Source organism: Girardinichthys multiradiatus, chromosome 7 (assembly GCF_021462225.1).
Source record: "Girardinichthys multiradiatus isolate DD_20200921_A chromosome 7, DD_fGirMul_XY1, whole genome shotgun sequence".
In the NCBI taxonomy this organism is placed as follows: domain Eukaryota; kingdom Metazoa; phylum Chordata; class Actinopteri; order Cyprinodontiformes; family Goodeidae; genus Girardinichthys; species Girardinichthys multiradiatus.
This window is the reverse complement of record NC_061800.1, coordinates 35,500,397-35,572,485: the sequence shown is the minus strand read 5'-3', so window position 1 is coordinate 35,572,485 and position 72,089 is coordinate 35,500,397. Positions and strand designations below refer to the sequence as shown.

General features: G+C 40.5%; 2 protein-coding genes across 6 annotated transcripts in view; one reads left to right on the top strand and one right to left on the bottom strand.

The window, feature by feature from the left end:
• LOC124871605 (frizzled-7-A-like) overlaps positions 1–2,379 on the bottom strand; it is a 4,379-nt gene extending 2,000 nt beyond the window's left edge. Inside the window, exon 1 of the mRNA XM_047371047.1 lies at positions 1–2,379. This exon is cut by the window's left edge and continues 2,000 nt beyond it. Coding sequence (XP_047227003.1) covers positions 202–1,914 — 1,713 coding nt within the window. The 5' untranslated portion in view covers positions 1,915–2,379 and the 3' untranslated portion in view covers positions 1–201.
• A 28,090-nt stretch (positions 2,380–30,469) lies between these two features.
• On the top strand, positions 30,470–66,431 carry LOC124871216 (alsin-like). Of its 5 annotated transcripts, none has more exons than XM_047370339.1 (41): positions 30,470–30,699; positions 32,032–32,229; positions 33,052–33,212; positions 33,630–33,854; positions 34,575–34,765; positions 34,842–34,874; positions 34,962–35,162; positions 36,555–36,679; positions 36,793–37,031; positions 37,127–37,214; positions 37,455–37,624; positions 39,249–39,417; positions 39,538–39,634; positions 39,875–39,952; positions 40,903–41,127; positions 41,637–41,808; positions 41,899–42,094; positions 43,295–43,360; positions 43,590–43,749; positions 43,875–44,006; positions 45,474–45,602; positions 45,858–45,881; positions 47,716–47,786; positions 50,242–50,308; positions 50,435–50,616; positions 52,978–53,043; positions 53,204–53,302; positions 53,516–53,680; positions 54,524–54,635; positions 54,872–54,949; positions 55,133–55,269; positions 55,475–55,627; positions 57,481–57,595; positions 57,708–57,865; positions 59,169–59,270; positions 59,381–59,560; positions 59,674–59,719; positions 62,221–62,282; positions 62,568–62,717; positions 62,881–62,977; positions 64,121–66,431. In XM_047370339.1, the coding sequence occupies exons 2-41, from the start codon at positions 32,210–32,212 to the stop codon at positions 64,157–64,159; spliced, it is 4,980 nt and encodes a 1,659-aa protein (XP_047226295.1). In that variant the 5' UTR covers positions 30,470–30,699; positions 32,032–32,209; the 3' UTR covers positions 64,160–66,431. The 5 variants fall into 5 exon arrangements, with proteins under 5 accessions (XP_047226295.1, XP_047226294.1, XP_047226293.1 ...); XM_047370338.1 differs by having other exon boundaries at positions 30,471–30,699; positions 32,035–32,229; positions 36,790–37,031; XM_047370337.1 differs by having other exon boundaries at positions 30,471–30,699; positions 36,790–37,031.
• The last annotated feature ends 5,658 nt before the right edge of the window (positions 66,432–72,089 follow it).

Here is a 72,089-nt window from a genome sequence, read left to right as displayed (position 1 = left end):
AAAGCCATGGCTTCAGTTTTCTTTGATGACAAAAGAGGGAAAAAAATGAATATATTGGAAGTTCCTCCAACTTCCTTAAGTGTTGTGTTGCTGCCACAAGAGTGAAACACTAGCATTCAGTTTTTAAAAATTCCAACTAGGATTAATGAAATGAAAGCTTTTTGACCTCATTTTCACGGATGCATCCAAACCCTCCAATCTTCACACCGTCGTCTCTCCGTGGTTCCCATTGCTGAGACGCTCGTAGAACCTCCGCCAGGACTGGAGGGTCTTCCCGGACCACACCCAGAAACCAGAGGTAATACCAACGATCATGGTCATCAGATATTTGATCATGAACACGGTAAAGTCCGGGGTCATGGGGGCGAAGTTGTGGATTGGGCAGGGAACAGCGAAGCGCTTGCAGGTCTGCATGTGCCAGGTGCGCTCCCACTGCTCCCTGAAGGCCTGCTCGTAGAAGTAACAGGCGATCACTATAGTGGCCGGGACTGTGTAGAGCACGCTGAACACCCCAATGCGAACCATCAGCTTCTCTAACTTCTCCGTCTTGGTGCCGTCATGTTTCATAATAGTGCGGATCCGGAAAAGAGACACAAAGCCAGCCAGCAGGAAGGACGTGCCGATGAACAGGTAGACGAATAGCGGGGCTAACACAAAGCCACGCAGGGCATCCACATTGAAGATCCCCACGAAGCACACCCCGGTCAGGACGTCTCCATCCACCTGGCCCATAGCGAGGATCGTGATGGTCTTGATGGCCGGGACGGCCCACGCTGCCAAGTGGAAGTACTGGGAATTGGCCTCTATTGCCTCATGACCCCACTTCATCCCAGCGGAGAGGAACCAAGTAAGGGACAGGATAACCCACCAGATGGAGCTGGCCATGCCGAAGAAGTACAGCACCATGAAGAGGATGGTGCAGCCCTCCTTCTTGGTCCCCTGAGCCACCGTCCTGTAGCCGTCCACCTTGAATTTGTCCACGCAGACCACCTTGTCCTCCAGGAAGAAACCAGCAGCGTAGGCCACTGCCACCATGAAGTAACAGCCTGACAGGAAGATGATGGGCCGTTCAGGGTACCTGAACCTCCTCATGTCCACTAAATAAGTGAGCACTGTGAACAGGGTACTCACGCAGCACAGTATGGACCAGATCCCAACCCAAAGCCTGCCGAATTTCACCTCATCCTCTCGAAAATACATTATTCCGCTGGGTTTGGTGGGCTCACAGGGGGCACCGCAGTCTCTGACCCCCATGAATTTATAGCCCAGGTAGGGAGGCACCTCCAGCTGTAGCGGGCAGGAGAACTGATTGTACGAATTGGGTTGTGGCGGACGATGAGGGTTCGGTCCACCACCTATAGGTGGAGGGGTCACGATCTCGGGTGCGTTGGGAGATGAAGAGGAAGCTGGGCTGCCGGGCTCCGACGTGTTCTGGCCCACGCAGATCTCCCCGGCTCCGTGGATGGGGAATGCCTCGCAGCGGAGGCGCTCCGGCCACTGGAAGCCAAATTTATTCATCAGGGCTTCACATCCCTGCCGTGCCCGCTCACACAGCGACCGACACGGGGGAATGGCCTGCTCCAGCACGGTGCAAACCGGGGCGTACATGGAGCACAGGAAGAACTTTAAATCTGCGGAGCACTGGACCTTCACCAGCGGGTAGAACTGGTGCACCTCCAGCCCGGCGTCCTCCTGGTTGGTGTGGCCCAGGAGGTTCGGCATGATGGTCTGGTTGTAGGCGATGTCGGTGCAGAGCGGTATGGAGATGGGCTGGCAGAAACCGTGCTCCGGGACGGATATTCCACTTTCACTGTTGTAATGCTGAGCAGATGAAGTGGGTGAGAGAGAAATCCCGCACAACAGCCACATGATCCGCAGCAGCGCAGAGCCAGCGGTGAACCTGGCCGCCGCCATAGCTGAAGAGGAGGAGGGGGAGGGAGAGAAAAACTTTGATCCAAGTAGGGAGACTTAAAAAGGTCCAAAAACGGCAAGAACCCACAATATTCGTCCAAACACCTAACTTTCGGCCCACTTAGTTTGAGTTGAAGCGGCTTCTGTAGACTTTTCCCTCGTAGTTTATGAAGATAAATCCAAGTAAAACGTTCGTCATGTCATGACTTCTTAATGTTCTTTGTAAGTGACTCCAAGCAGTCCACTCTTCCCTCACACTCGGTGGAAAACAGCACTTCAACTCACGTCTACTTAAAAATCAAAATCAAACAACCCAGCACCTTTAGTTATTACTTAGTCCAAAACCCAGACTCCGAAACGGGCAGAATTTCCAGGGCTTTTCGGCTAAACTTCACGCCGAGCGTCGGCTCACATGCTGGGCGGTTGGAAGTCCAGAGGCTCGCTACCCTCTCCGCGAGGATTCCGCCTGTTTCCAGGCGCCCATTCCATTCACCAGACACCCCCTCTCCTCTCGCACCAAGAGCGGGCCGCCTTGAAACCAACTCTTTCTTTCGGCCAATCAGAACGTTTGTTGTCCTATAGGAGTCGACGTTGATTGGTCTCCATTTCTCCACCGTAGGGCAATATGTTACTGTAATTACATTACACCAGAGAACTTTTTACCTAAACCATTGAGTTTTCTAGTGGGATCTTCGGTCGTTTTAATGAAGTCTTGACGCATCGTCGTCCTACGTCTAATTCACGAAGTGTGTTACTCTTTTGGTGCCATTAAAAAAAAGATAACAATTACCGATGAAGAGTTACATCTTTTGGTAATTAACTATCTGTTCGAAAATCAGTTATGAAAAACAAAAAATATGTTTTTTAATAAAAAAATAAATGGAAAAATCGCCGTTTTCCATTTCGGTGGTCAATAACGGATGAGGAGTTTGATTTTCATTTTCATGTGAAATATAAACTTATTAGCTAATCGACAAAGAATAACGGAAAGGACCGTTTTCTAAAATATTTCTAACTCTGAAACTATCTTACCCTGTGAGTACAGGAGTGCTTTTTTTTTCACTTCCCTCCCCTCCCCAAACCCCATCCCCGCTGCTAAGAAGTGTTGCCCAACATATATATTCACTACAAAACAAATAAAGAAAAACAACATATAAACCTTTTTAAAAACGTATTTAAAAGTAATTTGTTGTATTGTTTTTATTGATTGTGAGCCTGATGTGGAAAATGCTCACCCCTAACATCTATGAGCAAAGAAATAAAGTAAATTCCGATTTCTGATCATCCATTTTTTGAAACAGCTTGAACTGGAATTTCATATTTTGTTTTATAAAATGAAAATCCAATAACCGCTTGTTTGTGTTACATTACTGGTTTCTGCTGAAAACATCCACTTACCAAAAACATGCAATGAGCCAGACTTAAATTACATTAAAGTTCAGCCTCAGCCAACATTTCTACAGACCTCCAAAAGTAAATCTTGTAATGCCTATACTTTGTTTTTGTGTTATTTTGTTCCTTTGTTTGATTATTTTACTGACATTACTATTTGTACTTCATCTTGTATTTTGCAGAATCAGTGTTTGACTTGTTGAATTGTGAATGTTTAAAGCTTTAAAGGCACATCTTAACAACCATTGTTGTGTCTTCACATCATTTCAACTTTGTCAAAGATTTATAGCATTCTGCTGCAAATGTTTCCAGTCCAATCTGAGGCAGATAATGACCTTTCAAACATTCAGACAGAGATGGTGAGGTTTTAGTTGTCCATTTTGTGGTCCTCCACTGGTTGTCCAGATGTATTTGAAGACACACTTAATACCATGCCTAGATAATCCAAGCTTTCAGCAAAAAACTCTTCAGGATTTTTTTTGTTGCTGCACGAGTATTATCTTAAGTAGGTGAAACTGTTAATTTGGCATTTCTCACTGATGCAGCTGAAAAAATGGGTAAAAAAAAATTATTGAATTAGGTTAGGGACTTTTTAAATTTATTGTTCATTCAACTGCATGTCTGTCTGATATAATTAAATATTTTATATGTTTTTGTTGTTTTTTCTGTTCTGTTTTTCTTTTGAAAAGACCAAAACTAGTGAAGCTCTTGAATTAGTTGGGATTTTGCTGTTGTTTGAATGATTCATGTGTTTGATGTAGCAAAAATGTCTAAAGAAAAAGTTGAACGATTTTCTGAAAGCCCAATGATCTATTCCTCAAAATAAATTTTGAATTCAAATGAAGATCTGACTCTTGGGAAGCAAATGTTTTTGTGTTATTTTTTTTATTTGATGTACCCAAAACTTTAACTTCCACGTGTCCACCTTAAAGACACTTTGGATTATTTGAGTTTGCTGCTGCAAAGCTGATCTCTCTTCATGTCCACAGCCAGTGCACAGAGCCTCTCACTGTGTCTAGGACATGTAAACACTGCTACACGGTGAGTAAACCAAAGGGGAAAAAAAAGAAACCAAAACATATTCCAGCATCTTATCCTGCAAATATGAACAGGTACCTCATGAGGTCGAGTGGTTAAGTGTTTCATTGCAAACAATCAAGCACAGCTCCCTAACCGTTTCATCATTATGGGAATTGAGAGCAACAACAGCCAAAAGCAGCTGTAATTTACTGTGGCAGAGTGATCAATCAGACCAAAGGATGACCCAGTGTGGGGAGGGGAGGCTGCATGGTGGCCCCGGCTGCATTTGGTGCATTTCTGCTCTGCCCGAGTGGGATAAAAGGAGGTTGGGGAATGGGCTGCAGTGGGGGGAAGGGACAGGAAGAAGAGAAAGGTCAAAGAGAGCAGGGGGAGAAGGAAAAGGAGTAGCAGGAAAGGTTTAGCCAAAAGGAGAAGTCAGGAGAGTTTTCCGCCCGGAATTTGGCCTAAAAAAAGAGGACAGATATAAAAGTTATACAGATATTTATCTGTGAAAACAAAGAAGTTGATTTAAATAGTAGTGATTTTCTGGAAAGGGCTGTTTTTTTCCTTTTAAAAAAAGTTACTTTGTAACCAATCAGAGCTTAGGTGTGGTACACAGTTGTAACCTTCCTACAGCAAAAGAGCTGAGAGCATTCAGAGCCCCATTGTTATTGTTTCAACATACTGTCCTCATGTTTCGTCAGCATGAATTTATCATTTCACTGAGCTTTGTAAACATACATCTTCTCCAGTCATTTGGATTTTGTATCCAATCTCAGTGCTGTGTTGTGTAAGAACTAAGCTTCTAATCTTATCACACCCAGCAGTGCGTCTTAATTTCCTGCTCAGTGCTCCTGTTTGCAGAGCTGATCACAGCCGTATAACAATTAAGCACTTGAAGTTAGTGAAGATATTGATCTGAAGTGTCACTGGTCCACAGGGATTTCTCAGGAGAGGATTTCTCAAATATCATCTGATGTGTCATGCTTTGCCTACCAATCAATTCCTGCCACCTTTCCTGTCCCTGATCAAAAAAGCATCCCCACATCATGATGCTGCCACCTCTTTTTTCTAACTGTGAGGATGTTTACAGAGTGATGTGCAGTGTTGGTTTTTGTATTTTTCATATTTAGTTTTGTTTAGTGTTCCATATTCTTCCAGTTATTCCATGTTTCTGGGACAATTATTCATTAGTCTAATATCCTCGGTTCTTTAGCCTTGCTCCCACTCAGCTGGCTTTCATTCTGATGATTGTACTCGCTAGTTGCCATTTCACAATCAAATCTCCACAGTATTTAAACTTCTTGGTATCTTTCCCTCACTGCTGGATTCTACTGTTGCTCTCGCCCTTGTTCATGTGTGTTTCTCTTGTTCTGTAAGTTTATCAGTTCTCTTATTGAATTCTGTCTCCATCACGTGTCTCTATGCTGTTGCCATTTAAGTCCTCAATAATAAATTACATACATGACATAGTCGGCATTTTTAAGGAGGTTAAACCCCAGACAGTAAGCCTGGTGAGCCCCTGACTGTCGAAGTGTTAATTTAACAATTAAAGGTGAAGATGTTGTAATTTATTCCTCACAAGAAACTGAAGTTTTTTAAATTACATTTTAAGCAACATTTTAAAACTTATTTTCTTCCTTCTTTTAAAGTTTAGGTTGCATTACTTGAATGATACAACCATGCAGGGAAAATGGAGGTCCCAAATCTCCAGCAGGAAAGTCTGGGAACCCTTAGCATAAACTAAGCTGCAGCTGCAGCTTGGACATCATCCAACTTGAAATGCATCAATTTCCTGGATATTATAAACAGTCGCTTTAAGCTGTGTTATTTATTAAGAGCATACAATGTAAACCTATGTCAAACCAAAATCATGTTCCCAATCATCTTAACCATTAAAGCTTTTCTGTGATAAATTGTGTTTATTCAGACGACAAATGTTTTGCTTCAGAAATCAGCTGAAAGATCACTGCTGACTTTTAGAGCGATTGATTAAAATTTAAGTCTGTAATGTGATGATTTGTTTGAGCTTGATGAAAAATTATGACAAATCAGCCCAATGTAGCTGTTATGAGTACCATTTTACATATAGATACATAAGCTATGTCTAAATACAGACTTCTGGCCTCCATGTGAGCAGTCGCAGTATATAATATTGTTGAGCTTCTGTTCCTGCATCTTCCTCACTTTCTGTGTTGTAAAACCCAGCAGTTAGTAACCACACCGGGTCAAATGGGACGCACTCCATTACATCTAACTATAGCTGTTTGTTTGTGTGCACGCATATGTTTGTGGATAGTGTCTGCAGCGGTCAAGCAGCTGTGGCCAGTTCCAGCGGGTCTCCAGACAGTCAGTCACTGTTTGGTCTTAAGTCTGCAGAACCAGACAGAGAGAGAGAAAAGGAAAAACGAAATGGCTTAGGCCAACAAGTAAGTTTAAAGCAGAGCACAACGAGATGCACGCAGCCAAAAAGGATTTTGATGGCTTGGACGGTGCTTTTGCTGTACTGGAGTGTGACCACCATGTGAAGTATTTGAGCTGCCATGTGAAACCCAACACTGAACAACTATTTAAATGTTGAGCTGAGGTGGAAAAACAGTTTAGTTTGGTTGGGGAGATTTTCAGCTTACAGGACATGTTGGCTCACCAAGTTGGTCTAACCAGAATCTTAAGTGTTTCTGACAAACACTCACTGTCAATGATTCATAAGTAAAATGTTTAATTATGATTGCAAAAGAACAGCTAAAGTTTCATATCCTAATGCTTTGCATAGCTGCAGTTACACTTATTATAGTGTAAAGGCACTCTCAATAAGCTTGAAAGTAACCGTAAGGTGGGTGTTCAAGGGGATTATTACTGTAAACACGAAATCACACAGTGCATATTTATCTGCAAAGCGGGTGGGTGTAGCACAAACATATACATTTTGGAGGTTTTTATACATTTTTGGCACCATAAAACCTCTAGCCCCTCCTGGTTTTTATCAGATCTAAGACTTTGCTCTGTCAATGTTAATGCACATTTTGGCACTTACGTCTGGCAACTGTTCAACTGAATCTGAATGTTCTTACGAATCATGCGCTATGGTGGCTTGCAAAAGTATTTACACTCCATTACCATTTTATTCTCACATTACAATCACAAAGCATTTTGTGAAGATTTTATGTCATAGACAAAAACAAAGTAGCCCAAAATTGTAAAGTGGAAGAGAAAACCTCACCCTGACACATGGTTTTAAATTTCTTCAGAAAGAAAATCTGTGCAATAACTGTGGTGTGCATTTTTGTTCAGTCCTTTTTATTCTGATACGCCTAAAAAAAAAGTTCCAAGCACCTTTCTTCATAAATCACCTAATTAGTAAATTTCCCGAGTTTACAAGTAAATGTGTATCTCATTTACTTCCGATATGAATGCATCTGTTTGTGAATGCCTCAGAAAACTTTAATGAACAAACATCATGATGAAGAACAAGGAACACAGCAGGCAGGTCACGAATAAGGTCACTGAGATGTTTAAAGCAGGCTTAGGCAATGAAATCAGCTTTGAACAACTCATGAAGCACTGTTCAACCAAGTAAAAGAAAATGGAAAGAGTATGGCACAACTGCAAACCTACCAAGACATGAATGTTATCTTAAACTGGCCAGGCAGGGAGAGTATTAATCAAAGAAGAGGCAAAGAGGCCCATGGTGACTCTGGAGGAGCTGCAGGGATCCACAGCTCAGATGGGAGAAACTGTCAACATGATTATTATTAAACAGGCATTCCACAAATTAGAAATTTTTGAATGAAAGTTATAGGTGACAAAAAGCCATAAGAATTCCCATTTAAAGTTTGCCTCAAGCCAAGTAGTAGACATATCAAACAGGAGGTGCTCTGGTTGGACGAGACCAAAACTATACTGCACATTACCCTGAATGCACAATCCCAAAGGTTACGCAGGGTTATGGTAGCATAATGCAGTAGGGATGCTAGTCAGAGGTGATAGGAAGGTGTGTGGAGCTAAATAGAGGGCAATTGTGCAAGAAAACCTGTTAGAGGCTGCAGAACACTTGCAATTAAAGCAGAAGCTCACCTTCCAGCAGGTAAATGACCTGCAGGTAAAAATGCAGCCGGTCAGATACAGCACATGAAATGTAGAGTGCAGCTGGGTGTTTCCAGCTGCCCAAATGCCCAAATGAATAAGCTATGATTCATATATTGTACAGAGTGTCAGATCACATTTAAAGTAGCAGCACCGATCGAGTTGACTGCCTGAACTAGCTCGCAGGCATTGCCTGAAGTCCAGGCCTAAATCTAATTAAGAATCTGTGGCAAACCTTAAAAATTGTTCACAGATGCTCTCAATACACTGGACAAATATTTCAGCGTCTAGATATGCAAAGCTGGACAAGACATCTCACAAACGTATTGACCCAGGGGGACTGAATACAAAGGTAGACCAAAACTATTTAGTAATATTTGACTTTTGAAGGAAATTGGTTGCACTGTATTTTTTAGGTATATTGTAGAGGATGGCTAAATACAAATGCATGTTGTCTACTTGTGTTGATCTATGACAAAGAAATACATTGAAGTTAGTGGCTGTGACGTAAATGTAAAAAAGTTCACAGGGCATGAATACTTTTGCAAGGCACTGTAATTTGGCATTAAGATTTGTGATATCAGAATCTATTATTTAACACCTGACTTTCAGCACAGCTGCAGAAAGGAATCCAACTCCATATGTACAGTAGGTGAAAATGTTATAGAGCGACTTTTTAATGTATAACTAAATTAAAAGCTTTAGCTGTTTCTGAAACACTCAAAAAGGATAAAAACATATGTTCCAGTAAGATCTCCAGGCTAAAAACTCTTGCTATAAAGATTAACCACACCGAAGCAGCAGCCATGGTAACTATATGGTGCAAAACATAAATAGATCACACAGCTGAAGGAGTTGTTCTGTGCTATAACATGGTGGAAACAGACTTAGTTGCACGTGATGTTTTAAAGCCAGGTCCAGAAGGTGTAACTTGCAAAACTTTGATCTGTTCTACAAGGTTTGATTCTATAGATTAAGTTGTTTCTCACCTACTTTCCTTGTGTGACTGTGAATGTGTTACGGGTAGGTGTGTGTACATATAGCAAGCCAGAGGTATGTGTGGGACATGCTGTTGAGCAGCGGGGGGAGGGGAGATCCCTGTAAGAAGTCAGCAGACACAGAGAGAGAGAGAGAGGAATGTGGGCAGCTGGTTTGTGTCTGTCATTGCAACACAGAGAGCCTACAGTACTGACCGACATACACACACACAGCGATGAAAGAGCGATTTATTTGGACCTACAGAGAGTGTGTTCGGTCCGGTAGGGAAGGCTCCAGGAAGCTCAGAGGCTAATATCTGAACCAGTAGGACAAGAAGACCAGATTGCATAGCCGTTAACATTCATACAAAAAATATGTTGTTTGGAATAAGAAAATGAGACATGGTCCAGTTAAATATGTTCAAAGTTAGGTGGACGGCAGAACAGATGAGCCCTTGATATGTAACTTAGCTTGTATCATTTATTTAGATGGGTTTAATCCTAAATTTTACAGAAATAGTTCATCAACTTCAAAACCAAGACACCGGCGGAGACTTGCAACCCCGGCTAATGATGATCAATTATACAAACACTGATAACAAGTCAAATAAACAGGTGTGTGTCATTTTACTCCTTGTCATGTCAGCTTTTGCAGTTTGGGTCTTTTTCATATTGCCAAAAATTAAAAGTAGCTGTCTGCCACAGGGCTTTTTGTACAGAGCAATGCGTACTTGCCTTAGAGTCAGAGTCGATGACTATCTCCAGTGGTCATTGGGCGAGAGGCGGAGTACACTCTGGACAGGTCACCAGTCCATTACCGAGCAACACAGACACACACAGAACAAACATTAATGCACAGACACACTTACACTTAAGGGCAATTTGAAAAGACCAATTACTCTAACAATGATGTTTCTTGGACTATGGGAGGAAGTACCCAAGGAGAACCCGCACATGCATAAGGAGAACATGCAGACTCCATGTAGAAATACCTCAGACTGGGATTCGAATCCGGGACCTTCTTGCAGCCCAGAGCATGGCGTACAGTTAAATTACATTATACATAACATGTAAATATTTTTGTATATATATTTCTTTATTATTATTATGCATCAGAACAATTGACTATCAGCAGAAATAAACCAATACACAATAGTTAAAGACAGATGTACAAAATGGTTTGTTTATAGGTACAAAATGGAAGGAAGTTGGCACAAGATGAAAATGCGTGGACTTCGGGGCACATTGTTTGATTTGTCAGTTTGCCCATGTTTACATGGTGTCCAAATCAGCCTAAACAACCATTTTGTCATATTGGGTGGTTATCATGTTTCACCTTCACCATTTTATACTTAAACATTTTGGTTGCTTCATACAGGGCTTATTTGTACCCGCTTTTACTCGCTTTGACAGCCGGGGATTTAGATCTTTTTCTACTATCCACTTATATTGGATTGTAAGAAAATTTGGTTAAATTACTTCAACAAAAAATGTATATTAGTCAAAATTCATTTAAAGGGGTGTTGGTTTGATTCAGAATTATGATGTTTTTTATGTTTACATTTTATACTTTCTTTTAATCTTTTTTGGGTTTTTTACTCATCTACCAGAGAAATAAACTGATATGCAATGGCTGATATACATGGGTAAATAATGGTTTGTGTAAGGGTACGAAATGGGAGAAGGTTAAGATACAATGAAGGTACATGAGAGTACATTACATTATTTTAATCCTTTCGTCATTACCGGTTTTATTTGTTGAAAAACTTTGGTTAGCCAAATTATGACCTGTGAACCTGTCTAGGGTGTGCCAAACATTTGCCCAGTAACTGCTGGAGATATGCACCTGGCCTCAAAGATAAGACTGGTAATCAGGGGAGGGATGGATGGATGGATGGATGGATGGATGAAACAATTTTTCTTATAGTTTGATTACAAAAAATCTTTGAGAATAATCCTTTCTTGTGTTTGAGCACAGAATCCTGTGCATTACATTTAAAGGGAGATAAATATAAGCAGGATGAAGCATAGGGATAAACTTCCTAAAATAACATCTAACCTGAGCCAGCAAAATTTCCCTTTAGTGAAAGGTATTTGTCAACGAAGGCATGCAGGCCATTGTTATGTTAAGAGTAATAGTAATTACTAAAACTTAATGTTTCCTGTTCTTTTAAACAATAGTATCCATCTGCAAGCTGCATGATGCCCGCAATCCATGTGAATAAGGTACTCCAATGGTGCTAGCCATTTCTATCTCATTCTGTTTGCACACAGGTGTTAAACTTCTAACAGCTGTTTATAGTTTCACATTATTATGTACAGCTGCTCCATTAGAATGTCGTGAAAGCTTCCAGTTGGCAGCAATCTGTCTGTGTGGCTCTACGTTCTCTAGTCCTTATTTTGCATAAAAGTGAAAATTATGTATTCATTTCTAAATATATTTGTTTTTCACATCACGAGTTCCTTGTTTGAACAGTGCTTCTGACATATGTAACCCAACTCATTCATGGTAAATAAATCCCTTCCCATTGTCAGCAGCCATGTATTTACTTTACAAGGTTCACAAAGAGCTGAGATCTGCCCCTGTAACTCGCTGCCTCCCAGGGGGGATTTCCCTTTAAAACATGACTGTGAAAAAGGATGGCATTACCTTCAGGCTGTAATCTGGAAAACACTGTTTGATAATTTGGACATGTGGGAAATTGATCTTTATTTGTGACTAGCCTATTAGAGTCAGGCTGACACAACAAGACAAAAAAGTGGATTTCAGATGTCTTCTTAAGGGCCCTAATTTTGCGACGGTGGTTTAGGTAGTAGGGGTTCGTCTTGTAACCCTGTAACTGGTGGGTTGGTGCATTGAACCCCCGCTCCGTCTGTAAGTCGTGTCCTTGGGCAAGACACTTCACCTGCCTTGCCTGCTGATGGTGGCCAGATGGTCCAGTGGGGCCAATTGTATAGCAGCTCTTCTATCAGTCGGCCCCAGGGCAGATGAAACTACACTGTAGCGTGGCACTGTCAGTGTGTGAATGTGTGTATAAATGGGTGGATGATTGATGGTAGTATAAAGTGCTTTGGAGTCCTCGGACTTGATAAAGCTCTATACACGTGCAGGCCATTTACCATATATATATTTATAGATAGATATATCCTTATAAATATGTTGACATGTTATTGACATTTGTGTGGTAGGGCTTGACCGATAAGGTCATAAACTCATTAAAACCACATACTCTTGCTAACTCTTACTAACATTTGCTTTTTTTTTATCCCATCTATTTATTTGGATTTTGGGAAAACTGAATTTATTTTAACATCAATGAGATGCTGACCTACCAAGTGCTGGGAAGATATAACACCTTAAATAGCTCAGCTCAGGAATTTTTACAATGCTCCCTCCAACATTTGCTGGGACACATTCTTTGACACACAAATGCCAGCTTCATGGTAATGCTATGGAGAAGTAAAGACATCAGTAAAATGAGAACCATTTTATCTTTCAGCCATCTTCTGGATGTTAAAACATTTAACTCTTGATCTAATCGTAGTTGGCCATCAAACTAACCTGCAATCAAACACACTTTCTGGCTGCTTATATGACTAAACATCATGCTGACATAGTTTTGAAGCACAATTATCAGATAGAGGTGATGACTTGGTCCGATAGAGCAGGACTTAAAGTTAATCTGCCTTCAGACTTGAGAGGAGAAACTTGTCACTGATCCTGCAGCAGAGTTCTGATACTGATACTGTCTGCCAGATGGCAGGGAGGTAAACAGTTTGTGCTCTGGGTGGCATAGATCACTTCGGACCTTCCACACTGACAACATGTGTGGCAGGAAGTTGACAACAGGCTGTCTTCTGGTTGCAGACAGAGCTGTAAAACCAGGGAATCAGTTATGTGTTTTTAATAAAATATCACCTTTTCACATTTCATCAGTTTTAACCACAAATATCAATGTATTTTAGTGGAATTTTATGTGAGCAACAAACGTAGTGAACATGTCAAGTTGAAGAAAAACTGTTTTCATAATATTTTAAACGGTCCAAGTTCAGTCAGTCTGAATGGAGGATGTCTGTGAACAGTAATTTTTAATTCTTGACACAGATTTTGAATTGTATTAGGACAGGCCTTTGATTAGGCCATCTTTGAAGGTAACCCTCCACCCCATTTACAAGTCTGTTTTAGCCTTCAACATGTTTTCTTCAAGAATTGCGCAGTATTTAGTTCCATCATCTTCGTATAAACTCTGCACCATAGCATGACACTATCACCGCCGTGTTTCATTGTGGAAGTGGTGTTTTCAGTTCAGGTGCAGTGTTGATTTTCTGCCAAACGTAGACCACAAAAGTTACATTTTGGTGTCATTTTGTCAGTGCGTTCTTCGAGTTTGCTGTGTCCCCAACATTTCTTGGGACAAACTGCAAACAGGACTTATGACTTTATTTCAGTAATGGCTTTCTTCTTGGCACTTTTCCAAAAAGGCCAGTTGTCATGTCAACCGATTAACTCACCTGAGCTGTGAATCTCTTCAGGTCCTCTAGAGTTACCAAAGGCCTCTTGGCTGCTCCTCTGATAAATGTTTTGTTGCCTGGTCCGTGAGATTAGGTGGATGGTCATGTTTTTATAATTTCAATTCAATTCAAGTCAGTTTTATTTATATAGCGCCAATTCACAACACATGTTGTCTCAAGGCTCTTCACAACAGTCAGGTTCATACATTCCAATTAATCCTAACAATTGAACAGTGCAGTCAGGGTTAGTTATTTATTCAAATTAGATCAAATGTTTTTCTATCTAAGGAAACCCAGCAGATTGCATCCAGTCAGTGACTTGCAGCATTCCCTCCTCCCGGATGAGCATGTAGAGACAGTGGACAGTCACTGGCGTTGACTTTGAAGCAATCCCTCATACTGAGCATGCATGTAGCAACAGTGGAGAGGAAAAACTCCCTTTTAACAGGAAGAAACCTCCAGCAGCACCAGGTTCTGCCATGACACACGGGGTTTGAGAGAACAGAGCAGAGACACAAAGAGAACAAAGAAGCACTGATCCAGGAGTACTTTCTATGGGAAGGAAAAGTAAATGTTAATGGATGAAGCTCCTTTAGCCGTTTCACCTAGAAAGAAAGAACAAATAAACTCTGAGCCAGTTTTCAAGGTTAGCGTCTGAAAGAGAGCACATATAATTAGTTACAGTAAAAGCTCAGTCAATCGCCATGTCTAGGAGAGAGAAAGGGTTAAACACTAAAAGACAGGGCCATGTGGATCATCTGTAGAGGGTGAGCATTAAGTTGTTGCCAGCAGAAGCTTGGACGATTCCCCTCTCCAGAAAGGTGTCACAGGTAGACACAGAGCCAGGCCAGGTGTAGCTTCTAGGAAGAGAAAAGACAGAACAAAGTTAAAAGCTGAAATAACAGCAAATAATGCAAAATTGGAGAGTAGTGTGAGAATGTAGCAAAGAGGGTGAAAGTGGTTGTTATGTCCTCCAGCAGCCTAAGCCTATAGCAGTATAACTACACAGATAGTTTCAGTTCAGATTATTTAGTTAAACGGCGCTTATTTACAACCATAGCTGATAGCAGCCTCTAACAGGTTTTCTTCCAGTATTGCCACATATTTAGCTCCAGTTATTTCCCCATTGCCTCTGACCCCTTTTCCTGTCCCTGCTGAAGAAAAGTATCCCCACAGCACAATGGTTTGTTCAGAATGATTTGCAGTTTGAAGTGCAGTAAATGCCTTGTATCATTTTCCATATACTTTATGATTACGCTATTTAGTGTTTGTCTATCACATACAAAATCCCAGTAAACTACATTGAAGTTTGTAGTATTAATGAAGGAAAATGTGAAAAAGTTTAACTGAATTCTTTTGTAAAGCCCTGTGAGGGTTCTTGGAACAGAAAAAGATGCATGACAACATATTTTACAGTGTTTATGTAAATGAGCCAGCAAAGATCATTAGTAATGTGCATACTAAAGTTGAAACTGCTGAGGCTCTCAGCAGGGATCTGGTGTCTCCTGCAGCTTCCTGTTGTCCACACTGATCTCTTTGGTCTTGCTGATGTTACGGTGGGGGGAGTGCTTGTCATTGCACTCATTCACTCGAACTTCGACAGGCGTTTCACTCCACTTCACTCACCGTCGGTGAGAAGCAGGTGGGATCCGGTTCTCACCACTCAGTACCATTTTTGTCAGGAAGTCAACAGCCAGGATCAAGAGAGAGGTGTCAAGTCACAGGACTGCAGAACTGTTGGCAGTTAGCAAGATGTGACTTCCTACAAATCTGTCAGCATACACAGCCGAGGAGTCTTAGAGAGAGGCGATACGGCACGCTGAGTTATGTTCAACTGGTTTATCTGGTTTAGGCAGTATAATGGAGATGTGTCTCCCCGGAGGCAAGGAAAGAGAAACTTGCATAGCAGCAGTGTGTAAGCATGAAAGCTGCCTGAGCATGCAACTTCTCTTAACATCTGATACCATCTCACAGTTCATTTTTCTGCTCATGGAGGAATGCAAATCCCAAACAGAAGAAAGGTTGAACTCTCAAAGGAGGTGAAAGACTATTAGATTTCAGTTGATACATTTCTACCTGCTATAGGAGAGCTTTTGTTATCCTTATATTGCTAAATGAGAACCCATTTTAAAGGTCAGTCAGTCAGTCCTTTTCTACCGCTTATTCCATAGTGGGTCGCGGGGGAGCTGGTGCCTATCTCCAGCAGTCTATGGGCGAGAGACAGGGTACACCCTGGACAGGTCATTTTAAAGGTTTTGAATTAAAAAGAGTTGTAGCACTAAATAGTAGCCATTCAAATCAGTTAAATGTTAATCAAGCATGTAAGCTTGTAAATGTAATGTTCTGACAACTAACTACTTTATTTTGGTAAAGTCCCATCTTTATATTATAATTTAACTGAATACATGAAGGAATCCTAGAGGAGGTGAGCAAATCCACAATCTGAGATTGACAGGTAGTGGTGTTTGGTGGTTTGGTAAAACAGTGTCTTTGATTCTTTCCTTCCAAGATAAGGTGTGGGATGGAGTGGATGGTGTTGGAGGTTGGACAGGCATGTGAGCGGGTGCTAACTAGCTAAACGGTTTGGAAGTGAACATGGAACCGATTCCTGGAGGAAGGGAGGACAAGATCTGATTAGAGTAAGAACAGGGAGACACGTTGACACTGAGCAAAAGGTATTCCTGATTACCACGTTGAGTGAGCTAACAATATGGCATCTGCCTAACGGGATCTTCTCCTCTTTAAGCTTTTCCTGATTAGTCCTGATGAGCTGCAGCTGCGGGGCCAAATCTGCCAGTCACACTTTGCACAGAAGAGGAGAGAGACACAACAAATACACACCAGCCTGCACACAGCTCTGTGAATATGACAGGTTGTGCCACAGCAACAATTGCCATCAAGCATTTGCAAAAACTGACGATGAGCCTTTTAAGTCGGCCCACTCTTCTTGGCAGAACTGCTTTAATTTATCCCTATTGGAGGGTATTCAAGCATGCGTGACCTGTTAAGGTCATGCCATAGTATCTCAAGTTGATTTAAGTCCAAACTTTAACTATAGAACTACAAAACCTGTATTTTGTTTTTCCTTTGAGCCATTCAGATGTGGACTTGCTGGTTTATTTTGGATCACTGTCCTGCTGCATAACCCAGGCATGCTTAGATTTAAGGTCACAAACTGATGGCTGGAGAATTTCCTCCAGGATTTTCTTCCCACTGCTAGAATGGTTCACCATTGTTACATGTTTTTCTTATATGTGGATAATGGTTCCTATGTTAGAGTCCATAAAGCATTAGATATTACTTTGTATTTCTTTTTTCAAATTGATAGATGCCATCTGTTCTTGAATATCTTTGGATCAGGGAATGGTGTATTACTTTTAGCCTACTTCATGTTGTCAGATAGGTTCCTTTAAACTGGATTTTTGATTCTACAGCTCTGGCAGTCATTAGGCCTGAACTCAGCTTTCCAAAAATGTGGTTAATCACATTTAATTCATGATTTTCCAAGGGGGATGATTACTTTTTCACACAGTCAGGCTGATCTGAATTCTTTCTATTCTATCCATTAATAAATGAAATCATCATTTGAAAACATCCTTTTGTTTTTAATCAGATTATATTGGTCTCTTAATTTGATGATCGGAAATATTTAGGTGTGACAAAAATACAAAAACTGGAGAAATGTGTAAGAGGACAAATACATTTACTAGCTAAGAAGCTGAGCTTCTTAACCTTGAAGCACTCGTTGCCCATCAACAGGTCATCTTAGCTGTGTATTCGTCAGAGAAAAGTAACATGTCACCTTGAAAACGTTTTCAGTTTAGTTTAATGCTTCAATCAAAGGCAAATATTTTTTATTGCTGGAAGAGGCAGTTGCTTTTAAATGCCCTTACTGACTTTAACATCTTGGATAAATTTCATTGTGATTTTCATAGAGCTACTTCTGCTATCCTCAGAGTCTTTAATGATGTGTGTTTGTGCCGGGATGCAGGAGAAGTCTTAGTAAGCCTGAATTTAAGTTTGACTTTAACACTTTTAGTAATCTTTTAGTGTTATGTCCAGCACTAAAATGTTAGGCAGGCATAACCTGTACTGTAGACATTGGTTTGCATCCATTTTAACATTAAGAGGTATTTATGTAGTATACTCAAACTTTAAATAATCTTTTGTTATTCCTAAGAACTGAGCTCCACAGGGTGCTGTTCTTGGCCCTATTTTATTTGTGCTTTATTTCTTGCCGTTTTTATCAAATTTTGAGATTGTTCAGAGATTTCTCCTTCTACTGCTATGTTGATGACATTACAGCTTTTTGTTACTCTTTTAACCTCATTTTTTTGCAAATGTCTTTCTCCAGTTGAACAAGGAAAACTGAACTTCTTATTTGTTTCTTATCCAGTTAGGTTGGTTTTGCAGATTGCAGAAAACCTGGGTACACTCACTTTCTGCACACATAAAACCCAACCTATTTAAACTTTGGAAGTGATTTTTGATGGTACTTTATTGTTTGAACCTTTTCAAAAGTAGTGATTTTTTCTACTTTAATAATTTAAGCCATATTTGTGAACAGCACTTGTATAAACAATAATGAAACATAGACTGTTTAATTGCAGTTTATATATTTTATTTTTGTGTTTTATCGTATTTATTTTAATGAAGTACTTTATTTTTATCTTCAAAGGTGCCATATAAATGAGATAAACTTTTTTAAATATAATTTGTGTCTTTTTAGCAAGTGAGGACAAACCAAATGAGCAAAATGATCGCAAACATTTGTATTAACCATTTTAGTTGAGGAAATACATTTAAATTTTTAAAAATTTTATACAAGCTGGTAAACTTTCTTAAGCTCTGCTCAGAAATGTTGATTAAAATCTATCCAAATAAGTATATAATGTTTTCACAGTGGTCCTGCATTCGTCATGTAAAATTCCTATGACTTTCCAGATTTAACTTTCCAGAGTTCTCATTGCTGTACGTTCATCTTCAAATATAAAATACAATATCTCATTATTAATTAATGACAGATACTTCTACAGTGGTCAGACTCAGACTAAATATAACCTGCAAAATCCAGAATCTGGAATCAAGGAAGGACGAAAATGGTGTAGGAAGTACAAAAGGAAGGAAGGAATGACTTAGTGATGGGAGGTAGGGCACAAGGATGCAATGACAGAAGCAAGAAAAGGAAGAAGGGATGCAAGAAGGGAAAGAAGTAAGGACATGAGAGAGAGAGAGAGAGGAAGGGAGGAAGGAAGTAAGTAAAGAAGGAAGGACACAAAGAAAGAAGCTAGGAGACAAGACAGAAAAAATAATGTTAAAAGAAGGAAGGACATCAGGGAGAGAGTGACAAAACGAGGTAGAAAGAGAGGACAACAGGAGGAAAACCTGGAAAATTCTTAGGTCAAATCATAGACATTTTTTAGATATTTAAGACTGCATTGGATCCATGTTTGTTACACCAATTTTATTGGTTAAATTCTAACAGTGTAGATACAGGAGAATGAGATGCCGGGCCAGGATTTAGTATGTTTAACATGGTGTGGCTAGCAATGGCAAGAATGATGAACAAATAAGATTACATCATAGGAAAGCAATGCAAAATACTCCAAAAAACTTAACTCAATCTTCGTACTTGCATTATTTATTAGCTGGAAGGAAAATACTAAAAACTACAACACTTGACTGCAGAGAGGGTTTAAAGTGAGTTAAACAGCGAGGCAAATCTTGTTATTTTCCTCAGTATACACAATGTCCTGGTGTTTTACTTACCCTCCCCCACAGAACACACAAAAGTCTTTGAGGTGACGTGCTAATTGATGCAAAGTAATGTAGGAGGTGAACTCACAATGGCTGCCCCACTAATCTTTACATAAACTTCTTATTTTATGGCTAAAACAATTCTCTGTGTTGTACACATCATAAAGTATGTTTTTTGATTTTTTTTTTTTTAGTCGGGAAGATTTAACTGAGCCAAACCAAGCAGGAAACAAATGGAGGAAAAGTGTGAGGGACAAGAGAAAGAGAAGGAGGAGTTGGAAGAGGGGAACTAAAAGCAGAAGTGGGAGATGAAGAAGGGGTTGACCTCCGGTGGGTCTAGGGTCCCAACACCCAGCTGTGGTTATAACCTCACACTGCAGGACACACATTCACACACACACTCACACACACACACACACACACGCACAGACACTCACTACCGTGATTGTCGCTCTGTGGGAGTTTGACCTGAGCCAGATGGCCACCACTCTCCACTTTTTATGGCTCTACTTTTTTCCTCTCAAGTTATCTCACTAAAGTAAAATATTTCACACCTGAAACAAGAATCAAGATTTCAGAATACACGTTTCTTGGATGGATCCATTTCATAACAACTTTAGTCTTTCATTGCAGTGTGAACGAGGTGAACAATACTAAATCAATGATCTATCAGTTAACATGCTGCTTTTATGGATGACTGTGATTAACGGAGAGCAAATAAATCAAATATGTCAACTCCAGCAGCCAGCAGCAATGTGGTGACTGATAGGGTTTTTCCAGCAAAGCATTTGGCAATTCACTTATGTTGCATTGTGCTAGAGAATGTTTTTAACTGGTTTTACTAAAAGATTAAATTTTTTCACAGCCAAAGAGCCACCTTGATTCTTCATCATTACATCCTTTAAAATGCCTATTCAACTGAAAGTTTGATCCCCTCTCTGTTGCATTCAGAGTTTCTGCAGAGCTTTGTTGTGCAGGAAGACAGTTTAAATTAACACAACTACTGGTCCTTCTCAAAATATTAGCATATTGTGATAAAGTTAATTATTTTCCATAATGTCATGATGAAAATTTAACATTCATATATTTTAGATTCATTGCACACTAACTGAAATATTTCAGGTCTTTTATTGTCTTAATACAGATGATTTTGGCATACAGCTCATGAAAACCCAAAATTCCTATCTCACAAAATTAGCATATTTCATCCGACCAATAAAAGAAAAGTGTTTTTAATACAAAAAACGTCAACCTTCAAATAATCATGTACAGTTATGCACTCAATACTTGGTCGGGAATCCTTTTGCAGAAATGACTGCTTCAATGCGGCGTGGCATGGAGGCAATCAGCCTGTGGTACTGCTGAGGTCTTATGGAGGCCCAGGATGCTTCGATAGCGGCCTTTAGCTCATCCAGAGTGTTGGGTCTTGAGTCTCTCAACGTTCTCTTCACAATATCCCACAGATTCTCTATGGGGTTCAGGTCAGGAGAGTTGGCAGGCCAATTGAGCACAGTGATACCATGGTCAGTAAACCATTTACCAGTGGTTTTGGCACTGTGAGCAGGTGCCAGGTCGTGCTGACAAATGAAATCTTCATCTCCATAAAGCTTTTCAGCAGATGGAAGCATGAAGTGCTCCAAAATCTCCTGATAGCTAGCTGCATTGACCCTGCCCTTGATAAAACACAGTGGACCAACACCAGCAGCTGACACGGCACTCCAGACCATCACTGACTGTGGGTACTTAAAACTGGACTTCTGGCATTTTGGCATTTCCTTCTCCCCAGTCTTCCTCCAGACTCTGGCACCTTGATTTCTGAATGACATGCGGAATTTGCTTTCATCCGAAAAAAGTACTTTGGACCACTGAGCAACAGTCCAGTGCTGCTTCTCTGTAGCCCAGGTCTGGGGAATGCGGCACCTGTAGCCCATTTCCTGCACACGCCTGTGCACGGTGGCTCTATATGTTTCTACTCCAGACTCAGTCCACTGCTTCCACAAGTCCCCCAAGGTCTGGAATCGGCCCTTCTCCACAATCTTCCTCAGGGTCCGGTCACCTCTTCTCGTTGTGCAGCGTTTTCTGCCACACTTTTTCCTTCCCACAGACTTCCCACTGAGGTGCCTTGATATAGCACTCTGGGAACAGCCTATTCGTACAGAAATGTCTTTCTGTGTCTTACCCTCTTGCTTGAGGGTGTCAATAGTGGCCTTCTGGACAGCAGTCAGGTCGGCAGTCTTACCCATGATTGGGGTTTTGAGTGATGAACCAGGCTGGGAGTTTTAAAGGCCCCAGGAATCTTTTGCAGGTGTTTAGAGTTAACTTGTTGATTCAGATGATTAGGTTCAAAGCTCGTTTAGAGACCCTTTTAATGATATGCTAATTTTGTGAGATAGGAATTTTGGGTTTTCATGAGCTGTATGCCAAAATCATCCGTATTAAGACAATAAAAGACCTGAAATATTTCAGTTAGTGTGCAATGAATCTAAAATATATGAATGTTAAATTTTCATCATGACATTATGGAAAATAATTAACTTTATCACAATATGCTACTATTTTGAGAAGGACCTGTATTTAGTCTCACTATTGCAAAGCCAACCAACCTGATAAGAAAAAATGCATATGCTAATTTTTAATCCATTGTTAGCAAATTTGAACTCTGGCTGAGTTCAGAATATAAATGCCTGAGAAAAGATTGTGGTCTGGTTAAGCTATTAAATGGTCATTAAATTGAGCTTTTGTTGATTTTTTTGGGATGATATTCTCATGGTAAAGACAGATAAAAGCTGCACAATTAAACCAATCGTCAATTGCAGTTGCATGATCTGACATTAAACAATTAAGTAACATTCTGCCTTTAATTTAAGTACATTTATTCAGTGGAGGAAAAGTTCATACTCTATTAAATAATTGTTTTACAGGAAACATAATTGACACAATTTTTGGTACCCATAACAATTCCAGTAAATTAATTGTTACTGAAGCATTTGTTGAATTTGGGATTTATTTTTTAAAGCTCATCCGAGTTTGAAAGAAATTCTATTCAGTAATACATGGCTTTCTGTTTCTGGGGGTGTAAATACGACATGTGAGTGCGCCATTTCTCTCAGTGATGATGCACGCAAGGCTGGAAGAGGACCCATATTTATCTTATCACTACATACAGTAAGAAGGTTGATAAGAATGGTAAAACAACCACCAAATCACACTGGTAGAGAACTTGAGCAGAGAGTGGCATCTTGAAGTCCCAAAGTTTCCATATAGCGGCAGTTATACAGTATCTGAATACCAATGTTTTTTTGGTAGTCATGCCAGAAAAAAAGGTTTTCTATTCTACCATCACAAACGCTCCAATCACAATAAAGTTCCTGACACAGATGGGATGTTAAAGCCCACCACCATTATTGTCCCTGAGATGGTAACAAACCTGTAACCACTATGAGCTATAAAAGGTAATATGGGATTGCACAACAAGTATGATGTAGTAATATTGAAAAACCAATGACAGCAGTTGCAGCGGTAGAGTCCAGGTGTGTGTACATATCAGAACTACCAGATGATCCCCCAGTATCTGTCTGATCTGAAAAATACTTCGATCAGCAGGCTCTGATGGAGATAATAACATGATGAAGGTGGCACATGACATGTTTTCTTGTATTTATCCCTGACATACAATGAATGCTGCAAGTTGTCATTCGTGTATGTTTCTTTCACTATCCCCGGTGCATGTTCTGAAAGCACACACGGCCCATGATCTCTGCAACTTGAATGATGTAAAAGGACAAGGTTATTTGTATTGTGGAATTTTGATCTGAAAGGGGCTATAGATTGAGCTTTTTGAACAACACTCCAGGTGGATTTGTCATAAAACAAACAATGAACATGTGGAAGTAAACATCGTGTTTATCAAATGTGGTGGATGATCTGTAATGTTCTCATGAACTCTGATGTATTATGTGATTTGAAAAAAAGTTCTATGCCAATACACTAAAAATTGGTCATCACTGGGTTTTTCAACAGGATAATGACCCAAACCATATAGCAAAATTGCCACAGAAATGATTCACCAGACACCAGATTATTACTCTTCATTTAATATACCAGTCTTTAGACCTAAATCCAATAGAAACTATCTGAAGTGATAAGGCTTTTTAAGTCGCTTTATCACCTATGCAAATAAATGTTATAGAGGGGACAGTAAATGAAATACAAGTGGGTTAGCTGTTTTCACAGCCTGACATCCAATTTAATTGTTTTTGTAAGTTTTGGCTTATTATACCTGATTATGAAATAAACTATCATGCTGTAAGTCATTTTTTCAGCTCCAACAGCCTGAACACTGTGAGATGGATTAATTTAACGTCTTCTGATTTTTTATTTGTTAAACAAAAAATTAAACAGTTGAAGAATATATTTATTTGGTTTAATAAAGGACAAATAAGCCATTTATTCTAGCAATTTACAGCTACCTAACACACTAGTATCCTTAGTAACAGTGTATAAACACATACTTTATAGATTTGCTGCATATTTATTTGCATCTTCAAACCAAAAATGTTAAGTTGAACTATTTTGTATCAAAGCTCTTCAGGAAGTCACTGATATGCATACTTTCTATTAATATAAGTTATTTTTCACAAACCTCTTCAATGAAAGGCAGCTTTTATGTTTTCTGGCGAGTAAGATCGTGCCAAATTACCCAGTGCCTGAAATATTCTTTATCTAGCTCCAGACATGTGTTTTCAATGTTCTTTAAATATACTGCCCTTGCACACACACACACACACACACACACACACACACACACACACACACACACACACACACACACACACACACACACACACAAAGACACAGACACACAAACGCAGAAGGTCTAAAGCCAGATAGTTAAAAGAGAACCCCTCCCTTGTGCTCTCTGAGTCGGAGTTCAGTCTATCTTCATTTTATTTCTCACCATTTGGTGTCAGAAACAAGCTATTTATGATTAATTCCTTTGCAAACACTTTCTTTCTTAAAGTATGCATTACTTAAAAATCTGTAAATAATGAAAATAATTTCACAAGGAATTAGAAAAATTGTCTACTGAAGCTTTATCTAAAGGTCACAAATAATTCTTGGAACATAAAATTCAAGGAAAACATTTTGTGTCACTGACGTAATCCACAATTTCCATAAAGAAAGATAATAAACATCATTTATCCAAGAAGCATGAATGGAGTATCTGAATTTCCCCTGAAAGGACAAATGTTCTCAGAGAGCTTCGTGTGAACTCAAAACGTTGTGGTCAGTAAGCCACTCTTGCTGTGTCTCTGTGGCCTGGCTGCAACCCTGCATGGGTTTACCCACACATGCACACACGCAGCCTCTGCAGGCTTATAAACCCGGGTTGTGTTGTTTCCAGCAGCAGTAATATTTTACGAGGGCTTGGTAAGAGAAATACAGGCTGCTCAGGTCACGACATGAGGGTACCAAGTGTGTCTGCATCTGAGAGCTATGTGGATTTTTTTTTCCTTAAAATGCCAAGTTACAATACTGTGCAAATGTTTTAAATAAGCTGCATTCTCTAGGTATTTTGTTGTCAGGAATGAGAGACTTTGTCCTTTAAAGTTGTTTTGAAAAGTTATTCAGACCTTATGATGCAGATTCCTGTGTGCAGTATGTGAAAGTTATGTCTTTTTATCTTTTTTCCCCTCCAAATATTTATATGTTTATACGTCTGTACTCTTTAAGTGAAAGAAACCAAAGTCAAATTGCTTGTTTGTGCTCACAAACCTGGCCAATAAAGCAGATTGTGAGAAATAGGCAAAAACACACACAAGACTTGAGAGATGTGTCATCTTCTAGCCTAAAATGCTTTTATCAAAATTAGCTAAGAGCTACTAGTTAACTTATGATACATAAGGTCTCTTAGCTATAGACTCCTAGCTACATTAGCAATGATCTTAAATATAGCTTGCTAAATTACCACTTAGTCAAGTTATCTAAGAGCTAATAGCTAACTTACCATACATTAGACATGTTGGCTATAAGCTAATTCAGCTAAAAGCTTATAGTTAACTTACCATATATTAGACATGTTAGCAATTAGCTGATTAAGCTAAAATGTTATAGCTAACTTAAAATACATTAGATTTGGCAGATATCTAATGTTAAATGTTAAATCAGAACTCAGAGTCCATTCTCGTTGAACTCAACCAAAAAAGCTCACTAAAGTTGGATCCCCAATCGTAAACTCGGAACTTGCCAAGGAATCTGAATACAATCTGAACTAAACCTGAATTTAGTATCCAATACGGCATCTCACATATAAACTGGTTGAGAGTAGCCAGGATAAACAATAATAAAAACGTATGATTTGTTTAAACCAGCGCGGCGTATATTGATGTAAAATCTGTATTTGTAAACATATTACTTTTTGCGTTTTACCCAATAAATTTAAGAGAAACACATAATGATTAGCTTTTATTGCTAAATGTTGTGGTTGGCCACTGCAACATTTGGCAAATCCCACTGTTTTCCAACTTGCATCTACAATGCTCTCAACTCATGCCCAGCTTCTGAGACAAACACAGCATAATGGCTTGAATGGCTTATAGATAACTTGCCATACTTAGACATAACAGCTATGAGGTAATAGGAAGTTAACAATAGCCAACTAACCATCAATTAGAGATATTAGCTGTTAGGTCTTAGTCAAGACAGCCAAGACACGTTAGACACTGACAGCTATTCTTAGCATCATCATATCTCCACTAACAGCCAATCTGTAACTTACCATTTATTAGAAATGTTACTTGTCAGGTTAGCAGGGAGGTAAAAAGTCACCAACCACCTATTAGACGAGTTAGGTATTAGATCAAAGCAAACGAAAAGCTAATGGCTTTTTGGGAATCAACTTGTTGGGGCTAAAATACTTTTTTTATGTGTCTCAAACTGTGTTATCGTTAATATATTTTTAAAATGTATCAAAATGTGAACAATTTGAGTCTTTGCAACTTTGAAACTGCAAACAAAGTGTTCTTTGCTAAATTGTTTCTGCTGTGTTGACATAACAGTCTAATTTTGGAGCCTTTTAAAAAAAATAAAAATAAAAATAATCATTTGAAAATGGTCAGGTATTGAACTGAAAATGGGTGAAACTGCAGACAAAGTCCAAAGAAAAACTTTGAAAGTTCTAACCCTTGAGAGACGTTATTCAACATCATCTTAAATGGTTATAAGACACACTGGCTGCTTGGAAAGAAAATATAAAGAGATGAGGAATGATGCAAGATCCTTGCATATTACTCCATGTCAGATTTTAGACAAATGACAACCAATGTATTTAATAATGAGTGCAGTGTTTCAGGCTCGCAAATTGTCTTGCAGCCCATAGTTTTGATTGAACTGTTTTTAACAATGAAGGTTAAAACCTGTTCCAGACTCGTCTTTTGCATTTTTTTCCAGTCTTCTCAACGTTAGTCTGACTATGTTTAAAACCTTTATTAATCCAGGTGCTACACAGTTATATGGCTGAAAATACTCTGGTTTTCAAAGTCTGCTGGCTATATTTTGATGATAAGTCTGATCAGCTTTCAAGGGAGTCTTTTGAAGACTTGGAATTTTAGTTTACACACAAACCTAAAAACTATCATAAAATGTGATATGAACACACCCATCACATTAGAAAACATTTGAGCTGAGATTGAATACCAGATGACCTGGAAAAAAGAAATTAATCGCGAGCCAGTCAGTAGCAACTGCCAGCAGCAGCACTCTTTTAATGTCTAAAGTTCCAAGATGAGCAAAATATTAAAGGCTCCTTTTCAGAACTGCCAGGTTTTGCTCCTTCCTTTTTTTTGCTCTCTCTCTTTTAAGACTTGTTGTAAAAGTCAGAGCCAAAACCTGCTGGGTGCTTTTTGCAGAAAACACAAACATGGGTAAAAAGAATTGGGAAAAACAAAAGACGAGACCAGTCTCTCTCCCTCTGTGTGTGTGTGGGCGTGTGTGTGTGTGTGTGTGTGTGTGTGGGTGGGTGGGGGTGGGGGGGTGTGGGGGGGGGGGGGGGGGGTGTTATTTCCACTGTGTAGTTTGTTGCTCAGAGCATTATGTCAGAGGATCACAATCTAATGCATGCATCTGACCATCTGATATCTTTCCAGGGCCTGGCTGAGGCACTCAGTTCTTACCTTCAGATGTTTCACAACACCTTAAACTTTTTCAACATATTACCCTCAGGTATCCTGATTTTGAAAATGATTTAGTTTACATATTGCTTATAATGCTAAATCTTTGTAAGCATATCTAGAAATTTTGCTTTGCCTTGCCTTGAAATATAATTGTTTATCATTTCACCATTATCCTACCCTAGCTTAACATTTTCGTTAATGTCTTACTCCTTCACTCAAATTGAGAAAGTGAGGAACATTGAATTGTTCCACATCTATAGAGTATGTTTACCGTGTCCAAACATGGTATCTTGACCCAAATTTATAGGGGCCTTACCTCTTATAAAATGTTTTACAAAACGTAAAATTGTATTTTTACTTACCACTCTTTGGCGTCCACTCTTAGTTGAGTTTGTTCATAAACAATTTCTAGCCGGTTGTCTTTATATTTTTCTATCTTTTAGAGTTAAAAAGTTGTCGGAGAAACCCAAAATATTTACACATTAAATCAGAAATTCAAATAATAATACAATGACTTGCTGACATGCAGAAAAGAGGAATGCAGCAAAACTGAAAAACTGTTTTAGTAACACAAGGACATAAACAGTATCGGTTAGTTTGTACATCTCTCCTTTTTAGCCCTGCATGGTGAGTATGAGTGTCAGTGCTTCACAGTTTAGTACTTCTTGTATTTCTTCATGTTTCACATCAAAAAGACGTGTCCTGTCTAGCTGCTTGCTTTGCAGCTTAAATGAGTGAGACCTCTGCTGTTCAGATGCACACATTACTAGACAACTGTGAAAAGCAAACACTGTCACGTAGGTAGCTATAATAGATAATTATATCATTTATTGGTATTCTCATTTATGATAGTTTACAAAAAAATTCAAATATTCAAAAATCATTTTGGTAGTCTATGTTGGTAAGAAATGTGTCAATAGGGTGAATGTTTAAAGAAAGATTTTGCATTACAGTGTTTTTAGGATCTTTGTTGGTAAATCAATTTTCAGTTTCAAAATCCGTATCTCTGTTGTTACATGTCAGATCTTAAATGTACAGGAGTAAAAGAGTAAATCCTATTTTTTTTTAAACGTGTCTACTCTATGGAGAGCCGTTTCATTCAAAATTAAATAAATAAAGCCCAACAGATTTGCTTTCATGAGTGGAGTATTACAGCTAACGCTTTAAAGCTGTGCTTGATATTTATAAAAAGAAACTTTATTAAAAACTGCTTTGGGATTATTTCAGTTGTTACTGACACGGAGACAGAAATGAAAAAGAAAAAAAGAAGCACGAAAGAGATAAAGGGTGGGCAAAATGGAAAAAGGGTGAGAAGGAGAAAAGGTATAATTATTTATTTTTTGCTTTATCAAGTTAAATATATTTCCAGAGCCAGACCACAGCTCTTAAAATTGAATCGGAGAAGGTTCTCATTGTCCAACAGAATATCCCTACAGTTAGACTCCAGATAAAATCGCATCCGAGTGGGGCCTCCTTTGACCATCAGCACCGGTTCCCCCCAAGGCTGTGTTCTCTCTCCTCTGCTCTTCTCCCTGTACACCAACATCTGCACCTCCAGTCACCAGTCTGTCAAGCTTCTGAAGTTTGCGGACGACACCACCCTGATCGGACTCATCTCTGATGGTGACGAGTCCGCGTACAGATGGGAGGTGGACCATCTGTTGGACTGGTGCAGCCAGAACAACCTTGAGCTCAACGCTCTAAAGACAGTGGAGATTGTTGTGGACTTCAGGCAGAACCCACCCCACCTGCCCCCATCACCCTCTGTGACTCCACAATTGACACTGTGGAATCTTTCCACTTCCTGGGAACCATCATCTCCCAGGATCTCAAGTGGGAGCCAAACATCAGCTCCCTCATCAAGAAAGCCCAGCAGAGGATGTTCTTCCTGCGGCAGCTGAAGAAATTCAACCTGCCAAAGACTATGATGGTGCACTTCTACACAGCCATCATTGAGTCCATCCTCACCTCCTCCATCACCATCTGGTACGCCGCTGCTACAGCCAAGGATAAGGGCAGGCTGCAGCGTGTCATTCGGTCTGCTGAGAAGGTGATTGGCTGCAGTCTACTGTCGCTCCAGGAACTGTACACCTCCAGGACCCTGAAGCGGGCAGGGAAGATTCTGGCTGATCCCTCCCACCCCGGTCACAGACTCTTTGAGACTCTCCCCTCTGGCAGGAGGCTGCGGTCCATCCGGACCAAAACCTCACGCCACATGAACAGTTTTTTCCCATCTGCCACCAGCCTTGTTAACAAAGCCCGGAAACCACCCTGACACTCTCCCTTCCCCCCCACACACCCCTTTTTTTTTTTGCTGACAGGACACTTGTAACCTGCAACTCTATGCGTTACATTAACGCTCAGCTTGGTCTCCTGCTTTACTTGCACAATGATCACCTGCACTGTTGTATTGCTCTGGCATCCTATACTGCTCTACATTTACTCTCACTCACTTAAAACTCTGCACATATATTTATATTATATTGTAGATATGTTTATACTGTTTAATTTGTATTGTATTGCACCGACTACGCCAAAACAAATTCCTTGTATGTCCAAAAACGTACTTGGCAATAAAGCTTTTCTGCTTCTGCTTCTGATTCTTTGTACACAGCACCTCTCTGTCATAGCCTCAGCAATGGCAGCCACAGGTGTGTCGTCGCCGTGATGTTTGTCCCTGCTCGGATTCCATCGCACAGTTTTCCTCCCAATAACATCAGACTTCTGCTTTCTGAACTCCTGCACTGATTTGAATATATTAAAATTCATTAGCTCGTCGTATCCGCCGTGCCATTCACACAAGATTATCCGGATTTACTGAAAAGCGCCGCATCAAAAATCTGATTTACTTTCAACCGAGTTTGATGGAGTCGTTGGTAAGTTTAATTAGCCTACTTAGCTTCGGTAGCTACGCTAGCCAACTTCATATAAGTCGCAAATCGATGACCGAATATATTACAAGAAACCATGAACTTTTTCTATTAAAGGGGCGATGTGTGAATAGAGTAACAGTAAACAGAAATAAATGTTTGTTTCTCGTATAAAACTGTAATACGAATGTCAGTCGGCAAGTTCAAAGTGGGAACGTAAATGGCTTTAAGATAAATAAATCGAGCTGATCTGATAAATGCGCGAAACATTTACAGGAGGGTCCTGAGAGAGGATAATGATAAATCTGTTCCTAGCACTTTAATTGGTTCTCTCTGCAGTTTGTGAGCAGGAATGATTACGATCAAAGATGGAGGTGGGGACTAGCATGAATTCAGCAAATATGTACAATACCTTGAAAAAGTATTTATACCCTTATAACTTTTTAGCGTGTTACAAAGACACAATTGAATGTGTTTTAAATATGCGAATAAAGAATGCGGCAAATGTGGCAGCGTGTAATTAAGTCCCCTGTACCTCGACACCCCTAAATTAAGTCCACTGTATTCAGACATCACCTTCAGTCAGCCTTAGCATCACCCCGGAGCAAACCACACAATGCAACAATACAACATCCTGCTGTGGGGTAGCTTTTATTTGGTAGGGACAGGTAGGCTGGCCAGAATTGAGAAAACCTGTTAAACAATGAAACATGGAGATGGCAGAGATGCTGTGGGGATACTTTTCCTAATCAGGGTCAGGGAAAGTGGTTAGAAAATCAGGTAAAAAATGAAACATGGCAATGACAAAAATATGCTATGGGTATGCTTTGCTTTAGAAGGGACAGAGGAGGTGGTCAGAGGCTGCTTTCAACCAGATGATAACCCTAAACCTACAGCCAGAGCTCCAATGGGTTAGATGAAAGCATGTTCTCGTATTAGAATTGCCCAGTCAAAATGGAGAGACTTTGTGTTCACCGTCACTCTTTATCCAATCCGATTGAGCTTTAGCTATTTTGCAAGAAGAATGCGCACATATTTCAGCATCCAGATGTACTAAGGTGATAGACAAATACCCCAAAAGCCTTGCTTCTGTATTTGCATCAAAAAGTGCTGGCTGAATATAAATTCACGCCCATGTTTTCAGATTTTTAAAGGAATAAATATTTGAAAACCATGTAGAATTTTTTTTTTTTTTTTTACTTCACTCACTACTTTGTGTTGGTCTAGTACATCAAACTCCAACAAAATACGATTAATGTTGTAGTGGTAGTTTAAAAAAAAAGTTTTAAAAGTTTAATAGGTATGAAGTGACTGTCTTCATTTATATTATCTATTAAGCAGGTATTCAACAGACAAGAACCTGTAACCAAATAAACAAAAGAAGCATCAACACAGGACAGAGGACTCTCCTTTCTTTATGTAAGCTGATTTTATTCAGAAGAGACAACAAATGAGCTGTGAAGAAAATGTTCCTGAAGGGGCCTTTACTGTGCTGGAGCTCTGAGAGCATGAAGTAATGGAAAACCGAGAAGGAAGGTGAGCACGCAGGGACACAGGAAGCACATCATGATAATCAGTTTCCACTAGAAAACCACTCAATCCAAAAGCACTGTTTTTTTTATCTAGTGAAAGATCAGATGGATTAATCAGTCACTCTGTTAAGCTTCAGTTTCAATCTTATAGAGTCACTTTTAATGAAGTTTGTGTATTATTATTATTATCACTTAACAGCTTAAGCCAGCTTTCTATATTTTGGCCTAAAATCTTAAGACAAATATACACAATTTAACAAAATTATATGAGACATTTGGCAGTTTTCCATAATAGATCCAAATTCTGAAATAATAAATATTAAAAAGCATAAATAAAATGCTGACAAAATGGTTTGTTTATGGGGACGAAATGGCCAACATATTTTCATATACAGGGGTGAATTCACCTGAAGCTGTTTTGTTTTTGTTATATCTTGGCATGTGTGTCCTTAAAGAAATCTGAGGACCCGGGCCTAAAATGCTATCTTCAACAGATTATCAGTTGATACAATTAAAATGGATTTCTTTAATAAAATGATCCCTGATATACTGTGATCTGTTTCCTATTTCTTTTTGTAAAAGTAAGTACACCGATTCAGCTAGTAAAATCTCTGACATTTTATTTTAAACAGGAAAATTCGGCGAGCTTTTGCTCGGTGCGAGTTTAAAAGAACACAAAACATCGAGCTTCTTTTCAGCAATAGATAATGAAGATGGCTTGGTGTTTTTTTTTGCTATAGTACTGTACATACGACATAGTATAGTAGAAGAAAGATTTACTAATTTCTCCTTCACATGATTGTGTTTAATGTTTTTATGCCTACAGACCTGCAGATGAGAGAGTCGTCCAGGCTCCAGACAGAGGACTCCTCCATGTCTGGCCTTCAGGGGGAGGAACCGAGCAGCTCTTCTCGGAGACAGTGTTGTTGTCCAGACCCGTAGTGCAGGTCTCCCTGGGAGAACATCATGGCGTTCTCTTGGCACAGGGTGTGTTTTTAAACTACAGTTGACTGATAGACAGTGAGAGACTCATCATGTAGTGCTGGCAAGAGATCATTGTTTGAATTTCTCATACATTTGTTGGTTTAGCATTAAAATAATGCTGTGCACATTTTTTTCTAAATTGTTGAAGTTATCTTGAGGAATCAAAATCTTTTGAAAATGGATAAGAGTGAGAATGCAGCCAATAAAGAAAAACTTTGAATAATCTTCAGAAAAGGCTAATGAAATACTGATTCAGACCACTCTAAAAGACACGAGAAATGAGGATATGTGTATTATTCAAAAATTCTCAAACATTATCCCTTCATCAATAAAGCAGGTAATAAAATTGAACATTGTGTTGCAGTGGTTGATCATATATTCTAAAATGAAATATTCTACTCCATTGGTGTTGTTTTCCAGGGGGTCAGGTATTTTCATTTGGGGAACTTTCATGGCGGGGTCTGAGCGTCCCGGTGTCTGCTCCGGTGCTGGAGGCCTCGCTGCTGGGGAGGACGGTGGTCTACGTGGCTGCTGGTGGCTTCCACTGTGGAGTGATAAGCGAGCAGGGCAGCGTTTACATGTGGGGGGAGAACACTGCAGGACAGTGTGGGCAGACTGAGAGGGCCTTTGTTACAAATATCACAGGTTTGTTGCATACCTGACTTGTTTCAATGTCATATGAAGATACGTTGCTTTAAGTAAATACCTATTATCTTTTTATGCCTCACTACTGTAGCAGATGTATATATTTGCTAAAACAATACATGCCGTGAGCGTCACGAAAGATGCAACATATACCCCACAGAGGTGTCCCTGCTGTGGAATTTACACTAGTAATACGCAAATGACCCCATATTAACGTAATGTATTCTGTCGGTGTGCTATGCAGACTGCATTAATGAAGATTCACTCACCTCGGCATGCTGAATGCTTGGAGTGGCTGACATGGCAGGGGACCTGGCCATATCTTCTCATTAATTCAAATAAAAATTATTTGAGCACTACTGTAGACTGCGGATAGGATATTGAACTTTCAGCCCAAGATGGTCAGGCGATCATTAAGTACTGCGGGGGGGAAAGGCAGTAACCATATGGCAAAAGTAACTTACCCTGTCCTGACACTGTAATACACTGTAAATACTCACACACTGTCCAAAACCAGGCCTCATCTTAGCAACACACATACTTTGTTTACATGACTGTTTTGTAAAATGCGCTTCTTTTCTTCACGTTGTACGTGGCGTGAAAAGAAACGGTATGGCAGCAGCTGCATAAGGAGAAGTGCAGGTTGATTATTTGCACATAATGATGCTGATGTTTTCCGTTTATTGAGATCATAATAAAATGAATGCTTCCCACTGACAGTTTCTGAGCCCAGCCCTGTTACCGTGGTGGACAGTGAGGTCGTTCCTCCTGTGGTTGTGCGGGTCGTGAGCCTCGCCTGTGGACGGGAGCACAGTCTGGCTCTGTCGGACCACAACGAGCTGTGGGCCTGGGGGAGTGGATGCCAGCTTGGCCTCGTCACCAATACCTTCCCTGTGTGGAAACCTCAGAAGGTATCTTCAAGGCTGAATACACATCAGCATCTGACGTATTTGATTTTATTAATCAGATTTGCATTGTTTGTTACAGGTTGAACATCTGGCAGGCAGACATGTGATTCAGGTAGTTTGGGAGATATATTTGCTGTCTTTGTGCTATAGAAAATACTTTTCTGTCTTTAGTGTTCTGTGTCTGTTTCATCCCTTTCAGGTGGCATGTGGTGCGTACCACAGCCTGGCACTTGTTTGCAGTTTACCCGCTCAGCACTTCAGCACTCAGAGTACCCCGAAAATGAGGAAACGGGACCGATCCCTTCAGTGCCCGGTGCCAGATCGGGAAGAACTGGTTACAGCCGAAGATGCTCACTACTGTCCGCTCGGAGTGGAGCTCTCGGAAGTCACGAGAAGTGAGGTAAATACTACATTGTTGTTTGCAGCGAGTAGGAAAAATGTGTAAAACTTCCTTTGCTTCGCATCAATAAATCAACACATTGCAACTACTTAAAGATACAGACGATTCGACCTATAACCAAGATACATTTAGGATATTTTAGACTTTAGGTAAAGAGTTTTTGGAATAAGTCTTCGGGGAGGTTGCAAATGTAATCCAATAAGTTTTTTTTAGCACCCTTTTAATTATAAAGCAGAAAACTGTAGTATTTCTTCATCTTCTTTACTGTCAATCCATTCATCTGTCCCTCCATCAATCTATCTGCCCGTCTGTCAGTCCACCCATCCATCCGTAGGTCACACTATCATCCATCCATCCGTTTGTACGTTCATCTGTGTGTCCATTCATTCATCTGTCTATAAGTCCATCAATTTATGGGCCTGTCAGTCTGTTTATACGTTGAAATGCCCATTCGTCTTCCATCTATCTGTTTTTATATCTGTTCATTCGTCCGTCCTTCTGTGCCTCTGTCAGTTAATCCATTCATCTGTTTATTAGTTTGACAATCTCTCCATCCCCTTGTCCATGTTTGTCAGGCCACTCGTTCATCCGTCTATCCCTCCGTTTGTCTTTCTATCAGTCCGCCAGTTCACCTGTCTATCCGTCGTCTGTCGATTCTTCCGTACAGTTTTGGTTTTATGAAACAAGATCTCAAAAGTTGACAGAGAAAGTCTGAAAAGTATAAAAGTTGTCTCTGCAAATGTGAACCCTGAACAATGAAACTTCAAATAGGCGGCTGTACTACACCAGTCACATTAAGTAGCAGAAGAAAACAATCAAAACAGCCAAGGCATTCCCAACCTTTCTGACTACGTTCATCAGTGACATTTGATTTTATAATTGGAAAATATGTGACATCCGTGGTACCCCACGCAAATCTACTTTTTAATACGGACGAAATGGCTTTTGTTTTTATGAGTCCTGGAACAGTTTAGAATTGTTTTTTGATATAGACGGGTCTTTTCTAAAAGCTAGTTAAAGTCATACATTTCTTGTATTTTTAGTGTAACAGACAGATTTGTGGCCTTACAATGCAGAAGAAATCACCTTCTGGACTCAAAATTGTAACACCTAAATATAACGGCCTACTGTGCCGGGGCTTCAGCATCTAACTTAACAATCTGCTGTCTGATATCTTGTGGTCTTTGTACTTCAGCAAATTTCGCCTCTTTTACTGCCATTTAGAGACCAGCAGCATATCCGGCTGAGGTGGTTTACAAGATATGGGTGTGACTCCATCTTCCTGTTTTACCCATGCAGAAACAGTGGTTTATCTTTTATTCAAAGCAGCAATTTTGGGATCTTCTTATCTTTTTTCCACTCTGTGTTTTTGCTCTTTGATGTGCATTCCAGACTTCTTCCAGAAGACGTGTTTCCAGACAGCGGCTCCATCCAGCTGGAATGTCATCTGGCAGCAGCCCCGTCTCCGGATCCAGTTTATCCTCGTATTCTGATGACAGCAGATCTAACCCTAAACAGTACAGTACCTTCTAAATAATCTGCTTGTTTTCCGTCTTTCAATAAAAAAAACAAAATCTCTGATAATATTTTTCCTTACGTCTTCATTTTCTTTTCTCTGAACCTTTAGAAGGAATTTCCCAGTTTGCAGCAGGCTTGAGCCTGAGGAAAACAGAACTGAATGTGTGTCGCAGACTGACGGAGGCCCAAAAGCAAACCGAGCCTTGGACTGGACCCCCAACAAGGACTCAGCGTTTTCCGACGAGCTGGAGCTTCAGAGTTTACTTGAGAAACTTTCTGGTGAGACCATAGTGTCGCAAAACACCGTGGCGACAGAAGATACCGACTCAGTGAGCAGCCAGACTGAATCAGGTTTGAATTCCTTTATTTACTTGTCATCAGATCTCATTTTCTTTCCCGCTGTGATCCGTGATGTTCCCCGTCTCTCTTTCTGTCCTTTCATCCAGATGACAGCTGCCTTTCTTCAACCCCCTCATCGGATCTGTTGACTTCCAGTTACAAAGATGATTCAACCTTTAAAAGACAGACAGACAAGTGAGATCAACTTCAGTTAAACATTCAGGGACAGAGATAGAGCTGGTTTGGCAGCACCGTTCATGCCTATGCAACAGTTAGCTGCTTATTTATGTGTTATGGTTTAATGTTTATTGACTGTCCAAAAGTCTAAAATATTTAGCAACGAATGCCCGCTGAAAACCATCCATGCTTTTAGTATCTGTCCGATTCCCACATGCGCTGTATCAACAGTCTGATCTTTGACCTCCTGTTCTGCAGCGGCAGGGCGTCTGGACCGCTCTCGTCTTCGCCAGTGTGCCTGGAAGAAGTTCGTCTTTGTCTGGAAAAGGAGAGGCAGGCACTGCTCAGCTCCAGTCTCACAAATATACACCAGAAGGGGAACGCAGCAACAAGCAGGAGGCTCTCCCTTCCAGGAACCCCCACCCATGGTAGGGTCGGACGGGTGTGAACGGATGGACTGTTTATTTGGGAGATTCGCTTATTTTCTTTAATGGAAGATTCAGATGAAGGGATAAATACCTAAACCCCCAATATTGAGCCAGGAAGCTACTGGTTTCAATTAACAGCTAAAACTTTGAAACTTTTTTTTGCAGTTGTTTGAGAAATGTAAAAGTAATGCACAAAATGCTAATTAGTCTGGTAATTAAGCTGTATTTAGTTTAGGTTGTGGTAGAACTTTGATCTTTTGATGGGACATAATTATGACTGCTATCTGTAGTTTTACTCTCCCATTTCAGTGTTTCTGACAGCACATCAACAAAGGCTGCAGAAGTGTGTTTTTATGCATTTTCTGTTACTCACGTTTGCTCCAGTAGGCCATTCTTCCAGTCAGACCAGTCTATAAAATAAGAATCCCACTGTGCACAGACTTACAGATTATAATAAAAGTTTTTATCGTGACAAGATACGAAGTCCGCCTTCTTCAAGACAATTACAGGAAAACCCGTCAAAGAGGAGAACAACATTTAGTTTAAATTAGTCTCTTATTTTGTATAAACCAAAAGAAGTCAGTTCCAGGTTTAAAGTCTCTTTAGTTCATATATCTGCTGGCAAACAAGGAGGATAATTCGTAAAGATGAACCAGGATTGGCAGACACAGCAGATTAACTTCCCATTTATTGGGTTTCCAGAGGTTTCGGGAACTTAGAAATGAAAGTCTGACTACACCCTCAGTTGTCTTAGCTTCTCTCAGCAGCAACCTCAGGCTCTTCTATAGTTTTTGGCTGGTTTTTGATCAGGTCACTAATTCGCCATGGTATATTCATACCAAATCAACTTGTTAGGCTGTTTTCTTGCGTAATTCCTTGAAGATGATGAGACCCAAGTAGAACTAAAACCTAATTGCAAATGACAATTTAAGGGCTGCCTTCTGGTAAACATTGTTTACAACATTGTTAATTGTCCAGGCCAGCTTCTTTCAGTGCAGATTTGCAGATCCTTGGATGTGGGTTTAGATCGATCTCATTGTCACCTTCCACCATGAGAGAGAGAAAGAATGATTGTCATACTGTCTTTGTTGGCCTCCCTAGAGTCCCAGGTCCTCCCTTATGTGCTCTTCTCTCCATCTCACCCCACAGTGTTTCTACAGGATTTATGTCTAGGGACTTTGATGGTCATTGAGGAGGCCTGATTTTTGTCTCTGTAGAGATTTCACCATGTTTGGGATTATTTCATTATTAAAAAACCCACTGATGATCTATTTGTTTTTCTGATAGATCCCTCTAGAGTTTTAGTTAAAATGTCTTTTTTTTATCAATGAAACCATGACAAGGTTTCCAGGTCTCCTGGAAAAAAAGCAGGCCCACAGCATCATAGATCCTACACCGTTTTTTATCAATGGTTTGAGGAGCTTTTCCACATATTTGTCCTTAGTTTCAACGTTCCTTGTGTCTTTGGAAGAGAAACGGGATCAGAGCATCAGATATGCTCCACTGTGTTTACCCTTGGGCATGAGGTCCACTTAGAGCCTGAACAAATGTTGGAAATGTTTGTTTTTCTTTAAACACAGTTTGTTTCACACTGTTATGAGTCTATGTGTGTTTTTTCATGCAGGGTCTCCTCGGAGACGCCCCCATTGCGCCTGCGGGCCGCTCTCTGCTGATCAGACTCTTTCTGCAGGACCAGACGAGGCAGGAGACGGGCTGCCGTCTCTGGAGACAGAAGTCTGGAGCTGGGGCCGTGGATCTGAGGGGCAACTGGGACACGGAGACCAGCTCGCTAGGTTTTTATTATGGACCTTAAACACACTTGTCCTTATCCTTCTAAACTTACTTTCATGTCCACATTGGCGTTAATAAGCAGACATTCTCTCACAGCTGCTGCTATGTTTCTGTATGTCCAGGCTGCAGCCTTTATGCATCAAGTCTCTGACAGGCCAGGAAGTGATCAAAGTTGCTGCAGGGTCCCACCATTCGCTGGCTCTCACAGCACAGTGTCAGGTAACAAACCCAGCAGCACATACGCGTGGACACACATTCCTTCAGATTTTAACCCGCAGCCTCTCTCCGTGGTAGAAATATTACCTTATCATTGTTTATCCAAAATGTAACTTGAGTTTAAAATGATTTTTTTATTGGTTTCTTTGAACTTTTTTGAGCTGACAGATGTAAGGATTTGAAAAGTATACTTGTGTCCCGAAACAAAGATTTGAACAAAGAAATCAACCTTGTGTGTCGCAGGTCTATTCATGGGGAAGTAACATGTGTGGACAGCTTGGTCATGTCAACAGCCCCGTCACTGTACCTCATCTGGCAAAGGTTTGATTCCTCTCTATAAAATCATATTTATTTGGTGCTCTAATCCTTTATTTGGACAGTTCGTTTTCCAGAGTGGAATGATAACGTTTGAAAACATTAATTGGGTGCACAGGTTTGAGTTTATTGATTTTTGTTTTCACTCCACTGCCTTATCTGTAGGGGCTCAAATATACACATAATTAATGGATAATTATGTGTTAACAGATAAATGGATAAATGGCCCGTAGAAAGTTGTTTTAAAGCATAGTTGCCCGATTTTTAATAGGGTTTAGTTTGTGTTTCATTCTCCTGTGTCCAAGATTCAACCAGTTTAAAGGTTTCTCCTGTCTTCATTATTACACCCGCCAACCCAAACAGACCCTCACCATGATGCTGCCACCACTGTGCCTCCCAGTTGTAACAGTATTCTTACAAGTTTTTCTTTGACTCATCCAAACACTCTTCTTCTCTTTGTGGCCAAACGGCTAAATCTTCGTCCCATCTGGCTGTCAAACGTTTTGGACATTTTTATCAGGCTTACAGGTATCCATTTTGGAGCAGGAATCTGATCTAAATCCTAAAATGAAAGTTCATGCCAGGAAACCAACATGTTTAAATGGGCATTTCTGATAAGGTCTGTCAAACGTCCCGCCAGAATTATGCCAGTCCTGGCTGCTGGCTACAAAGAGCATGTGGTCAGGGATATTAAACCAAATATTAACCTAGGCGTATGTTTATATTTGAGCTTCTATGTGTAATTTTGACCCTGTGTGGATTAGAGAAACTTCACAATAAATAAAAACCTTTCACCTAGTTCTTTTTTTTTTTTTTTTTACTGAAGTTTTTTGTTGTATAATCGTTTAAATGATGTGATTCCTACCAATGAGAGAGAAAACGTGCATCCAGGACAAGCAAAAAAAAAAACCATCACTGCTCTGTGTTTTCTTGCGGCCGCCGTCTGATTCCTGCAGCTGTCAGACGGTCTTCGTGTTTGGGATGTGTCGGCCGGTCAGAGCCACTCCCTCCTCCTGGCGGACGGCGACTGCGTCCAGCCGGTCCTGCTGTACTGCGGGCAGCAGAGCGAGCCGCCGTCAGCGCTGAGCGAGGAAGTACAGAACCGAGGCTCGAGTCGGACCTCACATAACAGGGCGGAGAGCTACTCGGTCAGACCTACGCTGCTGCCCTTCTGCATTGAGGTTTGTGTATTAAACCTTGAGGAGGATTAAGGGTGGAGCATTTTTCTGACTGACTCACTTTGTGGAGGAATATAATGGGAAATTTGGAAGTCAGAAATAGCTGAGAAAACTAAAGAGCAATTAAAAAAAAATGTGGTGTTGAATACAGAAATCAAACATCCATTCAGTGTTATCTGTGTATTAATAAAATTAAGTTAAGGCGCTGTTTTCTCATCCAATGTGCAAAGCTAAGATGTACCTTAACAATGTCTTAGTTGTAATAAATAAGGAGTTCCTTTATCCTTTAACTTCTCCGGCCATGCTTAAAAAGACCTGGTTCTAACGTTTTTGAATCTTCAGTCAAGCCTGTTCTGTTTCTCTTTTTTCTTCATTTTTCTCTAATAAATAATGATGGTGTGGAAAACCTGGTATCAAAAAGGGGTTTCCTCCTTTTTATCATGTCTGCATATCCCGTCATGCATCTGCATTCATAACCTAATCACTGCCATTTGTTCTGTGAATTTGTGCAGATGAATTACATCAGCAGCGTGTACGGCAGCGGTCGGATGTGCGCAGCGCTGACGGACCGTAACATGATGGGTTTTATCGCAGCCATCCACGAGCTGGCCTCCAGAGAGAGACGCTTCTGCTGCTGGATGAGCGACGTCAGGAAGGTCCTCCTCACTCCGCTGCGCACAAAGGGTGAGAACCACCTTGACGCTTTAATCGGAGATCAGACTTGTCTGAGACGGACTGGTTTTTACGCATTCACATGTGATTTCTCTCCTACAGAGAGTACGTGTCAGATGTTGGGTGAGCTGTGCACCCATCTCTTCTTTGCTCTCTGTGAGAGTTTTATTCACCTGAGCAAGCTGGTTAGTCGTCACGCCGCATCACTCAGCTACTTCCTGCAAAACGCGCAGAGCCGTGATGTAACTTCCTTTCCCCTGCTGACGCACAGCGAACGCTTCCTGGAGACCTATAGAAAGTAAGGGTTTTATCTTGGCTGCTGTAATGTCTGACAGCATGGAGGTGTTACTGAAGAATTACAGTTCCTTTGGCTTTCTATTTAATGTTCATATAGTTGCTGATCATGCACGGATTAATAAATAAAAGCAGGATGGGCTAAGAAAAAAATGTTAAGCTTTAAACCCCCACCCCCTCCACACTTATTTGCATCCTTGGTAAAGATGTTATTCCAGCAGCATAATAAAGCTGAAAATTTGGGGGAAAGTTAAACCCTTAATTTAAATTCTTTTTTTCAGTAAAAATCTAATCTTAAGAAAAATGTTTAACAAATCACTGGTGTCACACACATTGGGAAAATTCCTATAAAATGTACTGAAGTATGTTTTTAATTAATACTTTCATTTTCGAAGGAGATACAAGAAGCGTTTTATCCTTTAATCCCTGACCTTTTATTTCCTCATGGCATTAATATAAAGCAGTGGCCTATTTCTCTTAGACACTCTTCAAAATGGGAAATACGTGAGAAAATTCAAGTAAAGCCGATGGGTATTGAACTTCATAGCTTAGAAAATGAGTCCAAGGAAATAGCTCCTCAGTAAAGGTTTCCCATATCTACCTTCAGAGCGAGGATTTAAACATTTCCAACAGCTGGAGCTGTGTCACACCAGGCTGGACGAGGACCCGTGTTTTCCTGAATATGGACCTCATGCCCACTGTTGGTGGCATGGTTGAGGATGTGTGTTGCTTTGGGCCTGTTTCTGATCCAGAACCCTCGGGAACCTCGTTTGAGCACATGGTGTCATGAACGCTTTGGAATACCATTAGATCAGTGGGTGTTTCTGCAGGAAAAGGTTCGGGGTGAGCTGAGGAGAAGATCGTCCAGGGCTCTGGATGACCTGGAAAGATTGTTCTAGTAAAAATGTTCAGAGATCCCTCTCTTTGTTCGCTCCAAACTTGTGAATCCGTCCTCTTGGCAAAAGGTGATTTTACAAAGTAATAACAGTAGGGGTACCAAGGCGGTTATTTTTGTAAAAAAAAAAAAAAGAAAAGAAAAATGAAATCTTAACATGGTATTTTCAGAGGGATTAGGATTTGACACATCTTTATCCAGGCTGCCAATAAGTGAAAATACATCAAACTGTGTCCCTGACTTTGCTCTGTTTTCTTTGATCTGTTTTGGTAATCAACATGAAATCTGCCTGTCTGTGTTTGTCTTCAGGTATTGTTCTGCAGTTGGTGACTTTCAAGTTATGGGTGGATTCCAGTCACTTCATAAACTCTCACTGTAGGCTGTTTTATTTTAACTATGCTCATGGGAGGAGTCCAGCTTCCTCTGCTTGCCTTGCAAAAAACACACACTCTGCCCTTTCGTACTATTAAGGAATCCAACAGCAGGATCTTCTCTTTGTTTAACCAGAACTGACTGAAAAATATTTTCTGTTGATTGTTTTTGACACTATTAAAACATGAAGTTCTGAGAGAGTGAATGTCTGCCTGTATCTACCTCCCTGCAGGGAGTGCTTTGGCAGTCAGCAGGCTGTCATCTCCCAGCTGAGTGGATCAGACCAGTCTGTCAGTGGGAAGCTTGATCTGGTTTCAATGTTCTACCAGCCTCTGCAGCAGCTCCACCATTACAACAGAGTCCTGCTCAAAATGGCAGCATGCTATGACGTGGTGAGCACAGATCCTTCAGCTCTTTCAGTTTTATTTGGATGATTCAGTAGCTGCAGATTTATTGCAGTATTCTCACTGAATTTACTCTTAAGGTATGTTCTTTTTTCTTTTCGTTCGCGCCACAGCTAACTCTGGAGTATCAGTCTCTGCAGCAGGGTTGTAGTCACTATGAAGCTCTCTCTTTGTCCCTCGTGAGGAAGAAGAAGGAGGCTGAAACCACACAGCTCTTCTGGAAAACTCATTCTGGCAAAACTACTGTGAGAACAGCGGCTTATCAGTGACCTCCCTGTTTTTTGGCCACTTTTGTTTGTCCACTTTCTTTTGGAAATATATTGTACTGCAGATATATTTCCAAAACACTTTTTTTAGGAGTTTAAACCTCAAAATTCATTGTGCTTAAACAGGTACTTCACTGCTCAGTAGGTCCACCGCAGGTAATTGTGGAAGCACAACTGTGATCATGTATATGTTCTATAGGTTAAAACATGCAGAGGAACATATATGTATTAACTCTTGTCATTTTTTTTTTGCACTGCACCACATAATACGACATCATAAAAATGAAATGTAAAACCCAATAAATAAGAACAACGGGACTATAAAAGAGCACAAAACAGGCATTAACTGCTCAGATCAAGGTAAGACATTTACAGAGATCTGAATATGAATTGCTTCTAATGCAGCATCCTGTTTACTTATGTTTTCATTTGAGTGCCCTGGTCTGTGGAAACACTTCAGATCATCAAACAAAGGTCAGCCAAAGATAACCTGATTAAATAACGTCGTTTTTGAATCATTTCATCTTTTAAGGGAAAAAGCTTTCCAAATCAGCCTGGTCCTGGGTGAAAATATAGTGGCCTCCCTTGTTATTTATCAGAAGGCTGTGTTCAATTTCAGTATTCACACCACGGTCCTAATTACTGCCTAACGTTTAGAAAAATAAAGATCTTTAGAACCTGCACAACAACATGAAGTAGGCCAAAAGATCTCAAAAAGCAACACATACACCTAACTAAAGGAATTAAAAAACTGCTGAGATACAAAGTTGTTGCCATCAATCAGTCTGGAAAGAGTTACAAAACCATTTCTAAGGCTTTGGGACTCAAGTAAACAACATTGTATCAGTTTAAGTCAGTGTTTCTACAATAACAAAGTGACTGAGCAAAATTTGCCTCTATGAGAGGGGAGAGAGTTCAGAGGTGAAAACCCATCCTGGCCAAAAAGAACACAAAGGTCTGTTTCACATACTACAGAACAGATGATGGGACAAAAGTGGACCTTTTTAGAGGGTTTGTGTTCTGTTACATCTGTCGTAAAACTAACACAGCATTTCAGAAAACGAACATATAGTGGTGGTAGTTTAAAGGTCTAGGTCTGCTTTTATGCTCCAGGATCCGGATGACTTGCTGTATTTGATGGGATAGTGAATTCTGCTCGACCATCTGTTTGTGACCTTAAGCTCAAGGGCACTTGGGTTATTCAGCAGGACAGTGATGCAAAGCTATACAGCAACTTCCAAATACCTCAGAAACAATAATTCAAGCTTTTGGAGTGGCCTGTTGAAGGTCTGGACTGATTCTAAATCTCCTAGGGTGCACATACTTTTTCACAGCACAGTTTAACAGCAGGAGATTAAACCGAAGGGAGCCCCTACATGACTTGTGCGGTCAATATAGCCAACTCTTGCTGCTTGTTTAACCCATGGATGAATGTTTGCTTTTCAGGAGAGTCTGCGTCTCCCGCAGCGCCGTGTGGTTTGTGAGAGCAGCAACAGATCTCTGACTCCTCAGAACGCGGGCCGGTTCTCCAACCACTGGTTCATACTGTTCAATGACGTCCTGGTGCACACACAGGTACGCAGGTTAAATACCTGTAAGCTGCTTCTACTGATGCGACGTTAGAATACATTAATGTCAGAATGCTTTCATTATTTAGGGTTTTAAAAACATGCAGGAGCTGGAAATGATTTTCAGTTGAATTGTACATCAATTATTGCCTCATCGTTGGATCTGACGGGTATTCTGGTGGATCTGTGTGTTTGTAGCTGATATCCTCCATCGTCTCTAGATTATCTTTACATGTCTTCATTATGTCTTTCATTCACTCAGGGGAGTCTTTCCTCTCAGAGCTTCGTAAGTATGATCCTGCAACAGCTTAGTTTGATGTCTTTGCCACCAGTTTTTGCTGCATACAGTGTAGCTGGTCTGTTTAGTGAAGGGTCCGCTGGGAGCTAAAAGTGAATTCCTAAATGTGAACACGGGATTTCATAAAGTTTGCCGATGTTTTCGAACCATCCAGACAGCTTTGTTTTGAAGGTGTCAGGTTCATCTAATTTAAACAAACACACGAGAGATGACTAAAATACTAATGTTTGTAAGGAATAATAGAAACAAGACTTGTGGAAAAAAATCACATTGTTTTATAATTGGGGTGTTGATATTTTTCCATACAGTCTGTACCAGTGTGAGTTAAATTTTGTAACAAATCGTTACCCAACCGACACTGTAGATTCCCTCTTACTAATGTTTCTGTGATTATTTATTTGTGATCTTTACTAAAATTATCACAACTTCTTGTAAAGATAAAATTAAAGTATATGCTTTTTTCTTTTTTTGCTGAAATTCTGTTGAAGTTCAGTGTTCACATTTGTTTCCTGCATGTTTATTTTGTGCTGCAGAACAGGTGTCTTGCTACAGATTTGGGTTTGAGGTCTTTGCAGCATTAGTGGATCAGGTCTGCAGATATGCATCTTGTTGCTGTTGAAACTCACGCTGGTCTGCTAACTTTCAGAAACATCTAAACTAACATCACCAACTCCAAACAAGGAGGTGTTTCTATAGCTTCGGCCAAATCATCGACTGTCTCCTTGTCCTCTGTGTTTCACTCGCTCATTGTTTTTCTTGTCATATATTGTAGAGACTTTAACTATTTACCTCTTCCCCTGTTTGGTTTGCTGTGGTGTGTTTAATAGAGACAAAAGAGGTGAAATTTACTGTATGTAGGAATATTTTCATTATGTTACCCAGGACCCTTTTCCCACAAAGCTTAATTAACCTGAACCTTCAATGTTTTCCGTCAGTGTTTTCATTGCAGTGATAAGCAGGTCGTTTGTGGTTGTTTTTTATTTGGGCTTTGAAGCAGAAAGGCTCTAAAACGGCACACAATAATAGTTCCCACTGGAGGATTTACTCTTTTTGAACAAAAAGCCGATATCTTATGACAATCTGTTAAGTTTAAAATGAACAGGAAACATGAATTGTAGAGGAGCTTAAACAGAACAATAAAAGGGCTTAGTTCCCTTCCTTCACAGAACATGACCCTGAAGGTTCAGGAAAATATTAAAAGTGCTACCTACTTACATGGCCTCTGGTGGATGCAGTGGAAGCGCAGAGGGAAAGATGTGGCCCCACAAGCTCCCTTAGTTCCTGGAAAAAATTTCTGAATTAAAAGACACCTTTTAATGTCTTTAGTTTGTTGTGCTACGTTGTGAATTAAACGGTTCACTTTACGTCTCTAGTTGGTTTTAAATGTGTTTTACCGTCATAAAGAGTCCAGATTGTTCTAATTTACAGGTTAAATGATGGGTTTTTTTGGAAGAAGGTTTAAATGCTATCATGTTCAAAAGCACAGTCTTTTTAATGCAGTCGTATTGCTGCAGCTCCTCTTATTACTTCTTTTCCTGCAAGTTCAATTTGGCTGATGAAGTAGAAGAATATGTCTGTTTTATCTTACATGACTGTTTCTGAGCAGAAGCATGTTTTGTTCAGCAAAACCAAAATTAAACCCCCTTCCGGGTTTTTTTTATAGTGAAACTTCCCCAATTTGCCAGTTCTTAGAAAACCGCCTTTAAGCAACAACTGAAACGTCTGCGTCGCGTATGATGCTGTAATCCCAGAATCAGTCACGTTGCTTCATTTGAGAATCACAGAAGGTGTGTAATTTCTGTTGCTCTCTGTGTCTCTGCAGTTCTCGACACATCACGTCTATCCACTCACTTGTTTGTGGGTGAAACCGATAACTGAAGACGGCAGTGGACTGTGAGTCTCTTCAAGAAATTCTGACCCAGAATGTGAAAAACAGGTTGACAGATGCAAATAGATTTTTTATAAAGGAGATTTTGAGCTATTGGTATTCATTAAAATCATTACATATAGAATTTACAAGTTGTGACGTAGTTTTAATCGAAACATGACAATGCTGTGATGCATGATCCATCGGTCTGGATCCTGCACCTTTTTTTTTCCTTGCAACATACTATTTGATCAATTATGAAACTAAAGGCTTTAAAAAAATCTTATCTAAATTAATACTGGAATCAAACGTGCAGACTTGGCAGAAACAATCACTGGAGGGAGATAAATTAGTTCCTAAAAACCAGACTTCCTTCCTGTAATTACTTTATGATGACTCTTTTATAACCAGTGGTGGCCTATAGATGAACTTCTGCACTGTGTAACATTGATTCACGGATACCCAATGCCTCAGTTGCTACAAAGAGCCAAATTAACAAAGCTACGTTGTTTGCTAAATGAGTGCCCCTCGAATTGTGTCCTCCTAATTCTCAAAATATGGCCAGTATTCATCTATTTGCCACATTTTAAACGAGGTATTATGCATGCATTTAGAGGGAAAGACCAGAGCTGTTTGAGACATACAAGTGAAAGCTATTAGCTGCAGCTAGCTGCACAGTTCAGGCTTTACTAAAAACACTTGAGAGGAGACCCAGTGATGTCGGTGGGAGGCGAGAAGCGAGAGTCCTCAGCCAGCACTCGATTATCATTAATTAGGTTAAAATAACAGAATGTAATCACTGTAAACAAAGCACAGGTGGGGTTTTTATAACAATTTATTACAAATTGCATCAGTACATATTTGTCTTTATCGTCTTTATTTGGCCATCTGATCTTTTTTTTTTTTTCGCCTTAATCAAAGGTTTTATCTTTGATGAATCTGTTACAGCAGGCAGCGTGTGCAAAATATGTGCAAAAAAAACATTTAATGTGTAGCTTTGTGAATTTCCCCCCCCGAGTGTTTTCTAAGTAGTCACAATGAAACTGAAACACCTGTCATTTTAGTGTGGGAGGTTTCATGGCTAAATTGGACCAGCCTGGTAGCCAGTCTTCATTGATTGAACATTGCACCAGTAAGAGCAGAGTGTGAAGGTTCAATTAGCAGGGTAAGAGCACAGTTATGCTCAAAATATTGAAATGCACACAACATTATGGGTGACATACCAGAGTTCAAAAGAGGACAAATTGTTGGTGCACGTCTTGCTGGCGCATCTGTGACCAAGACAGCAAGTCTTTGTGATGTATCAAGAGCCACGGTATCCAGGGTATTGTCAGCATACCACCAAGAAGGACGAACCACATCCAACAGGATTAAATGTGGACGCAAGAGGAAGCTGTCTGAAAGGGATGTTCGGGTGCTAACCTGGATTGTATCCAAAAAACATAAAACCACGGCTGCCCAAATCACGGCAGAATTAAATGTGCACCTCAACTCTCCTGTTTCCACCAGAACTGTCCGTCGGGAGCTCCACAGGGTCAATATACACGGCCGGGCTGCTATAGCCAAACCTTTGGTCACTCATGCCAATGCCAAACATCGGTTTCAATGGTGCAAGGAGCACAAATCTTGGGCTGTGGACAATGTGAAACATGTATTGTTCTCTGATGAGTCCACCTTTACTGTTTTCCCCACATCCGGGAGAGTTACGGTGTGGAGAAGCCCCAAAGAAGCGTACCACCCAGACTGTTGCATGCCCAGAGTGAAGCATGGGGGTGGATCAGTGATGGTTTGGGCTGCCATATCATGGCATTCCCTTGGCCCAATACTTGTGCTAGATGGGCACGTCACTGCCAAGGACTACCGAACCATTCTTGAGGACCATGTGCATCCAATGGTTCAAACATTGTATCCTGAAGGCGGTGCCGTGTATCAGGATGACAATGCATCAATACACACAGCAAGACTGGTGAAAGATTGGTTTGATGAATATGAAAGTGAAGTTGAACATCTCCCATGGCCTGCACAGTCACCAGATCTAAATATTATTGAGCCACTTTGGGGTGTTTTAGAGGAGCGAGTCAGGAAACGTTTTCCTCCACCAGTATCACGTAGTGACCTGGCCACTATCCTGCAAGAAGAATGGCTTAAAATCCCTCTGACCACTGTGCAGGACTTGTATATGTCATTCCCAAGATGAATTGACGCTGTATTGGCTGCAAAAGGAGGCCCTACACCATACTAATAAATTATTGTGGTCTAAAACCAGGTGTTTCAGTTTCATTGTCCAAACCCTGTATATTTCAGTACACTAAACATACTAAAAATGCTTGTTCTTTCTTCACAAAGTAAAATCATGTGATCTAGAATAAGCTTAATTGTTGTTGTGTTTATTTTACTTCTACTACATGAAATGTTTTGCTGATACCCTTTTAAGTAGCTAAATGTACGTTAATTGTTGTCGGTTTATGGTACTTTTTTCAGTTATGCCATTAAAATCATTTGTCCAGAGGAGAATTTCACCCTGGTGGCCTCAACGCCACAGGAAAAGGTACATTTGTGGTTTCTTTTCTTATTACACAGTTATTATCACTCCATATGAAAATGTTTTTACCCCCTTTTTTGGACACCAGCTCTTTTGGAGATACTTTCATTTGACCCTTCTGTCTCTCTGTAGAACAAGTGGGTGCGGTCTCTGAACAAGGCGGTGGATCAGGTGCTGGGCGGTGCAGCTCAGGGGTCATCACCGGGGGTCACAGCGGCAATGTGCCGCAAAGCCTCGTACAAGTTCAGAGCAGATGATCGATTCAGAGACGCTCAGTACACTGGAGGCTGGCTGGTAGGACGAATCCACGGCAGGTCAGAGGCTGAATGCCTTACAGGTCACACACACATGCACTGAGGGAACGGACAGTGGTCTAAATCCTTAAACATGCTCGGTTTAATGTGTGACCAAGAAAGGCTGAAGCTGTAATTGCCTTTTGCTTTTTTACCAAATAGGCTGATCAGATTTAAAAGCTCTATAATTATTCCGAAACCTTTGCTTTTAATAAAGAACCATAATTGCCACTCTGGATCTGCTCATATGGCGGCATGCTTTCTCTTAAAAGGAGCTCAAATGGTTGAAAACACCAATGTTCTATTATCACCAATGTTGATATCAGTGAAATATCAGTGTATAACTCAGGGAGGGTTTAAGGCATAATTTCCGAAGAAACAGTTAAGAAATAATAATTCACTAAATGATGATACTTTAAATGCAGCAAATGGTGCTTGTACTCCTATAAATGTGTATTTATTAAATCAGAATTATTCAAAGTAATAAACTGTAATAATTGCTTCAGGGTTGATGGTGATTAAAACTGCATTCGTTAAGGACATAAATCACTATTTACATCAAGACCAAGAGCCAGATGGATGGGGTAAGAACGCTGTCAATACAGATGCAGCATCCAGAATTAGTTATGTTTAAACAGAAGAAAAATGTCAGTAAAAAGTTTGTGCTTCTTCGTTTATGACAAAAACCTTTCCGACTGTCAAAGGACAAGCTGGTGACCTTTAGTCCGACCAATGTCAGGTCATTCTGTGCTATAAGAGCTGCTACATCCTGACATCTGATCCCTGCACTCAGCTATATAAGGTCAAGGTGGTTAATGGTTTGTTTTTTAGAAAGATAAAATATTCGATTTTATCATTACAGCGATAATGGATGTGCAAGGTTTTCTTTTTGCCGTTTGGGCAGGGAAGTCTGTATGCATTGCCGCACAGAAATGAATCCACATGCACAAGTGTGTGCACAAGCATGAGGGGGTGCGGATTTCTGTCGATGGAGGAGGTGGGAGCCTTCGGGAAAAGAGTTTCGGGACGACTGATTTAACACACCATAGGCGTACCATGTAAATTATACTAATACATTTGGTTCTTTGCGACATACGTTTTTATTTTATTTAACCTCTGTTTAACCCGGGGGGAAAAAAACACGTAGACAAAAAACAAATAATGCTCTGCACAAGCAGCAGTACGGATTAAGACAGGACGAGTTAAAACAATCAGACCTCACATATCTATCAACCACTTTTAAAACAATAAATTATGTACAACATCTACAGAAAGATGTTTTTGCCTCAGAGTTACTGAGAGCTTGTAAGCAGTTCCAAGAAGTTGGCCCAGTTATTTAAACATCTTTTTTTCAGCTTTTGCTACTGACAAAAGGAGATCCATGTAACCACATGAACTTTTTTTTTGATGATTTTAGATCTGAAGATAGGAAGGCAGGTAGCCCAAAATATACCTGTAGTTTAGAATATACCAGTGCCTCCATCAAAGATTTTACATGTCTGGCCATCCAACAGAAGTATTTAGCAAATGTATAGCTAGTGTGTGAGTCTTTTAATATTTGTAATAAATCTCAAAGCTCCGGGGTGAACAGTAGGCAGAGCGTGAATACTATACGGGGTGATGTGCGTATAAATTATATCCCTATAATCCAGAACTTTTATCAATTTAGCAAAAAGCCCCCTTTTTTTGACTCAAACGCCAAACAGGACTTCTTTCCAAAATAAAAACTGTTTCAGTTTGAGCTTTTTCACCTACATCTTAATGTAAGATGTAAAAGAGACAGAATCATCAAGAAAAAAGCCCAATTATTTGTGTTTTTACAAGCTAAATCTGTAGGCTAAGCCCTAAAAAGTTATAATTAATGCCAGGTTATGTGACTTAGATGAGTTTTGATTTCAGAGGTTTGATTGTACCGTATTAGAAGATAACAGCAACTAAGTAAGAGCCAGTTTAGGTGTAGATGCTGAACTTTACTTCACTGTGTCATCAGCGTACAAACGAGAATATTTTTAAATTATAAAGAGAATGAAAATAAGTCGTCCGAAGACCGAACCCTGAGGGTCACCACTAGCTACAGTAATGAAACTGCAAGTGAAACCATCGCCTTGCACACAATGTTCTACAAGAAGGATAATTATGAAACCAGCCAACACTACATTCATTAGTCAGTCCTGACGAGTTTCTGTTTTAACAATGTGTTTCTTGCAGTATCAAAAGTTTGTGATATATAGATGAAAGCAACTTTTATGTGGTACCGGTAAATCATTTTGAAACTATGCGCACTGTTAAAGAACCTATTTATCTCTGTTTGTCTGTAAAACGCTTAGTCCCCTTGAAAATGCTGGAAAGCTGAAAGTATAATTTGTACATTTTCCCTTTCAGAGGAACCATGAAGTGGCCGGATGGGCGGGTGTACAAGGGAAACTTCAAGAATGGACTGGAGGACGGGTCTGTATGAATCTAGGTGTTGGTTCTGTCCAACACGAAACATTTCTGATCTTAAACAAGTCGAGAGAACCTTATAAGTGTTTTTACAGGAAATGGTTGCATTTTTACCTTTTTAGCTGCAGATTTAGCATCTTTACTACAAATTAGTCTTTTTTTGTAGGTATGGAGAATGTTTAGTACCAAACAAAGTGCAGGACAAACACGACACTTACCAAGGACAGTGGAGGGAGGGAAAGATCCATGGTTTTGGCAAGTACAAGTCAGTACACTGTTTTCTGGAAGCTAAACATAAAAATGTTGTACAAATCATTTTAAATATGCAAGATGCCTGGAATCTGGTGTCAGAAATGTGTGCAGAGACATCAGAACCAGTCGTCTAGTGATTATATAGGTTTTTTTCATAGACAGATTATCAGTGCCGTTTCATGTTAACTTAGAGCGCCCCCTTCTGTTTGTCGTGGGTCGGACTCAGGTACGCCAGTGGAGAGGTATACGAGGGCTGTTTCTGTGATGGGCAGCGGCACGGTTACGGTATGCTGAGCTCCGGTAAACTGGCCCTGACTTCTTCGAGCGTTTTCATCGGCCACTGGGTTCACGACAAGAAGACGGGGTACGGAGTCCACGACGATATCATGAGGTATGAAACGGCTCTGCCTCAAATTTCTGTTCTACAAGTCATGAAATGTGTGATGAAATGCAGAACTAAAACGTGGAGCAGGAGTAGCTTTAAAAAAAAGAGTTTCAACATGTCTTTGCAGCATTGTGGATAAAATTATGCACTAATCATGCAGTGCGGTCTAGAAAAGTATAAACGTAAGTAGAAATAAAATATTATTTTCCAGGTTTAAAGAAACATGAGCAAAGAAAATATTTTTTTGAAATTGTTTGAATTTTTTTACAACGACAAACTATATCACTTTATAGGAGTTTGAGTGGTAGAGCAACACAACATAATTCATATTTGTATCACGGAAGAGGTATTAGTTTTTAAAGTGTGGTATTTATGTATATTTGGCTTAGCTGTATGTTTAGGTTTGTTTTACTGCTGAAAGGTCAGTCTCCACCCCAGTCTCAAGAAAGCATCCCCACAGCATGATGCTGCCACCACCATGTTTCACCGTGGCAATATGTGTTCACAGTGTTAGTTTTCTGTCTCCCATATTGTTTTCCATGTCGACCAGAAAGTTTTGGTCTCATCAGACCAGAGCACGTTCTTTCTCATGTTTGCTGTGTCTGCTGCAATCTGGGCATCTTATTTTTCCACATTGGCTTTTTTTCTTGCCACGTTTCCAAAAAGGTCAAGTTTGTAGACAACTAGAAGTTGTTCTATCAACAAATTTTGCCACCCGAGCTTTGAATCTGTGCAACTCCCCTAGAGGTCATTTTAGGCTCATTCACAAGTTTCACATTTTTATTTGTGAAAACGTTTATTAGTTCAGAGAGTTTTAGGGGTTCATAGGATCTCCTTTTTGTTTTCCAGAGGAGAGAAGTACATGGGCTTCTGGCTGGATGACCTTCGGCACGGCAGCGCTGTGGTCGTCACTCAGTACGGCGTTTATTTTGAAGGGTCATTCAAAGAAAACAAGATGAGCGTAAGTACAGCAGTGAGTAAGTGTATGGCTCAAGTATGCACATAGTCTTTGGAAAAGTTCATTTTGTTTGGTTTTAGCGTCTAGTAGAATTTATGTTTTGTCTGTAATTGTGTTGCTTTGCTCTAACTGTGTAGAAGTTAAACTCATGCAGGTCAGCGGCTAGCAGGACACATAAAAACAGTAAACCATTAAAGTTTTTTAGTTGCTTTACATCTTTAATCTGTCCCATCTGTCAGGGTTCAGGCCTGTTGGTGTCGGACGATGACACAGTTTTTCATGGGGAGTTTAGTGACGACTGGACCATCAATGGGAAGGTAAAACACTTCCGCTTTTCTCTTTCTTCAGACACCTGAACCATGTGTCTGCCAGATCCGTCTCTCTTTATCTTTACGCTGTTTTCAGTTAGTGATGTGACTGCAACCGGCTTTAATGTTTGTTGTTACCAAAAAGGGGTCAAGACTATACAGTTGTAAACTATAGCTCACCTGGCTCTGCAGGGGGTTTTGACTCTCGCAAATGGCGACTGTCTGGACGGTCTGTTCAGCGGAGAGTGGAGGACGGGTCTGAAGATCGTAGGAACGTACGTCAAACCAAGCTTAGATGGATACGAAAGCAAGGAGAAAAACGACCTGCCGTGAGTATTTAGATGTTTTTATTTACACCTGGCATTATTGCCTGAACTGAATTATAAAACTATAAAAATAATCACCTTGACTCCTTAAGCAGCCGGTTCTGCAGTGAACAGGCTTAGGTTCCATCGCCGTAATGTCTGACGAGCAGCTGTTATGACCGATGGGTCAGAGTGGCCTAAAGTCTGAAGGTGTTTGCATGTTCAACAGCTTGGGTCAGTATGTGGTGCCTGCAGCTCAAAGGTGGATCTGTGTGTTTGACGAATGCTGGGGTCGACTCGGCTGTGACGCCGCCGGCATGGGAGAGAGGACCGCAGCCTGGGAGAACATCGCTGTTACCATAGCAACAGCTCGGCGCCAGAGGTAGACACGCAAACCGCCTTCCATCCATTCGTACATACTGGTCCTTCTCAAAATATTAGCATATTGTGATAAAGTTCATTATTTTCCATAATGTAATGATGAAAATTTAACATTCATATATTTTAGATTCATTGAACACTAACTGAAATATTTCAGGTCTTTTATTGTCTTAATACGAATGATTTTGGCATACAGCTCATGAAAACCTAAAATTCCTATCTCATAAAATTAGCATATCATTAAAAGGGTCTCTAAACGAGCTATGAACCTAATCATCTGAATCAACGAGTTAACTCTAAACACCTGCAAAAGATTCCTGAGGCCTTTAAAACTCCCAGCCTGGTTCATCACTCAAAACCCCAATCATGGGTAAGACTGCCGACCTGACTGCTGTCCAGAAGGCCACTATTGACACCCTCAAGCTAGAGGTTAAGACACAGAATGAAATTTCTGAACGAATAGGCTGTTCCCAGAGTGCTGCATCAAGGCACCTCAGTGGGAAGTCTGTGGGAAGGAAAAAGTGTGGCAGAAAACGCTGCACAACGTGAAGAGGTGACCGGACCCTGAGGAAGATTGTGGAGAAGGGCCGATTCCAGACCTTGGGGGACCTGCGGAAGCAGTGGACTGAGTCTGGAGTAGAAACATCCTAGAGCCACCGTGCACAGGCGTGTGCAGGAAATGGGCTACAGGTGCCGCATTCCCCAGGTCAAGCCACTTTTGAACCAGAAACAGCGGCAGAAGCGCCTGACCTGGGCTACAGAGAAGCAGCACTGGACTGTTGCTCAGTGGTCCAAAGTACTTTTTTCGGATGAAAACAAATTCTGCATGTCATTCGGAAATCAAGGTGCCAGAGTCTGGAGGAAGACTGGGGAGAAGGAAATGCCAAAATGCCAGAAGTCCAGTGTCAAGTACCCACAGTCAGTGATGGTCTGGGTTGCCGTGTCAGCTGCTGGTGTTGGTCCACTGTGTTTTATCAAGAGCAGGGTCAATGCAGCTAGCTATCAGGAGATTTTGGAGCACTTCATGCTTCCATCTGCTGAAAAGCTTTATGGAGATGAAGATTTCATTTTTCAGCACGACCTGGCACCTGCTCACAGTGCCAAAACCACTGGTAAATGGTTTACTGACCATGGTATCACTGTGCTCAATTGGCCTGCCAACTCTCCTGACCTGAACCCCATAGAGAATCTGTGGGATATTGTGAAGAGAACGTTGAGATACTCAAGACCCAACACTCTGGATGAGCTAAAGGCCGCTATCGAAGCATCCTGGGCCTCCATAAGACCTCAGCAGTGCCACAGGCTGATTGCCTCCATGCCACGCCGCATTGAAGCAGTCATTTCTGCAAAAGGATTCCCGACCAAGTATTGAGTGCATCACTGTACATGATTATTTGAAGGTTGACGTTTTTTGTATTAAAAACACTTTTCTTTTATTGGTCGATGAAATATGCTAATTTTGTGAGATAGGAATTTGGGTTTTCATGAGCTGTATGCCGAAATCATGCGTATTAAGACAATAAAAGACCTGAAATATTTCAGTTAGTGTGCAATGAATCTAAAATATATGAATGTTAAATTTTCATCATGACATTATGGAAAATAATGAACTTTATCACAATATGCTAATATTTTGAGAAGGACCTGTACATCCATACTATGCTAAATCATTAGTGAAACCTGATTTATTAGTTTTTATTAGTGACAGCAATCAATTGGCCAGTGAACAAAATTGTCCAGTTTGCTCATAACGGCTCTGACCCGTGATTGGTTGTTCGGATTTGACTCATACTGTCTGCAGGTGTTAACTGTCTGTTACTATCAGTTTAACTATGTGTATGTGTTTGTGTACAGCCCAGACCTTAGTAAATCTCACACCAAAGTGCTGGAGAGTTTGGAGTTCATCCCCCAGTACGGAGAGCCAGTCACCTCTGCAAACTACGACAACATCAGAAGATACCTCACCAAGGTACAGAGAAAACTGTCACTATGTGCGCATGTAGGCGGACGAGTCTTCTGTTTCTGCAGGTTTGGACAGGTGTATGAGGTAACGTCTAAGTGTTTTTGCGTGACCGTGTCAGGCATGCGAGACCCCCCACCACCCTCTCGGCTGGCTGGTGGAGACGCTGGTGACGGCTTACAGGATGACGTACGTCGGAGTGGGATCAAACCGCAGGCTGCTCCGACAGGCTGTCCAAGAGCTCCAGGCCTACCTCACACACGTCTACAGCTTCATCAGGTAGATTTTATTCACCTTGTCAACATTTTTCTGACCTTAGAAGAAAAGCGAGAAAAAGCCAAGAATTAGTATCAATGCATTGTGAGCAATTATTTGATGCAACGGTCTAGTCAAAGTCCAGCCCTTAATCCAACAGGAAATTGTGGCAAATGCTGAAAATTGATGTTCACAGATGCTCTCCATCCAAGCTGACAGAGCTTCACTGTTATGCAACTACTTTGTGTTCTTCTATCAGGAACACAAAGTAGTCCTCAATACACTGAAAGCTGTGGTATTAGTGCGAGAAAATGTGGAAAAATTGAAGGTGTGAACACATTCCAGCTCTGGTTTTTTGTCTAGAGTTGCTCTCCTGTTGGAAGGTGAACCTCCTCACCAGTCTCTCCTATATTACCTCCATCCACCTTCCCAATTAGTCTGACCAGTTTCCATGTCCCTGCTGAAGAAAAGTATCCCAACAGCATGATGCTGCCACCACTATGTGTCACTGTGGCGATGGTGTTTCCACGGTGATGTGTGTGTGTTAGATCTTTGCCACACATAGCATTTTGACAGTAGGTCCGAGGTTCAGTTTTGGCTAATCCAACCAGATCACCTTCATCCACTGTGGTGGAGCAGCTGTGCTTCCCTACAAGGCTTGAGACTACAGATAGGACTTTTTCTTATCCATTTATTTTAACAATGGCTTTCTTCTTGCCACTCTTCCATAAAGGTCAGATTTGTTTAGTTTGCAACTAGTGGTTCTCCCATCAAACGATTCTCCCACCTGAGCTGTGGATCTATGCAGCTCCTCTAGAGTTACCATAGGTCTCTATGCTGCTTCTCTGATTAATACTGTCCAGTCCCGGACTGTCAGTTTAGGCGGACATGAATGCCTTGATAGGTTTTACCGTTGCTCCGTTAAACTTCTCCACAACTTCATCCCTGACCCGTTTGCTGTGTACCTCAGTCTTCATGATACTGTTTGTTCCCTGATGTTCTCCAACACACCTCTGAGACCTTCACAGAACCGCTGTAGTTCTGCTGAGGTTAAATTGCAGAAAGCTGGACTCTATTTGCTAATTATGTGACTTCTGGAGGCAGTTGGGTGCACTGGATTTTATTTAGGGGTAGCAAAGGAAAAGGGGCTGAATGTGAAACAACACTGCGCATTTCAGGTTAATATTTTTAAGTAAAATAATGAAAATAAATGAAGCATTAGGATTATGCTCCGCTTTGCACTGTTCCATCACAGGAAATCCCAATAAAAACACAAAGCATTGGAAATGGTGGCAGTTTGATCACGATATGTTTTTGCTGTGTGCAGGTTTTTGTTTCCAGGGTTACCAGATGATGGCGGCATCATCCCAGACCCTCCTGACCCCAGCCCTTTGAAAAGCCGACACAACTCTAATCAAGTGGAACAGGGGTCAGCGTTAACACGGAGGAGGCAGCATAAAGTAACAAGATAAATGTTGATGTGAAGAGATTATTTGAAATCTTTTTCTCTCCTCTCTGTTGTTTTATTTTTCCTTTTAGTGTTTTAGTGGTGAGCTCTTCATCTCTGCTCCTCCCTCTGCTGCTGCCTCGGCTCTACCCTCCTCTCTTCACCCTGTACTGTCTGCAGCAGGAGCAGGAGGAGGCCCAGTACTGGGAGCGCATCCTCCGACTCAACAAGCAGCCCGACCAGTCGCTCCTCAGCTTCCTGGGAGTGCAGGAGTCAGTGTGCAAAACACACACAATCTATATTGAGCTTTTCTCTAAATGACTAAAGAAGTCCTTGATTGTCCTGACTGCTGTGTTGTGGATGTTTGTTTTGTTCTCCATCGTAGGAAGTTTTGGCCTCACTGGATGTGCATCCTGGGGCAGAAAAAGCAGGTCAAACAGTTTTCTTCCGCTTTTACACGTGGAGCCTTTCAAACGTATTCATACACCTTCACCTTTACCACATTTTGTCCCGTTACAACAAACAATGTGTTTTATTAGGCTTTTAGAAGATATAGCAACAAGTAGTGCAAAAATTGTAAAGTTGGAGGAAAATGGAAGATGTTTTTTTTTTTTTTTTTCTTTTTATTGAAATGTAAAAAGTGTTTGAAGTTTATTAGTTAGACCCCTTTACTCTGAGAGTCCTAAAGAAAATAGAGTGACTGTAAAAGTCACCTGGTTAGTAAACAGAGTGCCTTGTGTAATTTAATGGCAGTATAAACGCAGCTATTCTGTGGAGGCCTCAGAGGTTTGTTGGAGAACAAACAGCATCATGAAGACCAGGGAGCACCAGGGAGAAAGTTGTGGAGAACTTTAAAGCATAAATCCCAACCTTTAAGCATCTCACAGAGAACTGTTCAGTCCATCATTGAAGTGCTACACTAAACTAACAGGCCAGCTAAGGAGAACCTTAATTAGAAAAGTGGCCAAGCGGCAATTGGTTAGTCTGGAGGAGCTGCAGAGATCCACTGCTCAGGTGGGGGATTCTGTCAACAGGATGATTATTTGTCTTAGACTCTAAAAATCAGGGTCTGTGTTGACAATGATTCTCAGATTCCTATCAGAGAGCTCCTATCTTAGTCTAAACATTCTTGGGAAGGACACCTAGCTTAAGAGTTGTTCACTTCGCTGCTGAGAGGGACTCTGAGCGAGACAGAACTTCCTGTCTTAGTGAGGAGCTGTGGTTGACCCTGTTGCTAGGGGTGACGCTGTCTTCTAAGAGCTGGGATTGGTTGTTAAAAGACACAGCAAAAAACAAAAACAAACGAGCTCGCAGTAATCAATGGAGAAAAATGAACTGATGATGGAATTTAGACTGGATTCAGAAATGTGTAAATCATGATGATGACTTAGCAAAATAAAATTGATTGTCAAACAGCATCAAAATATTTGAACAGAGCTTATTTTTTACATGCTGATCGTTATTTTGATTTGCTTATCATTATGTCTGCTTGCCATGCGGGTTGTTTTCATGCTGCATCTATTTCATATTCATTAATTTAATATTAATATTAAAATTAAGCATTTTATTGTCATTGCCTTCTTTTATAGTGAGGTTTAGTTTGGTAAAATGAACAAAACAAAATAGAGAAAAAAAGGTGGCGAAAACTGAAGTGAACAGAGGAGCAGAACCAGCTGGTGGAGGAGAAGAGAGGAGTGTTGAAAGGTAGATTTGGTCCTGGGATCTGTACTAGATTGATTGTAATTTTGTTCACGGTTATTCATTATTGCTTCTATTATTTATTTATCCTTCCTAATATTACTTTATAAGAGTTTCACCTTTAATCTGTCCTGCCAATGACACTTTTTAATTTCGTCCTAGGGGGATAGTAAAGTTAATCTTGTCTCTATCAATAATTGGATGACTGTTATATAAGTTTATGTGTTCATTGAGGCGACTGTGGCTCAGTAGGAAGAGTAGTCGTCTTACAATCAGAAGGTTGTGGGTTCGATTCCAGCCTCCTGCCATAGGTCAATGTGCCCCTGGGCAAGGCACTTAACCTCAAGTTGCCTGTGTATTGGTGTATGAATGTGTGAGCGTTAGTGAGTGCAATTGGGTGAATGTGGCTCTAGTGTAAAGCGCTTTGAGCGGTCTGTATGACTGGAAAACGCTATATAAGTTCAGTCCATTTACCATTTACTCTACTATTAAGGGGGTGGATCCCTGCACGGTCGAGCCGGTAGCGTTTTATCAATTCACTGTTGTTCATTGTTCTGAGAGTATCTCTCCTTTCTCACTGTCTGTCTTACTACCATCTTCTCTGCTTAGGCCACTCTTAAGCTCCTCACTACTCTTAACATTTCCTCATGTTAGGAGCTCTCTTAAGGCCTAAGATGCTTCGTGAATCTTTTATCTTACCGAGGGAAAATTCTAAGAAAAATCTTAGGGTTCAAGAAATGTTACGTTTTTTTTAGAATGACGTCACTAGGAGCTACTTTTAGTCTTAGGACTCTTTGTGAATACGGGCCCTGGCCTTTATAGAAGAAGAAGAAAACCCATTTGCAGTTTGCTAAAAGGCATGTAGGGGACATGTAGGGTGCTCTGATTTGATGAGACCAGGGTTGAACAATGGGACCTAAAGTGTAGCGAAAAACAAACACAGTGGCAGCGTCATACTGTGGGAATGCTTTTTTTCCAGCATGGACCGGCAATAGAAAAGCATGCCGCACCTTTGAGATTTGTATTTATAGAGAAGATTTAAAATCATGTATCATTTTCCTTCCAGTTTACTGTTATGCTCTCACACATAAACCCCGTGAATTACATGCAGGTTTGTGGTTGTGATGGGGAAAAAGCTCAGGAAGTATGAAGACTTTAAAAAGGTGCTACATAAAGTCATCTGCAGTCCCTATAAACTGTCTTTAATTATTGTGTTTTCTGTTTTTCCTCACAGATAGTCTCCAGCAGTGAAGATGCCTGTTTTGTTTCTGCAGTTGAGACCCTCCAACAAATCAGGTACTTTCTGCGTAACCTGACGCAAAATAAACACAACATTCAGTAATTCTTGGTAGTTGGAGGTAGTAATCAGTGCAGGTTGATCAGAAGGTGAAACAGTTACATGCCTGATTAGTTGTGAGCATTTATCCCTGATCTCTGCCTGTCAGGCACTGCTTGGCGCCATCAAGCTGTTCGTGAAAAGATCATTTAAAGATGCCAAGTTTATTGTAAACTGTTACTAATTGGTTAAATGATGTGAATTAATAATAATAAATTAACAAACGTACCATCCTTTGCACACAGCACCACGTTTACTCCATCAGATAAACTGGTGGTGATTCAGAGGACGTTTGAGGAGCTCACGCTGGAGGTGAAACCTTTCCTGGCCGGGGATTTCCTGTGGTGCATGGACGATCTGTTCCCTCTCTTCCTTTACGTGGTGCTCCGAGCGAGGTGCATTATCGAGCACACAAAGAGTCTAGCTGTGTTACATCTGAGTTTTAAGTATTTGTTCAGTAGTTTAGTTGCCATAAATATTTGTTTGCTATCATATTTCAAACACACATGAATTGTTTTTGTCATCTTGTTTCTCATTGTGCTGCTCGCTTCTCTCCAGGATCAGGAACCTGGGAGCTGAAGTGAGCCTGATTGAAGACCTGATGGATCCTAACCTTCAGCATGGAGAAATGGGCCTGATGTTCACCACACTGAAGGTGAGATCGCCCAAAAGACACAAAGTAATGGCCAAACTGTTCTCAACCATAGATTTATTCGTTCAGTCTTCTTGTTTCTCCTCTTTCTTACCAACACTAAAGGTAATAACTACTAACTTTTATGAAAGGTTTTACAATGAAGACTTTCTCTTCCTGCATGACCATCAGAACAGAAAGTATGAGTAATAATATTAACAACCAGATCGGTTCTGAGTTGTGTTCTGCCACCAGGAGAGAATTATCTGAAGGACTGAGGATCTACAGAAGCTGAACAGAAAACTAATTCAGAATTAGTTCAGATGGCATCTAGAGCCATCCCTGAAATCTAAATATAATCCATGATTCTTCTAGTGTTCTAGAGTTTATTAATTTTTTTTGCCCCTGGTTAAATTTGTGTTGATTATGCATTCAGTGAAACATTGTTCTTTTGATTTGGCCATTTTCTTTTCTTCTAAAATACCAAGTGAAACCTCATTATCGATTTCTGATCGAGGCCATTGGCAGAGAAAGAGACCCACAGCATCACAGATCCTCTACCATACATCATTCTCATATTCCACCTTTGTTTGGCACCAGACCCGCCTGCACAGTTCGTCGCCTTCCTGCAGTTTTCTCCCAGTGAGCTTCTGGAGATTCGTCTGGGACCTCCCCTACCATCCAGCTCGCTGTGGATGGTGCTAAGATGCATGTGCTTCCTCATCCAGCCTTGCTTGTCACAGCTTCTTTTTGTTTTTTAACTTTTTAAATTATTGCCCTGTCTGTAAATGCGGACAGGCTTTGGTGAGTTATTTCTTGTAGCCAATCTCCTGACATTCGTGGATCAACATACATATGCCTTACCTGCATGCATGTCTTCTTGCCTTTCCCATTTTGAGGAAAGGCAAATGGGCTTCTGTGATACAGGAGTTCATGTGTTATTTTGTCACCATTATCGTTATTTTCCCTGAATGTTCACTGCGCTGCGGCAGTGAACGTTGAATTTATTTTTTACAACACATTTACCAGCGCTGCCATTAAGTGTGGAGGCTACTGCATGTTCTCCCAGTGCTTAAAAATGTGAAACTACTTTTCAAGAAGTAAAAGAATTTAAGTCTTGTTATAAATCTGGACAAAACAGGTTTAAGTCATTTTGTTTGTCTGCAGGCCTGCTTCATCCAGATCCAGCAGGAATCCACTATGTAGGTACTGATCCAGAGGTCCCAGTATTCACTGGTTTCCTGCTGCTGGAAGCTGCGCCGACGCAGAGAGAGGAATAAGCCTCATGCTGCATCTTCATGCTTGCACCCTCAGTTTGCAGAATGAAGCAGCACAGCGCCCTCTGTTGTTGAAGCGTTCATCCTGGTAACACCTATTCATTGATATTCGCTGTACTTTGCGTCGAAAATGTTTGTGTGATTGAAAGGTTGGAGTTGCTGCGTCGTTATATATGCTCTTTACAACTTCCCCCTGAAGAGAAACGCACCGCAGATGTTGAGATGTTTTTGTCTTGTTTAATCAGTTTTTATGTATAAACTTTGAAACACAAGAACTTAAAAAATCCTGACTTATTCAAGCACTAATGAAATAAAAAATGCATCAATATAAATATTTCTCTAGCACTGATATTGTCTTGAAAGGATCCCACAGCGTTTGGAATAATAACTGTTCTGATACGCACCCACATGGATTATTGTTATTATTAGAGCAGCTACAAGTACTGGAAAGGGAATAAACACTGTTGTTTTTTTTTTTTTTTTTTACTGTTTTTGTTTTCTATGAGAGTATTTCAAAATAATGTCAATGCATTTTGGATGCAGAAACGCAGCTCATCGTTTTATTGAACGTCTGTTTGTGCTTGTCATGAGCATTTAAAACAACGAGGAGCGGAGCTGTTCATGGATCCCAGCGTTTTATACTCAGAATCTGTCAGCACTCAGATATGAACACAACAGAGAGATATATCACTGTGTTTGTGAACCGTCACGGAGATCACGTCGGACCTGTCGTGATTTCATTTTGTATAAAAAAGGTCGGTCAGTCAGATTTTAACAGTGCATAGATGTAACCCCCCCAAATACTGCAGCACTTACATGAAAATGTTATTTAATGCCAAGATTGTTTGTAATTGTTTATGTTTTGACACATAATGAACAGTTATGGTCAGACGTCTGCACGTGGTCAGCATGGACGACAATATTGCATTCATTTAGGGCATCTAAAGCAAGAGTTAGGTGTATTTATTGAACATTTTCTCTAATACTGGTTAAAAATTAAACGCACAGGCTCAAATATATACATATGCTCCCACCAATATGCTGAACAAGACATAATCAACTGCCTAAATGATCAACACCTTGAAAGTATGACTGAAAATGGACGAACCAAATGTCCTCTGGAGAAACCTTTCAGGACACCGTCAAGCATGGTGGTGGCAGTATCATGCCGGGGGGTCGTTTTACTGCCAGGGGCAAATGTGGAGCAAACCGGCAAGCAGGAAAATGGTCCCAAACACACATCAAACCTGGCTGACATCAAAATCCTGGAACCGCCTTCTTAAAGCTCTGATATGAGCCATTTTGAAAATGTATGAATATTTTGGCTTCTAGACATTCCTAGATCTTAGTTTTTGACCGGACTGGTTTAGGTGTCAAAACACTGGAACTGTCTGGTCAAAGTTGCAAATTGCTAATGTTCTTTCCACCAAATATTAGTTGGGGTGTATATAAATATTTGAGCCTGTGTGGATTAGAGTAAATCTCCAATAAAGTCAAACTTGCGCAGCCATTTTTTTATGTTTTTGAAGTTTATTAAAGTTTTACATTGTGTTCTTATCGCTGCCTGGATGAAACAACATCTCATAACTAAAGGAGTCCATGATGAGGGTATGTAAACGTCTGAGCGGAACAATCGGATCGTTTTCAGCCCGCTGTGGAGGAGTTTGAGTATAATTAAAGTTGAATCTTCTATTAATATTTTATTCGAACATCCAAACAAACCGAGGCAGTTTTCAGAGCAAGCCTCATTACATTTATTTATATCATAATTTATCAATGATTGATCTAAGTGAGATGTTTAACACAGATAATCTATATTTATTGGCTAAATCATTGTTTGATGCCAGGAAGCAAACTAAAAGTGATCAAATCTAAAATTAATACTGTCTAAATGCACTTAATGTAATTTCTGCCTCATTGTTGTGTGCCGGTTTGCTTTGTGTTTATGGCACAGTTTTGCAGACTGTAGCTCATGACCTGAAGCACCTTACTTACCCACATCTTTTTACATCCCTTGGAGAGGTCATACGTGAATGATTATTTTTCTAACCAAGGTTGTATTTTTTTTTACTTCATAACTTTAGAGGAAGCTGATCAGCTGCACTGAATGTTTGGTTTGTGGTTTGGTTGAATATTCAGATGTAAAGCGGAGATTTATTAATGGAACAAAAAGGGTAATAAATTAGTTTTGTTTTCTGGAATGTGTCCTGATTCATATTTTGTATTTAATGTCCCAGATTCATGATTTTTTTTTACAGCAATGAATGGAGCTCACAGTTGGTCAGTGCAAACTTAATCATGACCCAAACCATAAGCAGCACACAGAAAGCATTAGGGCAAAGGTTAACGATCCACTTTCACTTAGTCGTGTTCATGTTTGCGCTAAGTTCTCTACCTGCAGAATATGTTTGACGTGGTTCTGAATAAATTCAGTCCTGTCCCGAAATTTCACAAACCTTCAGGTAGTATTTCCACCAGCTTTGGACATTTAGAGGCTGAAAACACTCAAACTCTGTCAGATTGGACGGAGAGCTTATGCGAACATAATTTCTCAAGTCTTGCCACAGAACCCCTAATAATTTGGATCTGGACTTTGATTAGGCCATTCCTCCAGGTGAATATGCTTTGATCTAAACCAGGGGTCTCAAACTGCAGTCCTTGAAAGGCTTCTCACCAGTCCTCAGCATGCAGTCAAGTGCTACAGAGTCCTGCTGATGACCCGATTAAAATAATTAGGTCATTAGTCGTGTTTATGTCTTAGTCTATCACATAAAATTTCAATAGAATCTCTTAAAGTATGTCTGTAATGTGACGGTATGGACAACAGATTAAAAGTTATAATACAGTATCTTGTGAAAATATTTATAAGTTAGTTTTTTTTAACTTTTCTGTTACAAGTAGTTGGTCAAAAAATGTGATTTGTTCCCATTTCTTTTGGTGATTTTATGAAAAAGGTATAAAATAAAACATTTGTTGGTACCAGCGACATGCTGGTGTAGATTCTTGGTCACTCAGAACATGAGTGCTAATTTAGAAAGCAACTGGACGTCTTCTCTTGTCATTTCCCCTCTCGTTCAAAAGGCTTTTTCAGCTCTGAACAAAGTTGGAAGAACCAGGCTTAAAATTCTGGTAAGAACTATAACACTAATATGGCTGTTAAGGTTACTAATGGGGCAGTTGGGACACACACACACGTCTCTCACTGCTTAAACATACATTGTACGATATGATGTCATGGTACAGGAACTAGGCAGAAAATTTGTGAAAAATCTGCCAAATACCAAGGACGAAATGTACAACAAATTAGGACCACATTAAAGCCTCCATCAAGGGTCAACACCTGACACACGGACTGTTTAAGCAGCCACAGTTCAGCACCTTTATAAAACACACACCTCTGTAGCATTTATGTGTAACATCTCTAAATGAATTAGCTTACTAATATTTGAAGACAATGTAAAATGAAGCATATGATGGTGAATACAAGTAAACTGTTTGCAGGGACATGTTTAGTAATGCCCAATGAAAAAAGATAAAGCACTAAATTTTACTTTACTTTAAAGTCTTTATATTTTTATCCAGTTCTCTGGCCTCCACGATTTAACTGTCTTCCAACCTCTTGAGTAATGACACCAAATGGACACAAGAGGGAGCCAGTGGTGCATATCCGTGGATGGTGTTGGAAGTATTTTAGGTTTGCTGGAGGGAAACAACACACCTGGGGGTGAACACCTGACGGTTCTGCATGGTCTCTGTGAGCAGGCTGATGCTGACAGCACTAAGACGGACCTAGGAGTCTCTGCAGAATCCAAGGATGAACATGTGTTTCCTGTTGAGCATGGTGGAGGATCTGTGATGATGTGGGCTTGTTTCTTTTCCAAAGGCCCTGGAAACCTTGTTAATGTAAAATAAAAAGTCAACATAACCAGCGCTCTAAGAAATTGTTAAAATTTAATGTGGACAAAAATGAAACGACACATTTCAGCTGCATTAATTTCTTGGTAGCTGGTTATCTAGACTTTTTCTGAGCTTTCTTTCGTTTGAACCTTATTAAAGTGCATGACTTCGGCACATTTTAGGGAGAAATCTAGTGGACTCTGCCAGAAAACTGAAAATGGGTCATTGCTGGGTCTTTCAGCAGGATGATGGTCCAAAACATCTGACCTACCCCACACAGAAATGGTTCAACAGACACCAAATCACCAATCTTCCATTGCCATCTGCCCAGTCTTAAATCCTGCATAGAATCTGTGGAGTGAACTGATTCAATAAATGTACTCAAATTAAAGGTTTGACTTTCTAAACTTTTCAATATGAGATGGCTGGAATAAAAGATTAATCTTTTAAAAGCATTTTTATAAATCTTTATTTCAATATTTTTGGACTGAGGTGCATCTGCTCTGTCAAAAAAAGCTTTCAGCATCTAAACATTTCCCTTGTAATGTTCTTACAGCGTGCAACTTGATAAACTTTTTATAATCAGAGATTCTCAGACCTCAGAAACTCACCAACAGCTAATGAATAGTGGCACAACAAACACCAATTTACCGGTTCATTTAGTGTCTCCAGGCTGCATGATAATGTCTCTGAAGCAGACGTGGTTCAGCGAAAAATGGGAGGAAGTCTGGAGTGTTTAAAAAATACCCAGAAGCTGCTGGCTCCTGTTTTGGAAAGATCTGGTCAATAAAGACTTTGGAATCTGCTTTCAGCTGCAGTGGACAGTAACACATGGCCTAAAAACACTTCTTAAGGATTGTGATGAAAAGGTAAACAAACAATTGCTGTAGAGCCACAAAAAGCTGCAGCAATGAGCAGGGTTAAGATGTACAGGGGTTGGACAATGAAACTGAAACACCTGTCATTTTAGTGTGGGAGGTTTCATGGTTAAATTGGACCAGCCTGGTAGCCAGTCTTCATTGATTGCACATTGCACCAGTAAGAGCAGAGTGTGAAGGTTCAATTAGCAGGGTAAGAGCACAGTTTTGCTCAAAATATTGAAATGCACACAACATTATGGGTGACATACCAGAGTTCAAAAGAGGACAAATTGTTGGTGCACGTCTTGCTGGCGCATCTGTGACCAAGACAGCAAGTCTTTGTGATGTATCAAGAGCCACGGTATCCAGGGTAATGTCAGCATACCACCAAGAAGGATGAACCACATCCAACAGAATTAACTGTGGACGCAAGAGGAAGCTGTCTGAAAGGGATGTTCAGGTGCTATCCCGGATTGTATCCAAAAAACATAAAACCACGGCTGCCCAAATCACTGCAGAATTAAATGTGCACCTCAACTCTCCTGTTTCCACCAGAACTGTCCGTTGGGAGCTCCACAGGGTCAATATACACGGCCGGGCTGCTATAGCCAAACCTTTGGTCACTCATGCCAATGCCAAACGTCGGTTTCAATGGAGCAAGGAGCGCAAATCTTGGGCTGTGGACAATGTGAAACATGTATTGTTCTCTGATGAGTCCACCTTTACTGTTTTCCCCACATCTGGGAGAGTTACGGTGTGGAGAAGCCCCAAAGAAGCGTACCACCCAGACTGTTGCATGCCCAGAGTGAAGCATGGGGGTGGATCAGTGATGGTTTGGGCTGCCATATCATGGCATTCCCTTGGCCCAGTACTTGTGCTAGATGGGCGCATCACTGCCAAGGACTACAGAACCATTCTTGAGGACCATGTGCATCCAATGGTTCAAACATTGTATCCTGAAGGCGGTGCCGTGTATCAGGATGACAATGCACCAATACACACAGCAAGACTGGTGAAAGATTGGTTTGATGAACATGAAAGTGAAGTTGAACATCTCCCATGGCCTGCACAGTCACCAGATCTAAATATTATTGAACCACTTTGGGGTGTTTTGGAGGAGCGAGTCAGGAAACGTTTTCCTCCACCAGTATCACGTAGTGACCTGACCACTATCCTGCAAGAAGAATGGCTTAAAATCCCTCTGACCACTGTGAAGGACTTGTATATGTCATTCCCAAGACGAATTGACGCTGTATTGGCCGCAAAAGGAGGCCCTACACCATACTAATAAATTATTGTGGTCTAAAACCAGGTGTTTCAGTTTCATTGTCCAACCCCTGTATATTTGTACTTGTTCCAATGAGACGATTTTGCAAATGGATGCTCTTAAACCAACTTATTCACGCTAAAAAAATACCCTTTTGTTACTCTGATCATGCTGCTGTTGTGTTAGTATCTGCACCATCGATGGTTAGGATATAAAGGAGAAAAACAAGGTTTTAATTTGGCTAAATGGAGAGATTATACAATGCTCAGAAAACTGCATAAATGTGTAGCAGCAGTAATAAAAGTTATGTTGGAATATCTTCTTAAAATGCAATGATGGATTTTTATCAGAGGAAAACAGAAACACTGCTGTTGCATAAAAATACCCACCTTTATTCCCACATGATGCTGGTTGCTGTGATCTTCTCTTTCTGGTGTGAATCTGGCATTAGGTATGAGTGTAAAAATCCTAATTCGTCCTTGATCAAACAAACAATCATATTTTGTAAAATTACATCTGTGTTTATAAAGATCACAGAAAGAGGACTGCTCGGTCTGTTAAAAACCTGCTCCAGATTACCTTTCATCATGTCTGTTTTGTTTTGGTGATACAGAAGAGCAGCTACAAAGTATTTTCCATCTGGGTGAGAAACTTTCTGTGGTTGCAGGCACAGTTTGAACTGCAAATAAACGTACCAATAAAGGCAAAAATTCTGGATTTCCATATAAACACCCAACTTCCAGGATCCTCAGGCTGTTATTTTGAGCATCTGGCTCAACCGGGCCAGTTTATTAATGGAAATAAGGCTTTACATCGCTTTGAAACAGAATCAATACCTGAAGACAGAACAGGCCCAGAGCATGACATTGCCACCACTATGTTTTTTACACTACAAATAAGCCTTTTGTGCTTTTATAGGGTTTTTACGTATGTTAAACAATGCCCGTTTCAGATGCAGATCATTCCTTTTCAATTAAAGTCCTGCAAAGAAAAAAAGCCAAGACAAATCTGTACACAGAACTGAAAAATTAAAACACTCCAATCAAAACAGTCAGAGTTCAGCTTTGTGTTGCCCTGCAATGGACTGGTGACCTGTCCAGGGTGCACCCCGCCTCCCGCCCGTAGACTGCTGGAGATAGGCACCAGCTTCCCCGTGACCCACTATGGAAGAAGCAGTATAGAAGATGAATGAATCAGAGTTCACAATTTCCATTTGTATATTATTTTCTCTTATTACCTAAATATAAAGTGTACAATTGTTTCTTTTCCAATACCTCTGTTATGTGCAATCACAACACATATAGTAGGAACCTTTTTCCACCTGAAGAAAGTGTGTACAAAAGACTTAGGTGGGTTAGTAAATACACATAATCAACCCTCTGAAACAGCATCTTCCACAGACATTGACACCACTGGTAAATCTGTGTGAAACTCTTTAAAATAAACAAATCTTTAATTGAATGAGCATTATCTTGCACTGTAAAAAAATCTATCCTTTAATATGAGAATGTTTATTTCATTCATTTAAAATCACCGGTGCAACAAGTAGTGGCAATCCAGACAGCTTCTATGAAATAAATGTAGCTGAAACAAGTAGTCTCTTAGCAACTTTCAAAATGGCTACAGGAAAGCAGCTACTTGCCTGAAATCTCCCATATCTTCAATCCAAGCAATAAATAAAAAATAAATAAGGAGATCGACAGACAGATTGGTGCGGCTGCCGCAGTAATGGGGGCACTGTGCCGGTCCGTTGTGGAGAACCCGAAAAGCGAAGCTCTCGATTTACCGGTCGGTCTACGTTCCTACCCTCACCTATGGCCATGAACTTTGGGTCA

What these genes read in the sequence shown, in the direction of transcription:
- LOC124871216 (XM_047370338.1), top strand. Translation starts at nt 32,210, where the DNA reads ATGGAAAACCGAGAAGGAAG. An exon ending in CTTTGTTACAAATATCACAG is followed by an intron (nt 33,855 to 34,574) that starts GTTTGTTGCATA and finishes TCCCACTGACAG; the next exon opens with TTTCTGAGCCCAGCCCTGTT. An exon ending in TCACTTCATAAACTCTCACT is followed by an intron (nt 43,361 to 43,589) that starts GTAGGCTGTTTT and finishes ACCTCCCTGCAG; the next exon opens with GGAGTGCTTTGGCAGTCAGC.